Genomic DNA, 72089 nt, shown 5'->3' with positions numbered 1-72089 from the left:
GTGGGTGTTCCACTCCACATGAGCTCCGCAATCTGCTCATTGGCGTTGTCGGAAAGATGACCAGAGTCAAAGAACACATATTCACTAGGATCCGAACATAATTCATATTCTGCCACAACCCTCCTTCCGCCGCAGCTGTCGATTCCCCTGTATGGACCGCTTCCACAACATGCTATATTTCCTTCCTTGAAACCTTGAAAAAAAAAGTAGCTGTAACTTGCGTTTTGGGGACCATTGATGAGTACTAAAATAACGTCACATAGCTTGATGCATACCATATTTATGGGGATTGTTCAGCCTTTCACCAAAAGAAATATTCAAATAATGCATCGAGTATTTAAATTCAGCTAGTTTGATCTCCAATTCTTCAAGGGCTTTAGGCAGAGCTGCATCGTTCAGTGTAGCGAGTTCATTAACTGGTTCAAAGCAGGAACCGTTGTTTCCAGGTACAAGTGCTTTAAGGGAAGGTATACATCCCAATGTCCCCATGTTCAGAAACCCAAATTTCCTTCCTCCACTCTTATGTATTCCCTGGATTGGAACATCATCAAAATTAGATATACATGGAGTTGGAGTTGGTTCATGGATCTTAGCATCTATAACTAGAAACACTTGGAAGTATATGTAACTTACTTGGATTGTCTCGGTTAGATTGCCGATTACCATTCCGACGTATTCTTGTTTGGAGAATGTTTCAAGTACCGTGGAGTTTGAGGTGAAAGGTAGTGTGTAATCATTGGCTCCCACGTTGAATAAATAAACGGCTCTGGAGAAGAAGGCCATGGTCTCAACACCTTTGCCACTTTCTTGAAGTAACGTAACTGAGTCTTCAAATCTATCACCTGGATTTGAATTGATCAGAAATTTGTAAATGATGAAGAAACCAACGTCCAACAATAACCTCATAAATTTATTGTTTAAGCAATAGCAATTAGCCATACAAATCCTTGATAAGTTTCAGACAGAGCACCAGCTCCAGCTGAAGCAAAATTCGTCCCATAAATAAATTGATGATTTCCAGGTTGAAGATACGGCGGAATTAGTGGTAAATTTGCGTACGTGGCTGTAAGAAAAATTAACCAGAACACTAAGACACACGCACAATTTAACTACAAAAAGCGACCCCCCCCAAAAAAAAAAGATTGAGGAATTTGTGTTATACCAATGAAGTCTGAAATTAAACGACCGTCAGAGAACCTGCCAGTGGGGTGGTGGAAGAAGGTTTAACCGTACGGATAAAAATTTGCCCGACCAATCGTGCCGACGTAGTTATTATTTCCAGGATCAAAGAGTGAATCCCCAAAGACAAACAAGGCGGTAAGATTCTTTTGCAGACTACGGCTGCATACGAGGTTGATGGAACTTGAAATGAAAGAAAGCAACACAGGAACAACCTTAAACTGGCCATTCTTTTATGTCGTACTGTTGGATTTTCTTTCAATCACCCAATAAACACACAGAACAGGTGAAGGAAATAATGAAGAAACAATACAATTCAACTAAACCAGTCATGGAACACTGTCGTATCAGTGTAAAAAGCAATATTAACTAATACAACACGACTGCCATAGCCACATAATTCAACACGTACTCTTTACGGTTCGCATGATATTTATAATATAGTTGCCTGCTTCCTATGATATCGTCGAAATTTCCCCCGCGCAACTGGATTTTGAATTTTCAATTCTTACAGTTCTTAGCCGATAAAAAAAATGAACTTTATATTTGGCTGACTTTTCAATTCTAATAATCTGGGTTTCGAGGTTTGAAGGTCATTAATAGTCAAGAGTTGCAACTCTCAAAATTGTCCAAAGCTTGGCACCGATTCACCGAATCAGATCTAAGGCTGCCATAAACACTTCAAGGCAAACCAAGAAGTGAGGAACAAAGTGATGCACACTATATGTAAGTGATCTATATATATTTAATTATTGGATAATTATGTTATGCAAACAAGAAGTATTGGATAATTATAGATAGGCAGAAGGCATGCAGCGTCTGGAGGCCCCCATTGTTTTGGTTTTTAATTTTATATTTAGTCCTTGTCAATTCTAAAATTACTTAAATTAAGCCTTGATCCCTTCAAAATTTTCTAGTTCCACTTGATTCAGTTAAGGATATGCTCCATTGCAGAGTAGATCCAAAGCCCTGCCAACCCCCCTAAAATAGTTAAATTTTAACCCTTTAAATAATGGTAAAAATATATTTTGACTCTCATGAATAATAAAAATTAAAATTGATCGACTCCCTACAATAATAGTCCTTAATTAATTGGTTAATGGTAAATTATCATTGAGTATTTGAATGTAAACAATACATGAATCTAACTTCATGATATATATGACCAATGGAGTGGAAAATGGTGAATTTGGCAAATAAGTATGAAAAGGACGCAAAATACTTACCAAAGTGGGTGGCCATTTTTTTATGAAATGAACGCTATGCTTTATATATAGAATCATATAGTATGTGTCATAGCCAAAATTAGCATTAATGAATGTGAAATAGGTTCTTCATATTGTAAGGTCCAACATCATGAGAAATGCCTGTTTTTCCACCCCACATTTGATCTGCCAATTGTTTGTAGATCCTTTCGGTGAGATGGTAAGAATCCCAAAACACGTAATCTTTTGGATTCTTACAAAGTTGGAACTCCTTTACTCTCCTTTTCCCCCCACAGCTGAATGCTCCTCGGTACTCCCCACTTCCACAACAAGCCGTCTCCCCTTCCTTGAAACCTTCATCACACAAAAACCAAAATATTTTCCACCCAATGTTAATTGCAATTCTCTATATTTCGTTTAAATCGGTAAGAAAAAGTTTCTCGAGAAACAAACATGTACTTCCATTGCCATGTTTGGCAGTGTCTTTATATACTGTGGAATCAAACTATCATAGTAAAAAAAATTACTCGGCTCTTTACGAAGAACCTTTTAGAAAAGGTTTCCAAATTAAGCTCTCAAGCTTCGCAAGATCTCGAGGTTTCAAATAAGCTGCCAAAATATGCCTTTTTACCTTTTGACCAATCATCATATCTTTTAGAAAATGTTCAAACTTTTAAAATACATAATTATGAAAAGCATAGATTTATGTTAATTAATGGTCCCCCGAAAGTGTCAAGTTCGTTAAAAATGAAGGGTAAAAAACTATAGTTAGTAATGAGCAATATTCTTTCTTTTAATTTGCATGCGCTAGTCCCGTACTTACCATATTTAGAAGGATGTCTCATTCTCTGCCTGAGATTAGCGTTCAAGTCAAAAAGTGAATACTTGAAACCCTTGAATCGCTTCTCTAACTCAAAGAGGAGCTTCGAAAGAGCTATGTTATGTAATGTTGCAAGTCTCGATGCTTCCTCCAAGCAGCTTCCATTGTTATCGGTCTTGATTATCCTCATCCCCGGCACACAACCTAGTTCCGGTAAGTTGATGAAGGCAAATTTCCGACCTCCTCTTCTATATATTTCCTGTCAATTTAAACATAAAATAATTTTAAGGCAAAAAGAAAGCCAAGGTTCTTGTAGTCTTCGGTGGATTTTGGACAACATCTAGCGTATGCAATTGAGACATGAACGGCTTACTTGAATGACAGTTGTAAGGTTGCCGATTACCATCCCAACATATGTGGAGTGATTGTAGTTGTTTAAGATCGTTGAATTAATCAAGAAAGGGCTCGTGTAATCATTTGTTCCGATGCTAAACAAGTGTACACCTCTTGATATTGTTGCCTCAGCTTCCTCCTCCCCTAATTCATGTCTAAACCACCTCGCCACCCTGTTGTAGTTGCTTAGTTGTGTTTTAAGGTCGATGACCTGGAAATTGAGTAACCCAATTTTCAAAAGAGAACACAGAGAACTTTTTTTTTTTTTCTTACAAAATCTATGGTAATTCGTTTGACACATCATTGAGCCTCTAAGCTAGCCTCCAAGTTGACTTTTCAATTATATATTGTGCAATAAATTTTGGTGGTTTGATGTTTTTGGTGAAGATTGGACAGGGTATCAATAAGTTTCTTTGGGCCTCACTCACTCGATGTTTGACAAATCGGAGGAGATATACATTAGTGGACCCTAAGCCAGTGGGTGCATCCAGCCGATTCAAGTGGCTTCCTCAGTTACCATCCAATCAAACTATTTATTTCAAATCCAAAAAACTTATTCAATGAATGCATTACCCATGCTCCATACAATGTCTTTTCTCCTGTTTTTTCCTTTTTCTTTTTTACTTCTCTTTCTGTTCTACTTCTTATGGTAAAATTTTGAAGATAATGGAAAGGTGGAATCAAAGGCAGCTTTGCACGTTAATCAAAGATAACGAGAGAGAGAAATAACCATAAATTGGTGCTTAAAAGGAAAAAATACGTTAATTTAAGATTGATATATGCAATTTGATTCCAATAATATGAACATTAAAGAATGAAAGAGGAAGTTTAAGGAAGAAGATAAGACGTACAAATCCTTGAAACGTGTCAGCAAGAGCACCAGCTCCAGAAGAAGCAAAATTGACCCCTTGGTAATATTGTCGAAAACCCGGTTGCAGAAATGGTGGAATCAAAGGCAACTTTGCACGTTCAGCTACAACAGAAAAACAACAGATAATATACGAACAACACAACCAAGATGAGACAAGAAAGAAGATCATGTTAGGCAAAAAGAACATGCGTTGGTTAACCAAACAACAAAAAGAAATAGCAAAAAAAAAAAATCGATATTCTCACCAATAAAGTCGGATATCAAACGGCCATCGGAGAACCTACCGGTAGGGAACTTGAAATAAGTGAGACCGTAAGGCCAGAAATTAGCTTGGTCAAGAGTCGAGGTGTTTATGTAGTTGTTGTTCCCGGCATCCAGAAATGAATCACCGAAGATGAAGAACGGCACGTGCTTCTTTTGCTGCGGCTGGGATTTCCCTCTGCAACATGTGGCGTTAATGAAGAAAACGTACAAGATGATGATGAAGAAGGAGCTGAGTCTCGCCATGGTTTAGGTTCTCCTCCCCTGTGGCTTGGCTTCATGAATCCCACAGTTTCCCTCTTAAAAACATATCGACTTTGTCTCCATTTCTTATGTGAAAATGACTAAACCACAAATATCCAATTACGTCTAGGGGTGTTTAAAATTCGGTTTTAATCGAATTAATCGATCGAACTGAATTAGTTTAATTAATTCGGTCGGTCACCAAATTAATTCGGTCGGGGAACGATTAAGGATATTTTTAGAATTCGGTTAATGGTTAATTCGGTTCGAAATCGGTTAATTAACCGAATTAACCTTTAAATATAATTATATTAAGAGGCCCAATCTATTTAAAATCCATTTAAAACCCAAATCAATATTAATTAATTAAAATAATATCAAAACTAAATACAAAATGTTTGAATCAAATTAATTAGATATTATTTATAATTAGATATTATTTAAATTAATTGTAAATTGTTTTTTTAATTAAAAAAATATTAAATTCTAAAATTCTAAAAAAATTTCGGTTAATTCGAAAATTAACCGAAATTTATTCGGTTTGGTTAATATTTTCGAAAAAAAATTCGGTTCAATTAACGGTTAAAGAAAAAAAAATTCGGTTAATTCAAAAATAGTAGTTCAGTCGGTTCGACTACCGAACTAACCAAATGAACACCCCTAATTGCGCTGTGTAGGTGTTGCAATGGTGGACCAAAAATTTCAAATATTTTCCAAACTCATACCTATGTTGGCATTTGATTAATGGTGCGGACAAAAGATATAACAAAATTTTCACATTACAATCATGATTTTGCTACTTTATGAATTACGAGCTACTCTTAGGTAAAAAAAATAATAAAAAAAGACGGGTTCTTGAAGAAAGATGCCAGCGTCGATTTTTGACTAATGAAAGAATTTAATACCTCGAATAAATTGATGTTCAAGCCATTCATGTTTATACATGGTTTGGGGGTTTTCAATTAAAGAGAGTCTTCGATTTTATTTATTTAATATGAATTCTGTAAGTCGCATCCATGTTATGAAAGAGACAACAGGATCTTTTAAAATTAAAACAATACTCCGCGTTTAAAGGATTTCGAAAAGTAAACTCATATTTTATTTAATTTTAAATTAAAAATTATTATTTTTTAATATTTTTGGGATTTTTCAGATTTTAAGTATTATTTTTTTGTTAATTGTAAATGAATTTAATCATATTAATTCTTATGCACTCGTGAGCTAAAGAGCAGCTCTTATTCGTCTCTTTCATTCTAAATTTAAATATTATAAATTCTTTCATTATTTATAAATATAAATTATAGCGTTCAGTACAATTGGACTACAAAAATGGTTCGTTTTAAGCGAGAAAGCAATGCCGTTGCAGACAAGCTGGCTTCAATGAGCAGACGGCATTCCATTGGGTCGTTTTTACCGAGGCCCAATGGAAGGAGCTTCCAGTTAGTCCTCACTGCTGTTTTGTTTAAATAAAAAAAATATTTATAATGAATTTAATTCCATCGATAATCTTTTAGAGCAATGCAATATAAGATTATAGAACAAATTAAATTTTTTATTTTATGTCGTCAAAGGAAAAGAGTCAATTCAAGAGTTTTATATTAAGATACAATTATATAATAATTTGAAATATAAATAAAACACTTTCATTTAAAAAAAATTATTCATTTTTGAAGGAGTTAAAAATGTAAATTTATTGGGCCAAAACCACTTCAAGCCCTCTTTGAATGTCACCATGGCATTATGCTCAAGCACTGATCCACAATGAAACGGTAAACTTGGTCCAATATAATAGGCGGACTAATTATTTAGTCAAATATGGTACTAGATTTTTATTTATTTATTTTAGAAACTACAATATTTGTTACGGTGATTTGGAACTTGTTATGTGAGCATTACAAGTATCAATAAAATATATTTTCTTATTTGAATTTGACACTCTGACCTAACAAAACCTAATAAGAAAAATTATATTTTATTAAAATTTATCACTTCGATGTGACGAGTTTAAATAAAATATTATTTAAGTAAACTCGTCATGTATACGTGATGAGTTTAACAAATACCGTAACATTTATTATAGATCCCAAATTAATTTTAAAGAGGGCTTAATAGACTAATTTTTTAGCCCCATCACTTATTGGGCCAATTTTGACCATCTTATGAAACAATCTCTCGAATTTCATCTTAAAAGGCAGGCTTAATACAAAATAAGTGTCTAAAGAATGTTTCAAAAAATATTTTTGTGTCTAAAGAATTTTTTCGTTAAAAATAGGTGCCTAAAATTTTCTTCGTTACACTTTTAGGTGTCTACCATTAAAAACTCATTAAGTGACATGTGTTACGTCCAGATTTTTTCAAAATAAGATATTATTTAATTTTTTAAAATATAAACGTGATACGTGTCACTTAACGAATTTTTTTAACAGTAGACACTTAAAATTGTAACGAAGAAAACTTTAGACATCTTAGCGAAAAATTCTTTAGGCCCAAAATTAATTTTGAGTAAGTTTAGGCATTTATTTTTTATATTAAGCCTAAAAGGTAATGTGTTTTCTAAGTCCAAGGCGGGAGTTATATATTAACACTTAAACTGAATTTGTCTTGGATTATAAATTGAATTCTATTATTGTTAATTTATATTATATATAATTGTTTTATTGTGTTTTTCATGACTCAATTCGACATTGTTTTAGTTTATAAAAGATTAAATGATTATTATTTTTAAATGAAAATAAATATCATTAGTATGATAATTTTATATGATTTTAAATAAAACAATTATAATTTATTATATAAACTAAATACTTAAGGCCGCATATGATATTTTATATAAAATGTTGGCTTTATCCATTTATAATTCAATTTAATTTACTTTTTTATAAGAAGGATGAATAAAATTTATTTAAGATTAATCTCTAACTTTAATATCAATCAAAATTAAAATAATATTTATTTTCAATACGCAAGACTCAATTTACTTTTCAACCGTTGCATGAATGCAATCTTAATTAAACCTCCCTATAAATTATTTTCCACGATAACATCTTCTGACTTGATTCCTTCAATATGCTCAACGTTTTTCTTGGTTTAATATAATATATACATATTATCCAAATAACAACAAATTGCATATAAATGTACTTTTTAGAAGGAAAAAGAAAAAAATTCATATTAATAAAGTTTCCGATTTCCTCTATAGGTAGATAGCCAAAGAACATTTCTTGAGGAAGGATTTGGAACCATCAGAAAAAGATGCCTGCAAAGTCGAGTTTTTTTTTTTTACAAAAATGTATCAAAGAGAGCTTCGTGATTAATTGCGGTGAAATGAGAAAACTTACAAGGAGATCTTTAGCTGTTTTGTTTATGTAAACTTCATTTAGGAATGCCAAGTCCCTATACTCGAAGCTCATGTCACAATCCAGGACAACCTGTAATCAGGGACGGACGTAAGATTTTATGTTGGAGGTGAACCTAAATTTAAGGGGATGAAATAAAATTCTAAGGGAGACGAACTAAAATTATAGGAGGGTGAAATAGAATTTCAATAGAAAATACATATAAACATTTTAAAATATATTATAATTTAAAATTTTTAAAACCCCCACCCACCCTGCCGGTCCATCCATCAGAATCGCACTATATTTAAGCTGATATCAAAATTATCCAACACTGCAAAGCATTTCAGTGCCTTGAGAAGCAAGGAATTCATAAAGTAAAAGATCAACCACATGAAAGAGCACAAATTACAAACCTTGACCTTTGGCAAAGTGATGTGTAAAAAATGGAGGTTCACTTTAATGTCACCTGATAGTTTCATTGGAACAATGTTCTGCCCCTGCTGGTCTTGCAACCAATCCCCACTCAGAACCCGGCTGACATTCACACAAGGAATTAAAACCCTTGTTGTCAAACTGACATTTCTACTATGAGCAGGTTGAAAGAACCCGGGAACTCTAATGACAGCCATCGGGAGTCCTTCCGAGTGGAGTTGAAGCCTCGAAGGGCTGTACCTTAGGCTGATTTTGTTAGGATTGCTAGCGTTCAAGACCAAAGATGCAACAGCTGAGACAAACAAGGTTGAATTGGAATAAACATTCAACTGGTATGCATCTAATGTTACGGTTCGGACCGAAAACACTGGCTTTTGAGGCTTCAAAACGAACACGACCATCAATCCACCCAGCCCGACGGTGGAGACTATGACTAGAACATAAAGAGAGAGAAAGAAACAACATCTCCTGAGGAAACGCTCTTGTTTCAATGGTTGCCGGAGAGGTAAACAACCCGAGTCGTGCATTGGGGCATGCATGATAAAGCCTTCATTTTGGAATTATGTCGAACTTAATCCAACAGTTCAAGTTGTGATTTAACGTTTTGTTTATTGCAGTTGCTTCATGATTAAGAAGGAATTCGATGTTTTTCTTTTAACGGTAACATTCTATTATTCCTTCCTTAACGGGATTGGATACAAAGAAATGGTTCAAAAACTATAGATCAATCTCAAGTATATCCTTTCATTGAAGTTTCCTTCTTAAACAAAATTGCCAGAGCTGCCGTAGCAGATTGAAGTCAACATGTTCATTCCGTACACCCTCCCTCGTTGCTAATGGGCTGTACTTTTGCAGCCACTCATATGGACATTCACCAGACCCCTTCAAAGCTTTTCTTTAATTCTCTTTATTGGGTAAATACACTCCAGAACAAACTTAATTATGAGTGTAGTAATAAATGGATCACTTTTTTAAAATAAATTATAAATATATAATTCAATTCAAATATTATTATAAATATATCATTGGATTTAACAATAGTTTTAGTCCTCAAAATTTATACAGTCTATGAATTCTATCTTAATCTGAAGCAGTTTAATAGATTCAACCTATCATATTTAAACATTACATCATTTTAGCCCTTTTTTTCTTATAAATATTATATTATTTTTTAATATAATAATAATTTAACAGTAATTTGTTGCTATTTTATCACAAAGTACAATTATCTTACTATTGCTTGATCCGATTTACACGTTTACTTTGATAATATCACAAAAAAGATTAAATTAATAAAAAATTTAAATATGAAGAGTTAAATTTATTAAATTATTTTAAATTAATATAAAATTAATAGAATATATAATCTTTAAAGATAAAAATATTATTACATCAAATTACATTAGACATTTATTTTATTTTTAATGTAAAAATGATCTATTTATAATAATATTTTAATTAAATAATATATTCATAGTTTTTTTTAAACATTATAGCTGTTATTAAATCCGTAATTAAGTAACTTTGAGTTTAATTAAAAAAAATTTGGCCATTTTGTTTGTATTAAGGCAGGAAGGAGTCTTTGATAGTGGGATCCAGCAAAGCTGCCCCAGGTGGCCTAACTGATAGGACACGTTTAATGTACATAAGAAATGAATAAATTTGCAATGCTCCGCACATGCAAGAGAGAGAGAGAGAGAGAGTAGAAGACCGGATTTGGACAAAAAACCCAATGAGCAAGCGTATGGGCTGCCCAATTAGCATCGCGATTGACATAAAACACTTTGAGGTCTTTGTTAGCGTTCAACATCAAGCGGGTATCAGTAAGAAGTAAATCAATGGTTGAAGCGTCCTCTTTATTATTGACGAGCATGTTCACAATCGAGATCGCATCCCCTTCAATAGTGGCATTTGTCCAACCATTCTCCACGGTAAATTTGATTCTTTGTGTGAATGCTTCTACCTCAGTTGATTCTGCTGTGAAAGGTTGCTTAATTTGTTTGCATATACCACCTGTCACCAATCCGTTATGGTCTCTGACCACGATCCCAATAGCTGCGATTTGTTCCATTTGCTTACACGCCCCATCCACATTAATTTTTATTGCACTTGTGATGAGCTTTTTCCAGGTATGTCTTTTTGGCTACCTTGTGGGAGGGGGAGAGGTCTTCCATCGAAGTTTGCCTTGGTTAATTCGGCACAGAGGCTCTACGCTGATATGACAACCCCAAAATCGTTTTGCATTTCATTATCATAGACCCATTTGTTTCTCCTATTCCACACATTCCATAACAACGTAATCAGTCTGGAGAAACCCTCGATGCCTAGCCGAGCTCTTACCCATTCGAACCATTCTTTGCAAGAGCTTCCTTGCCATTTTATGATTACCTCCACAAGGCCGGAGATTCTCATGACTGCCTTAGTTTTGTTACAATCCTCGAGCGCATGATGTAAGCTTTCTGTCTCCTCGGAGCACATGGGGCATAATCCTTCGGCTGGTTGAGCTTGTCTCAACTTTCCTCCTGTAGGCAATGCATCATGACACACTCTCCAAGCAAAGAGGTAAAGTAGGAAGCTTGCTTATCTTTTTCCAAATTCCCCCTTGCTCAACCGCAGTATCTTTCCTCAGTATCAACCAGTTGTATCCTGATTTAGCATAATAACATCCTGAGTTATGATGGCTCCGTATCATAATATCCTTGTGAGTTGGGGCGATGAGAGTTGGAAGGACTTCACTAGCATCTTCAGGCAGCAAAATTTGGGTTACCATGTTAACATCCCATTTCGTTGTGTTTGGGTCCTTTGGGATCATGAAGTCAACGCACTTGAAGGGGGAATCTATGTTATCTCTGTAAGTACTTGTCTAGGAGATTGAGGATGAATCTCTCCAATTGTCAATAAACATTCTCGATTTGCATTCTATACTGATTCTCTAGAAAAATCTTTCTTTCAATTCCTCTTTAGCTTTAAAAATGCTTGTCCACACATAGAAGGCTCTATCCCCGATTCTAGCGTTGAAGAAATCTGTATTGGGAAAATATTTTGCTTTATATAATTGGAAGGCCAGAGAATTCTAATCCTGAAGGAGTCGCTATATTTGGTTTCCAAGAAGGACCAAATTGAATAATTTAAGATCTCTGAAACCCATACCTGCCAGTCTTTTAGATCTGCAAACTTTATCCTATCCTAGCATAACCCAACCCCTTTACTCATGTCTTCTTGACCACCAGAAGTATCTGATATGTCTTGTGATATTATCAATAATACCTTATGGGAGCAGAGAGCAAGACATAACATAAGTGGGGAAAGCTTGAGCAACTGATTTTAAGAAAATTTCTCTTCCTCTAAAAGAAAGCAAATTCTTGGTCCATCCTTGTATTCTTTTGGACGTTTTGTATTTGATGAAGTTTAAAGTAGAGATTTTCCCTTTGCCCACGATGAGTGGAAGACCTAGGTAGGTTCCAGGATCCTCTTTCTCTTCGACTCCAAACACGTCTTAAAGCACTTCGATGCTCTGGAAGGGTGTTTTTACTGAAGTAAATACTTGACTTGTCGAAGTTGATCTTTTGACCTGAAGACTCCTCGTAAAGCTGGAGAAGTTCTTTAATTTTAAGAGCCTCTTAAATAGAGTTCTTGAAAAAAAAAAGAGGCTATCATTCGAGTATAGCAAATGGGTGATTCTAGGGCCTCTCCTACTAGCTTTGGTGCCTTTAATTGACCCCTCATGCTTAGTCTTTAACAACATCGCTGACATCCCCTGAGCACAACAGAGGAACAAATAAGGAGAGAGGGGATCTACTTGACGAAGACCCCTTTCTAGGGTGAAGCAATCTGAGAGATGACAGTTGGTCCTGATCTGAAAGGTGATTGTGTTGATACAATTCTTAATGAGTTGCACAAATTCCTTATGGAAGCCTATTTTGGTCATGACGCTGGTCACAAAGTTCCATTCCACTTTATCGTAGGCCTTTTCTATATCAAGCTTAAGGGCAGCTCCTTAGTTATGACCATTTTTTGCACTCTTTAAGTGGTGAAACAATTCATGAGCGACAAGGAAATTGTCAGAAATCCTCTTTCCAGGGACAAAGGCACACTGGTTTTGGGCAATGCATTTAGACATGATAGGTTTCAAGCTGTTGACCAAAACCTTAGACACAACCTTATAAGTAAAGTACAAAGACTAATTGGTCTATAATTTTTCTTAGACTCCATATTGTGGACTTTAGGGATGAGGACAACGACAGTTTTATTGACTTCATTCTGATTGGTTACACCATATAGGATATCGAGACACAGTAATTAAGTCATTTATTATCGTATCTTAAAATGACCTATAAAAAGAATCGGAGAGACCATCAATACCAGGGGCTTTATTTGGATTAATTTGATTGAAAGCTTGCAGCACCTCCTCAGGAGTTAAATTCCGATAAAGATTATTGTTATCTTCTATAGAGATACTATAGTTGATGGCATCCAAAATAGATCTAGAAGTTTCCGTACCTGAAGAACGAAAAAGAGGAAAAGAAATTGATAGCCACCATGAAAATTTCCTCCAAATGCTCAACCTTGTTACCATTCTCATCTTTAAGCCCTTCGATCCTATTCTTTTTCCTTCTTCCATTACCCATAGCATGGAAAAACCTAGTATTCATGTCACCATTGTCGTAACCGGTTTTCGTCTGGGCACGAATGTTTCTTGACGGAAAAGCGAGTGAATAAATAAATGGTTTTTAATGAAATGTTTTAGAGTCGCCATCGAACCTTTTGAGTTAGGTATGTCGAATACCTAAAAATCACCTTTTAAAAGAGATTTTAAGAAAACATCATTTAAAAGATAAATCAGTCTGCGTATAGCCAGAAATTCATTTATTTTAGTAATAAAAAGAGATTCGTGGTCGGTTACGTTTGGGGAAGGATTAGCACCCCCACAACGCCCAAAATTGGTACCCATCGATTATAAATTGTCTCTATTATTGGAAATCTAAGAATTCAAATATGAATTTAATTTACGATCCTATTATTCCAGATTCAATCGAATAATTCTAAAGAAAAATATATTAAAATAATTTTTATAAAATTAAAGTATATATATATACTTAGGTTTCATAAATAGGGTATTTATTTATTTAAAAATATCATAAAATGACATCTAATTATTTTAAGATAATCCTTCTATTTGATATAAATAAATAAATAAATATTGATGAGAATATGATAATTTTTCCTAAAAATAATAAAAATAAAGTAAATATATATATATATATTAAACATTATATTTATTTATTTTTAAAATACAAGAATAAGACATATAATTATTTTAAGACAACATTTTCTTTAATATTTATAAATAAATAAATATTATCATTTAATTAAATTACAAAATTGATTAAATTAATTGATATAAGATATTATGATTACTTAAAAATATTTTAAGAAATAAAACACATATTTCAAGAAAAATAAAAATTAATAATAATAATCTAATAATAATAATAATACTAATAATATAATATTATAATAATATAATAAATAAAAAGGACAAACACATGTATGTGATATTAAATGATAGCAAAAGTTAATAAAGGAAAGCATTTTGTTTAAGTGACAATAAATTATGAATGATAAGACATCTTTTATTTATTAATACATCTTTTTTATTGGTTAGGTAATGACCGATTATGCTAGGCAAATTCAAATTCAAAATTATATTATATTATTCTTATCCACTATGTCCACTAAAGAAGACTTTAAGCATTTTGTCTTTTATTATTATTATTTAATTATTTATTATTTGTAATTTATTATTAATATATATTATTAGAATACATATGTGATTAAAATAAAAATAATAATAACTAAAGTACTAGATTTAAAATATTTAAACATAAAAGGTAATAATAGAAATAAAATAAAATATAAATGCTAAATTAAAATAAACAGAAACATGCTTTTAAGGATTAAATTGTAAAATATCAAAATTAATAGAAATAACTTAAAATATTATATAATATAAGTAATAACAGTGTAATTTAACTATAAATATTAATACGGGATTAAAATAAAAATTACTAAAATATAAGGGACTAAATAATATATTTACCATAAATATTTAATAAATATGGCAGGGACTATAACATAATAAAATAAAATAAGAAGACAAAATTAAAAGACTTCGAAAATTCATTTAGTGACCAAATTGCAAAAGGATATAAATTTGGAGGGATCAAGGATGTGATTTTTGCCATGTGGGAAATTACAGAAACATCCCTCACCCCAGAAACCAGCCTTTAGGCCATTTTTCTCTCATTTTTCACTTTGCTTCTCTCTTTTTGGAGAGAGAAGCTCTGAACTCTCTCTAGAATTCCCTCACCAGAGGGAATTCCGACCACCGTCGCCGCCATTCTCCGACGTCGATCGCCACTGCCGACCACCATACATAGTGGCTGAAAAACGTGAAAACTACCTTAAATCGTAGATCACACAACCCTAAAGCCAAATCTAGCTTCCATTTCTTTTAAAAAATCATAAACTTTCCTAGATCTAAATTTATACCTTCGGCGATTCAAGTCTCTGATGAGGCGTAGAAACTTCAACCACTGTGGATAAGTATTCTCGATCTCTTTTCTTTTTTCGGTTTAATGTTTGGCTGCTATGATTTTTTTTCCTGGTGCTTGATTACCCTCCTCCCCCTTGTCTTTGCAGGTTCGGTGGCCTTTTATAGGCCACCATGAAGCTGCCTTCGGTTCGATGGTCCCTCGGTGAGTCACCAAAGGGATGTAACATGAGCGGATGATGTAGATCTTCTGGAAGCATTGATGTCATGGCAGCAAATGACTGGGGAATATAACGGCTTAGTGGTTGGCGTAGAAGCGACGAAGTGGTTGGCTTAGAAGCAGCGGAGCAGTTGGAAGGACATGGCGGCGCCGAAATCTCCCTAGGGTTCACCAACCCTAGGGTTTCTGATGTGCTTAATCTGGACCGTTGGATCATGCCAAATCCAACAGCTGATAAAACTAGCAGCTGGAGAAGATGCTAGAAATCCTAATCAGGTTTGGATCCTACTGAGTGGTCTGGGTCGGGTATGGATCTGGGTACCCATTTGTAATTAGGTTCTGGTTTGGGCCTGTAATAATAATAATAATAATATTTACAATAATAATAATAATAATAATAATAATAATTTTAAAAATAAAATGAAAAAAATAGTGTCTATAGCTACCTCTCTTTGCTCATTCTTGTGTTAACATGAATAAAGCAAAGACAAAAAAGATAATAATTTTTTCATTTGGTTTCTTTTGAGTATGATGGAAATGTTGAAAACATTCTGCCCAGAGGTCTTGTGAATAGCCCAGATGACTTATCATATTGCTCGAAAGGCTTACAAATGACCCGGAGGATTTAAGATAAAAAAAACCTTTGAAAATTAGTTTCTTAAAATCTCATTTGAAAACATCATGCACTGAAGGTCTTACGGATGACTCGAAGGCTTTTTGAAAACATCTTGCACAGAAGGTCTTACGGATGACCCGAAGGCTTTTCGAAAACGTCATGCACTGAAGGTCTTACGTAAACCCGAAGGCTTTTTGAAAACATCCTGCACTGAAGGTCTTACAAATGACCCGAAGGTTTTTGAAAACATCATGCACTGAAGGGCTTACAGATGACCCGAAAGTTTTGAAAACATCATGCACTGAAGGGCTTACAGATGACCCGAAGGTTTTGAAAACATCATGCACTTAAGGGCTTATAGATGACTCGAAGGTTTTGAAAACATCATGCACTGAAGGGCTTACAGATGACCCGAAGGTTTTGAAAACATCATGCACTGAAGGGCTTACAGACGTGGGAAATAGTTTACTAAGTAAGAAACTTTGAAAATCATTTTCTTACTATTCAACAATTTTATTTTCAAAAAAGATTAAATGAGAAACTTTGAAAAACATTTTCTCATTATTTTTCAAAATAACATGTTGATTGGGTAACATGCCCCAATATCAAGATAATGATCATTCTTGTGGATTGCGTCCATCTCTTCTTCAGATGTTTGCGTGATTTTTGTATTTGAGGTTTTGAATTCTGCATTCTTCTTGTAAGGTATTTTTCATCATGAATCTTCTTTTTTCATACGAAGATCTGTAAAACTTCATATTTGAATGCAATCAAATGTATCAATGTAATGCATTGTCTATTATGCAAATGATGTTCTTATGAATGCATGAATGTTGATGCAATCTTCATTTGACTTCAAAGTGGTGAACTCGGTCTTTTTTCACTTGATCATTTATTGTCAGGGTTATCTTCGGATATCAGTGTAGCAACTTATGCTATATTTCTGAAGAACCATTTGATCAACTGGTATCTTTGTGTCTTTTTTGCTTAATTTAAGTCTCATAAAAAATGTTTCATTTATGGAACTCTTACCATAGTCAGAACTATGACCTTGATGCCCCCATTTTGTCTTTGATAACATCGGTTTTCTTAGTCTGGACTTGTGTAGAAATCCAATAAGGCTTTCATCTTTGAAAAGAGAATCTATCATCTTTGAAGAGAGAATCTACCATATTTGAAGAGAGAATCTATCATTTTTGAAGAATATAGATGTAGATATGCTAAACTCAACAGAGAATAATTAGGAGAGTAGAATCTGTTTTGATTTAACTCTTGAAACACATTATAAGGAGAATTTATCCTAATTCCTTTCATGTCTCCACATCTAATCAGATCTCGAACAAGGCAACTTGAACAATATCATATCGAGATGCTTAACAACAACCTGTCATTCAACCTTAGTTAGCTCCACTAGTTTCTTGTTGTTAAAATTTTTGTTTCCCTTCTGTGGAAAGAAATCTTCATCATATCTCAATTCTAACCTTGAGTTTGAAGAATACAATCTTCATCTTAGATCCATAAATGAAAATACCATATGATTGCAATAGTGGTTCAGCACCATAATAACTGGTTCGTAAAATATTTGACAACACATTCATTATTTCTTGTGGCTTCTGCCTGGATGTTTGTAAAACATTTGACAACACATTCATCATTTCATGTGGCTTTTGCACAAATTTCTGGTTAGGGAAACTCTTTCATAGTGTTCAGAACTTTTTGTATGATGTCACAAGACCACTTGAGACCAAAACTTAATGGGAATACAAATGAAATGCTGGTATGACAAAAAAGTTGGTCAAATTCACAAAATATGCTAGTGTCGAGTTGAATAAGAGATTCCAACTGATCTTGATATCATCTTGAGCAAGTGTGATACCGATCACGTTTTCTTCCGTAATGAGTGTTGTAGGAAGTAGAAACACATCAGCTATAGGATCCATGTACAGAAGGAGGTCTATGGAATTCTTGCTGATGTAGATGAAACGCACATGATAAAACCCAATAGATTAAAACTCAGTTCATCCTGACTGGCAATGATAACCCCAGTAACAACGAGAATAAGAATAACATAAGCTGAGCCTCTTTATTCAATGTTAACAAGTAAGCGAAAAATGTTGTGAAAAACATCTTCGTAGCCCCAACAGTATGATTAAAACTAACTGCAATGAATCTTAAAGAAATATATCCAATCATCACCGAAACACAGAATACAAAATTCAAAGCCGAGATTTTGAGGAACTGAACCCTGGATCGAAAAGTCTGCTTGGGGACCATCTTTATCCATGCAACCGTGATGTATCTTAACAAAGAACATGCTGGTATGTGACACATGGTTAAGAATATTGGGTATTTGAAACCATACTTGTTGAGTAGATATTTGTTCAACAACAGGACCCTAATGTAACCACCTGATGAATGAATCAATTATGTATAGTCAGCTCCACTGTCACTGCTTTTTTATTCTTCATACCTTTCTGTCTTATTGGAAATATTTGCTCAAAGCAATGATCTTTAACACATAATGATGTGGACCTTCAGCATGCCCCAGCATTTACTGATATGAACGTTCAAAATGTTATTCCCATTTCTGATTGAAATGGACTTTCAGTATGCCCTGATATTTGCTAATACAGACGTTCAAAATGCGTTAATATTCCAATTTCTGATTGAAATGAGCTTTCAGCATGCCCCAACATTTATTGACGTGAACATTCAAAACACATCAATATTCCTGATTATGATTGAAATGGGCTTTCAGCATACCCCAACATTTGCTTCTTATTGATGTGAGCTTTCAAAATGCCCAAATATTCATACTAATGTGGGCCCTCAGAATGCCCCACATTAATCATTTATGTCTGAAATGGGCTTTCGAGATGCCCCAACATTTTTTCTGATTCACTCTCAATGTCTGTTTGATTGGAATATCATGATCCCACGAGGTCCAATTTTGACAATGCACTGTTATGGGTACTTGCGGCTTTATCCGTGCCTCAAATCTGTTTATCTTGAATACTCTCATTCTGATGTCACTAAACAACAGTTGTTAAGTAACTTGAGGAATTCTCTTCATATTGTCACAAACTTAAGAAGTAATCAATCATTTTGACGGAAATGTCTGAATTGTGCCTCTTCTGAATGAGGTGTCCATTTTTTTGGATCTGCAGGGATCTAGTCGGACATAGTGGTATAAATCGATTGGTAATTCCTTCCAGACTGACACAGTGAACCTTGTTTTCAGTGAATGCTATTTCTGGAATATACTTTTCTCTGATTATGAAGCGATCTTTTAGGATGATTTCACAGTTATTGATAGTTCTTTTGATACCGAGGAAATCCTAAATTCTGATTCTGATGAGGAGAATATACTGTTATACTTGAAGAAAATGGGGTACTCAGAGGCTTCAATATCCATGGAGAGCTGTGGTCTCAATTCATCAATTACAGAGTTGACAGATTTTATATATACTGCTCAAATGGCTAAGGCTGCTGACGCACTTCTTCCTGTAGAAGATAGGAAGCCATTATGCAATGACCCCAATTACAAGAAAATGCGAAACTCAGGCTATGATTTTTGGAAAAGGAAGAAGTAGATGAAGCTTGAAAAGAAGCTTCTTAATGAAGATGATCATGCAGTTCATCTTTTAAATCCAATGATTGGTTTTGGGGTTCCTACCGAACCAGATCAGATAACTCAAAGAACACTTCCAGAATATGCTATTGGGCCTCCTTATTTCTACTACGAGAACGTGGCACTTGCTCCAGTTGGTGTTTGGACCGAAATGTCACGGTACTTATACGATGTAGAGCCAGAATTTGTAGATTTGAAGTATTTTTGTGTTGCTGAACGAAAAAGGGGCTACATTTATAATCTGCCAATTGAGAACATATTTTCTCTTATTATGTTTCTTCCACGCACCATACATGATGCTTTTCCATTGAAAAAAATGGTGGTCTTCCTGGTATCCAAAAACAAAGTTGAACTATTTACAAACATGTACAGGAAGTGCCAAATTGACAGAAAATATCTGTAAGGCTCTTGAAGCTTATGACAATGAGCCACTTTCGAGTGTCCAGAAGTATGTTCTTGATGAGTGCCGAAAATGGAATCTGGTATGGGTTGGAAGGAATAAAGTTGTTCCACTTGAACCTGATGAGGTGAAAATGCTTCTAGATTTCCCTAAAAACCATACACGAAAAGGAGGATCTGCTAGAGATATGTTCTCCGGTGGCATCAATATCCTGTCTCTTTTCTCTAGGATCAGTGATGCAGAGGTTGCCTTCTACTGTCTTGGCATACCTTTGAAAACAGATGCGCAAGAAGTGAATAGTGATCGGTTGGAGCAATTAATGAGTTGATTTGGCGAATTCGACCTTGTTGTTGGTGGCATCTAGTGTAACAACCTTACTGGAAGAAATAAATATCATCGGTATGAACTAGAAAAAAAAATTTGGTACATTTTCTTGCAATGACTGCTACAACGACTATCTCTTCTGCTGCTCCAAGATACTCACTGATATATCCCACTCTTCCCGAACCATGGTTATCACTGATATACCACTGATAGTAAAACTGGTTATCTTTACTTTTGGAATCTTGTAAACAATGTTACCCAATATGAAAGGTCTATAAGTGTAGAATATGTTCCCATGTCTTATTATGTGCCATAAGTTCTCAAATTCAAGTTCAACAATCTTCTGAAAGATATAATGGATATAATCATGACAAAGAAAATGATCGACGTGGAAGAGGCAGCAATGATGCATCAAGATTTGAACCAGTATCACGGTGTAACCAGAGTGCAAGTGGTGACTTGTTCATTCCTATAATACACCTTAATGGGACTTATGACTCTGTGATTGGAGAATATGCTAGAGACATGGATTGATGGCTGGGGAAAATAATTTGTCTGGTGATGTTTATCGCCCTCAGCATGAGATAAGTGATAACCTTTCTTGATGAATTGCTAATGATGTCACAGGAGAGCGTTACAAGTTCAATTCTCTAGACTTTATGGCTTCTTGGACCACTTACTTTCAAGAAAGTGAAATGCTTCATCATTCTGGCCTCGTTCATTCTTTTTCTTCAATAGAGGTAGAATAGGCAACAACTTGCTTCAAGGACTTTTCTCATTTGAGATTGTCCTGTTTGAAAATGTTTTTCCTTCTTTCTTCATCGAAGAATGAATAAATTTTGTAAAATTTTGCCTATCACAGGTTCACAATAAAATCAAATCATAAGCTTGAATTCAAAGAATATCAAAAGAATCAACAATTCTTTAATGTTTGAGAATTATAGCTCTTCGACAAATATCAAAATTTGGGTTGGTTTCAGGATGGCTTTCTTATTTTCTATGGTTATATCTATATAAGATGTCACTCCTCTCTCTATCTCTTTGTGAACTTTGTCACATACCTCACTTTCTTTGACTTGGTATTTTAACCAGATGTATACAAAATGACGCAATCAGCATAACGATTACTAGACCTTCTAGAATACTTTCATTTCAATTCTCTGAAATCCTTGATAAAGTAATGTGAAAACATCAATCTAATAATGAAATTTCTGAGTGCCCGTGTGAAGTTAAATATAACAGGTGTTTCTTAACATCCTTAGTCCATTTCTTAACACATTTGCCATTTTGGCTAGCTAAATTCAGCTTTATTGTATATAATAAAATAATCACCTTTATCAGGTTAGTTGAAAATTATCCATAAAGCCGGGGCGATTAACCAATTGCTCTAGAGGGACAATTTTATTGCATATAATAGTATAATAAGTTAGCTGAATATTATCCATAAAGCCAGGGTGATTAACCAATTGCTTTAGGGGGGATAACTCAAGCATAACATATTAGCTGAATATTATCCATAAAGCCGGGGCTTTTAACTAATTACTTTAGGGGGATAACTCAAGCTTTATTGTATATAACATGGGTATCCAAATCCAATTTCTTAAGCTTGTTAAGAAGAACATGTTATAGTCTAGGTGTTTTGGTGGAATTCAGAAAATCTCATTACCAAATGACTTTATACTAGATTTGTCAAAGTTTCATCGTCGAACTTCATCAATAGAAAAACAATCTAGTCAGCTTTGCAATGTTACATCAGATGCCCCACATTGTACACCTTTATATGTAAATACCAAGCCTTTTTGCCTAATTCCTTATATTGGAGAAATCTCTCTCATTTTTGTGGAAAGGGTCGTGTTTGGGTATATTTCTTCTGAGGTAAGGTCAAGGGACCTTGTTTTTTTATTTTCAATCTTGATATTCTATCAAAGATTATAACTCTAATCATTTAATGAGCTTTTTAATCCAATTGATATTCAAAGAACTGCAAGATTGCAAAATTGACTCAATGCTCATAACCTTAAAAGCAACATAAATTTATTTATTGCACAAAAAGCGGAGAAAGGAAAAAAAAACATGTGCAAACAAGATGCTAAAAATAGAAAGTACTACAATGGTAAATAACAACTTCCACTTGTTTTGTTTAGCTTGCTTTGAATGTTGGGTATGTACTTGGCCCAGGATTTTCATCTTTATTTGCCCCACATTTCTTGATCATTTCTTGTGTCAAGACTCCCTTGTAACCGAGCGTCTCTATTTCTTTTAACAATGGCCAAAAACTCCCTGTTGAATGTCCCTTTACCCCCAAGTGAAAATTACAAACAATACCTTGATCATAACTATGAGCAGAAGGGTTTGGTAGCACTTTGGTTGGTCTTGGTGTGATATATCGACCTTTAACCAAATGAGGGTACAAGTCTGAAATGGAAGTTTGGAACACTTCCAAAGTTTTTCTTGATCGCATGACTTTCTTTTGTCGATCCGAACAGTTACTTGCTCTTTTTCTTTTGCAGTGGCGAGGACTCTGGATGTGACATTTATTCACATCATCAACTTTCGCTCTCTGATCCGTCAGGCACTTGGATTTGACTTTTGAGTTTCCTTTGTTGATTATATTTTCAATTAATTCTCCATTTGTCATAAGATTCTCTAATTCATTCGTCGGATTTACCAACGTTAACTTAAAGAAAGGAGCGGGAAGGGAATCACGAAACATATGTGATATATCTCCTTCTAACATGGGAGGTTGAACTTGTGCTGCCACTTCTCTCCATCTTAAGGCATACTTCTGAAATCCTTCATTGGCTTCCATTTTTACTCCTTGAAGATCCATACGTGTTGGAGCTAAGCCTTTAACATACCGATATTGTACCAAAATGTATCGGTTAGATCAACCCATCTCTTGATCTGTTCCTGAGTCAACTGATTGTACCAGACTACTATTGGGCCAACGTGGCTATCATGGAAAGAGTGAATTAACATATCATCAGAATTTAAATATCCTTCCATTTTTCTGTAAAACATTCTCAGGTGGATTAGAGGACAACTGGTGCCATTATATTTCTCAAAATTAGGCATCTTGAATTCATGGGGAATAACCAAATCTGGAACCAAACTGAGCTCTCTTGCTTCTAGTTCTTTGTGGGAAGTATTAACTCTTTTCATATTTCTAATTGCTTCATTCATCCTCTTGAATCTCTCCTCATATTGTGAATAATTAATGAGGCTATTCTTTGGGCTCAAGTGGGATACCCCAGGTTATATTATCATTCTCGACTTTTCAATCTGATAGCATGGTTGTCCTTTAGCAATTATCTCTCTTTTATCATATGTCATCCCCTAACTAATTTGATTTGATCCATCTGGTACTGAATCCGATGCTTCTTTCCTTGTATCTTGAGGTAACCCTGTCAATTGTTCTGGCCACTGATCTTATAGTCCCTCATAAGATTGCTCCATTATTTTCATGATGATGGTACAGTAATATGAATGGTCTCAATTTTACTGTTACAGAACCCTTCATGAATTGTTTATATGTTTTTATAATTAATGTATACACCAATACATGAAAAAAAATAAAAAATGTAATGTAAATGCAAAAATGCATAAATACAAAAATAAGAATGCAAATTGTGCAATGCAAAAGTAAACATAAAAGTATGAATACAAAATGAAAATGCAAAGATGTAAAATGCAAATGCATGTATGAAAATGTGTTACTTAAGAGTGATAATCTTAGAACAGATTTCATTGAACACAAAAGTTTTCGTGCATCAAACAAAACTTTTACATGTAAGGGATAGCTTTCACTCCTAACTTCTCTATTTCCCTTAAAAGCCAAATTAACTTCCACTCATGCTCAGGTGTGGAGTTATCAATCTTCCTTAATTCTCTCATGAAGCCAGCTAAGTCCACCAGCTTATGAACCACATTGTTTGCTTGGGCAGCAGCTTCCTTCATGAGATTGTCTTTTTCCTTCATCTTTTGTGTTAATTCTCAGAATTTCAAACAATGTTGTTTATTTTTTCTCGTGAGAGAATCTTTTTGTTCAAGAAGTTCTCGTACAAGATCCCCATAATCATCTAAACATTTCTTTAATATCTTGTTCTTAGCTCTAGTGGCTTTTAATTCAGTATCAATCTTATGTTGATGGATCTGATATGATGCTTCCATGTTGGTCATAGCACTATTTAACCTTTGATTGTCGACTTGATATTTTCTCAATTCAATGACAGTTGTATTGAGTCTTTCTTCTGCAACTCGTAAATCATGAGAAAACTTCTTGGCTCGTCCTTCATTTATATTGCAGTTCTTTTTCAGTTTGGTGACCCCTATTATCCACTCTTCTGGGATATTTTCTATGCCAGCATTTTGAAAGGCTTGACTGAATTTCTGAAAATCTTCATGCATGGTTTCCATTTTAGTGCTCAATTTATCGTTTTCAATCTTTAAATGACTTATTTGAGCCTCAGACCTCAGCAAATCTTCTTCCTTCTGGACACCTCTACTGATACTTTTACCTTTGAAGACTTTTGGTATTAATCTAGCAGGACCTTTAGTTACCAAACTAGGTCGATCATTTATCATAAATTATAAGGTTCCATGATCCAAAAGACTTTGGACTCGACGTTTGAAGGCAAGATAATTCTCAATGGTATGTCCTTGAGCGCCGATATGATATTCACAATAAACGTTGATGTCATCTCAATTCGGATACGAAGATTAGAACGGTTTTATGTAGTACAGAGCCACTTCTCGCGCTTCAAGTAGCTTCTTATATAACTCTTTATATCATATATGGATAGCATCAAAATGAGAACCATCTTTTATCTTGGATTGAACCTAAGTTTTAAACGTTGGGAGCAGACTAAACTTCGACGATTTCAGATTACATGATTTGTTCTCATCTCTAGGAGCTTTTACAGTTGTCACCATTTATTTGGTATCTCCAAATAACTTGTGAATACGAATGATGACTGTCTGTAATTTCTCAAATTGGTTAGGATCAGAAGTTCATTGCATATCTGAGATTTCAGATTTATCGTCATTGAGCTCTCTCTCTTTTTGTGCAGGAATCTATTTTCCTTTGGTTAAAACAGATATTCTACCCATCATCTTGGACATCTGCTCTCTTATTTCTCGTATCTCCTTTTTCTCTTCAACAGGCATACGATCTTTGGGTGCATAGCTCTCCTCTATCCTCGGAGTTCCCTCAGGATGCCATTTCATGGTTGCGTTATATTTTGTTTGATCATAAAACTTTTTGTCCATTTATGAATTCTTTCCAATTTTATGAACAGTCTTTCAAGTCAACACCTTTTGGTTATGCCATGATCATGCAATGCAAACAAAAAAATCAATATAAACAAGTTATAGCAAAACAAAATGTATAAAAATGAGAAAGGAAAAAATAAATTGGTTAGTACCAATTAATGGAAAGAAAAACTCCTATCTATCAAGGTATAAATCCTAACCTCATGATTTCTAGTTTCATGCTTTGTTTAGAAAAAAAATGAAATCAAATAAATTAAAAGCTAGAGCTTATTTCTCCTTTGTGTACACCTAAAAACAGGATTTCAGTATTGTCTTAGATCATGAGAATTTCTAGGGTTTATTATATGCAAGGTTTTAGTTCTAGGAGTAAAAGTACTCGAACTGTCCTTGTTGCTGCCCCCTTGGGCTGCCAAACCCTCAATCCTAGTCCATTACAGACTTAAGCGGATTGAGTTCAATTCGAGGGGACACATTTCTCTATGCCTGACACGGAGAATAAATTCTCACGAAGACATAGAGCATATGAACCCCGAAAGCTACTTACTAGGTCTGACTCGAAGAATAAATTCTCACGAAGACGTCGCTTTCACTCTCACTTAAAATGGACAAGCTTGATTATAAAGCTTATGTTATGCAATGCATATGTTGTGTGTGAGGAGAAATTTTTACACAAAATTAATATCTAAAAAGCAATTAAATACAAATAAATATACAAAGGTATAAAATTAATTGAAAGAAATGAATCATAAATTAAATAAAATTGGATTCTCAATTTCTAATTATAGAAAAAATATATAATCGACTTAGGTTTGACCAAAATCCCCAACAGAGTCGCCAAACTGTCATAACCAATTTTCGCCCAAGCACGAATGTTTCTTGACGGAAAAACGAATGAATAAATAAATGTTTTTTAATGAAACGTTTTAGAGTCGCCATCGAACCTTTTGAGTTAGGTAGGTCGAATACCTAAAAATCACCTTTTAAAAGAGTTTTTAAGAAAACATCATTTAAAAGATAAATCAGTCTGTGTATAGCCAGAAATTCATTTATTTTAGTAATAAAAAGAGATTTATGGTCCGTTACGTTTGGGGAAGGATTAGCACCCCCACAACGCTCAAAATTGGTACCCATCTATTATAAATTGTCTCTATTATTGGAAATCTAAGAATTCAAATATGAATTTAATTTACGATCCTATTATTCCAGATTCAATCGAATAATTCTAAAGAAAAATATATTAAAATAATTTTTATAAAATTAAAGTATATATATACTCAGGTTTCATAAATAGGGTATTTATTTATTTAAAAAATATCAGAAAAGGGCATCTAGTTATTTTAAGACATTCCTTCTATTTGATATAAATAAATAAATAAATATTAATGAGAATATGATAATTTTTCCTAAAAATAATAAAAATAAAGTAAATATATATTAAAAATTATATTTATTTATTTTAAAATGCCAGAATAAGACATCTAGTTATTTTAAGACATCATTTTCTTTAATATTTAAAAATAAATAAATATTATCCTTTAATTAAATTACAAAATTGATTAAATTAATTGATATAAGATATTATGATTACTTTAAAATATTTTAAGTAATAAAACACATATTTCAAGAAAAATTAATAATAATAATCTAATAATAATAATAATAATTATATAATATAATAAAAATAATAAATAAAAAAAGACAAACACATGTACGTGATATTTAATGATAGCAATAGTTAACAAAGGAAAGCATTTTGTTTAAGTGGCGATAAATTATGAATGATAAGACATTTTTTATTTATTAATACATCTTTTTTTATTGGTTAGGTAATGACCGATTATGCTAAGTAAATTCAAATTCAAAATTACATTATATTATTCTTACCTACTATGTCCACTAAAAAAGACTTTAAGCATTTTGTCTTTTATTATTATTTTATTATTATTTATTATTTGTAATTTATTATTAATATATATTATTAGAATATATATGTGACTAAAATAAAAAAATAATAACTAAAGTACTAGATTTAAAATATTTAAACATAAAAGGTAATAATAGAAATAAAATAAAATATAAATGCTAAATTAAAATAAACAGAAACATGTTTTAAGGATTAAGTTGTAAAATATCAAAATTAATAGAAATAACTTAAAATATTATATAATATAAGTAATAGCAGTGTAATTTAACTATAAATATTAATACGTGATTAAAATAAAAATTACTAAAATATAAGGGACTAAGTAATATATTTACCCTAAATATTTAATAAATATGGCAGGGACTATAACATAATAAAATAAAATAAGAAGACAAAATTAAAAGACTTTGAAAATTCATTTAGTGACCAAATTGCAAAAGGATATAAATTTGGAGGGATCACGGATATGATTTTTGCCATGTGGGAAATTACAGAAACATCCCTCACAAAAACGACGCCGTTTTGGTGAGGGTATAAATACCCCAGAAACCGACCTTTAGGCCATTTTTCTCTCATTTTTCACTTTGTTTCTCTCTTTTTAGAGAGAGAAGCTCTGAACTCTCTCTAGAATTCCCTCACCGGAGGGAATTCCGACCACCGTCGCCGTCGTTCTCCAGCGTCGATCGCCACCGCCGGCCACCACAAACGGTGATCGGAAAACGTGAAAACTACCTTAAATCGTAGATCACACAACCCTAAAGCCAATCTAGCTTCTATTTCTTTTAAAAAATCATAAACTTTCTTAGATCTAAATTTATACCTTCGACGATTTAAGTCTCTGATGAGGCGTAAAGACTCCAACCACTGTCGATAAGTATTCTCGATCTCTTTTCTTCTTTCGGTTTAATGTTTGGCTGCTATGGTTTTTTTGTGTGCTTGTTTGCCCTCCTCCCCCTTGTCTTTGCAGGTTCGGTGACCTTTTATAGGCCACCAAGAAGCTGCCTTCAGTTCGATGGTCCCTCGGTGAGTCACCACGGCTAGTGTAGATCTTCTGGAAGCATCGATGTCGTGGCAACAAATGACTGGGGAACATAACGACGTAGTGGTTGGCGTAGAAGCGACGGAGTGGTTGGCGTAGAAGCGGCGGAGTAGTTGGAGGGACATGGCGGCGCCGAAATCTCCCTAGGGTTGGTGAACCCTAGGGTTTCTACTGTGCTTAATCTGGACCGTTGGATCATGTCAGATCCAATGACTGATAAAACTGGCGGTTGGAGAAGATGCTAGAAACCCTAATCAGGTTTGGATCCTGCTGAGTGGTCTAGGTCAGGTATGGATCTGGGTACCCATTTGTAATTGGATTCTGATTTGGGCATGTAATAATAATAATAATAATATTTATAATAATAATAATAATTTTAAAAATAAAATGAAAAAAATAATGTCTACAACCATCTTTCAGCAAAGTTGCACTGAATTGAATCCAAGTTGGGCAAGTTGCAGCAACGCTTTGGTCACGAAGATAGGTTCCGAGTTGCAGGAGGCAAAGAAAAGCATTAAGTTTTGGGTTTGGCTGGATTCACCAACAGCTAAAAGGAACGAGTTCACCCTGGCAAGTGGATGTTTAATTGTTAGTGTTTTTGGTTAGGACCATACCAGGGTGTCTCGTCATCATTCTTGTCTCTCCTGGACAAACACGTCAAACGTGTGGCCCCCCGAAAGATACTTATAATGAAACATCCTCATCCTGTTTAATCTTATGTACATCTTTTATGTATCTACGTCTAGATGGATAAGACTTGGCGAATAGTAATATTACATTGTTGTTAACAATTGAAGATTGAAAATCCAGATTCAAGTTCTAGTTTCCAGGGGGCCAAAGCAAGCGTGAATTTGGATTCACCGATCAGAGTTGAGTGATGGCTTTTCCACAAGTTAAAAATATGACTTCATTTTGGATCCGAGCGAGGCCGCTTAACCTGTGAGTACTTCACATGTTGCCAATACTTTTCCAATGTCAAAAGTCTTTCAACTTTGACAGGAAAAAAAAAGTATTTTATGTATAGCAAACTAAGTCACTATGAATCTCAATACAGAAATTGAGAGGGGATGAATAACAATCTTGCTCTCTGTCTTAGGCAGGAAGACTCGCTGATAAAAAATATTTGGGACCAGACTATAGTGTTATTAGATAAATTTGTGGTAATCTAAATGTTTTTGTGCTCTAGTGGAAGACCAAGAAGGTTACAACTTGAAAGGTAGTTAACCAATAAATGAAATAGTCAAAATAGGGTCTGAAAAAAAGAATACGTTGGACGCTACCTAGGATGCTAATTGCTCACTAGCTAGGACCATATATATTTGGCATGCATGCAGTAACAACAAAGAGCCAAATATCAGAGCATTTATGACATTAATTCACGTTCTACTTACTAAAACGAAAAAAAAAAAACATGATTGCTCTGCTTTTAATGTCCTATGTGCAGTGGAAGATCGAAACTACACTGCATGCTTTCAAGGAATGCCCATTTGCTAAAGAGGTATTACTGCTTTCTGGACTGGATCGTAATCATGTTGAAGCACCAGCCATCTCCTGTAAGAACTGTTTTGATGGTGTCGCAGCCTCACTCGATAGAGAGGCTCTTGCGAAGTTCACTATCCTTCTTTGGAACATCTGAAATCAGTGGAATAAATGGGTTCATGACAAGGAATCACTAACCGCAGGGGAGGTGGTCAATGCCGCATGGCTGATCGAAAGTGAGTTTCAAGAGGCTACTGGACTGTATTTTGTTCAACGGTTTCACAAAGGACCACATAAACGATGGAGGGGGAGATCAAAATCAATGTTGATGCTCCTATTGGAGTGGTGGCTAGAGACTACCACGGGCTGGTGGTCGGAAGGGTCGCTCCTAAAAGGAACTCACATCGTCGAATCCTCCGAGGTTGCTGCCTTCATCGAAGGAATACGTTTCGCTGTCGAAAATGGATGGGATCAAGTGATCATTAAGAGTGATGCTGTCTCTGTTGTCAACATTTCAGTAATCGGCTTGATGCTCAACGAGGCATGCACAACTCTCCGCATATCACTGTCAGAGTGCATTATGCCAAACTTGAGGCCAATCGAATTGCTCATAATCTTGTTTAATGAACCTAGTCGAGAGTCGATCCTTTTTTGTTCCTCTTGGATGAACCGGAATATATTAAAAAGTGACGTACTCTTACTATACTATTGGAATATAATTGAATTTTTCCTTTTAAAAAAAGCTTTTCTTTTTTTTGAACAGAAGTTCAAAGCTCATTCGTGGGCTTGATTTCTTACATTATTAAGCGAAACAGCCTACTTTGCAACTATAAGGAGCCCAAACTAGCCCAAGCTTGCTGATGGTTGATCTCATTCAGAGCCCATTCATCGTCATATATCAGGCAAATACACCTGCTTGTTTCCAGATTGTTTGGATTCTTTCATGCACAACTTTTTAAACAGAAAATTCCCCTAATAGTTTCATTCCCGGCCTTTTTGACATTTCGTTTGATAACGATTGAGACATTATGAGCAGCCTGAGAAGGATGGTTTTTATTTCGCCTAAGGTCTTCTCAGGTTTCAATTCCATCCCACAAGCAATACAAACAAGTTGGCAATTTAACTTTCCATCAGCCAATCCCACATGCGTTTTGTCTTGACCATCACCATCGTCTTCACGGTGATGGATTTGCCGTTTAGCAGTTAAAAAGTTTACATGCATATATACTATTACAATGATTACCTGCCTGCCAACACACCTTCCCAACATCTCCCATGCATTCCCCAGTTTAATCAATACACAATCTGACATCAAATTTATAATTTAAAGAATCAAAGTAAAATATGAGAAGTTTTTTTCCCAATATCATTTGGCATCTCATGAACACAGAATTTATACAAAACCTTCTTCCTTCTCAATCTTACAGTAAAAACATATACTAGACCTGCACTGCTCTTTTCCAGTAGCCTTTGTAGATTATACATTCACCTGTGCACTACAAGCCAGCTCCACTCATTTTCTGGGAATGAAGACGCCAACACAACACATAAATAGGGAGATAGTTCTTATACAAACCCCTATCTGTTGTAAGAAGACCAAAATTCCTGAAACCCAAAACTCTTAAACTGCAGAGGTTGTTGCATTGTCACAATTATGGGACTAGTGACATTGTGCTTCCCATCAGACCACACTATTGTGCCGCTTTTCATGCTACTGCTTCTGGGGGCGAGACTGCCATGGCCTCCACTCTAACAAGGAAATTCAATTTCTGGCCTACCCTCCTAAACAAGAGCTGCTGTGGCTCTACCGTCACCAGTGTGCCACTAGGTGGCCTCATTGTTACTTTGTACACTGAATTTGGATCCCCAACATTTGTCACTTGCCTAATGAAATGCGTCGACATTTATCCTTGCCATACTGTTGGAAAACAGCTGAGAACGATGGGTAATTAAGATTCCCAATATGGCCAGCTCTTTTTGCCCCACTGCAATCTGCATTCCTCCTAGTGATCACTTGAATGTTGTTGATTGTATAGTTTAAGTTGCACAAGAAATCCACGTAATCCATCGGAGTTGCACATAAACCAGACCGGGATCCATAGCCTTTGTGGGGTGACCATGACCGGATCCGAAATCAAAAACTGTTGATGTATTCCCATTGGATTCATCGATCATAGTTTCCCCACAATTATCAACGGTGTAAGCAGTTGTCATCAGGGCAGACTTAATGGCTGCAGGGCTCCATTCAGGATGAACTGCTTTCAACTAGGGATGGCAACTCAACCCGAATCCGACGGGTTCCGACCCGACCCGACCCGATCGGGTCGGATTTTTTTTAAAAAAATTTGGGTTCGGGTCGGGTCGGGTCGGGTTTAGGGTGAAAGAAATCCGACCCGACCCGACCCGAAAAATATATATAATTTTATCCTATATATTTAGGGATAATTACAATAATGTCCCTCCATATATACTTTTTTTCAATTAAGTCACTGTTTTCATTGAATAAAATTTTTTTTATTATTATTTCGGGTCGGGTCGGGTTTCTAAGTCATATATTCGGGTCGGGTCGGGTCGGGTGAAACCTTAATTTCGTCGGGTCGAGTCGGGTCACGGGTGAAAAACCCTTTCTTCTCGGGTCGGGTCGGGTGGCCCAAAAACCCGACCCGACCCGACCCATTGCCATCCCTACTTTCAACAAAGCAGCCAATCCAGAAACATGGGGACAAGCCATTGAAGTGCCTGAAAGAATATTAAACTCTGTCCTTCGATAATCTGATGGAATCCCCGATGGACTAACTTGATCAGGCCAGGCAGCAAGGATGTTCAATCCAGGAGCAATCACATCAGGCTTCAAAATTTCAGGGGTCTCCGGGTTAGGCCCACGAGCCGAAAACGAAGCTACCACAGGTGCAGGCCTGACTCCTAATCGAGTCCCTTTAAAGACAATAGTGGCAGTGGGGGGTGCGTTTGATTTTGATGCAGAATCGATGTATTGCCTAATCTCATCTGCATTTGATGCACCAACAGCAGTAGCTGACAAGACATGGCAATCAACAACTAACCCTTCCCCATCGAAAACCCCATTAGCTATAATCATTCCGACCCCTCCAGCTTTCTTCACAACATCCCCTTTAGCATCTCTTGAATTAATCCCTCTATCACACAAAACAATTTTTCCTTTCACGAAGTCGGGATCCAAAGAACCTTCCAAACATAGAGAAGAAGAATACCCATCACCACCACCGGATCCAGCATAAACCAATGGGTACATCCGACCTGGAGACAGACCCGGCCCATTATACACACCGACTCCAGGCACAAATTACCATTTCCGAGCTTAACATCAGCTGGAAAACCCCTATCAATCGTACCAGCACCAATGGTAGCCATCCATGGAGCCACATTAGTAACACTTAATCCACCGGGACCCCCATTTCCAGCCGAGGCCGACACAAAAATCCCTTTATCAGCAGCACCAAAAGCTCCAATCGCAATGGCGTCAAGATAGTAAGGCACCACAGCACCGCCAACACTCAACGAAATCACATCAACGCCATTGGCCACGGCAGAGTCGAAGGCAGCGAGAATATCAGAGTCATAACAACCAGCATTCCAGCATACTTTATAAGCTGCAAGTCTTGCCTTTGGCGCCATCCTGGCAGCCACTCCTTTAGCATAGCCTAATGTAGAGGCTGGAAACACATACCTTCCAGCAGCAATGGAAGCAGTGTGGGTCCCGTGGCCGTCCGAGTCTCGTGGTGAACGAAACTCGGAGGTTTCATTCATTTTGCCGTTAATTGCTTCGTAGCCATTGTATTGAATAATCGGGTAAATAAATCGAAAAAAACACAAACATTTTAACGAGATTCAACTACTTACATTCTGGGTACCTAAGGTGGCACTAGATTTATCATTCAATTTTTTTCATAGGTTTTAATTACATCTCTAATAAATAGACCATGCTACATAATCGTAATCCAACTACAAGACTTTTTTATTTGTAAGCACGGATAATATTCGCTGCATTGACTACGTTCTACTCACTCCCTTCTTTCCTCTTTCCTCTATTTTCTTTACTATTGTTTTAAAAATCAGATCGGACCGGATCTGTCGGTTCAATAGGTTCAATCGGGAATTGTTGTCTAGTCCAGTTTAATTTACACCAATTGAACCGCTACTAGTGAACCGGCCGAAATCGTTGAACCGTTCAAACTCGAGTATTGTTGAGCTCGACTCGAACTTGAAAACTTTAAAAGTAAGCTCAACTCGACTCAAACTCACAAGCTAAAAATTATCAAGTTCAACTCGAACACAAAATATAATATTGAAACTTGAACTCGAAAAGGCTTGAACTCAAAAAAAATTTAGAAGCTCGATTAAAGCCTAAAATTCGAGCTTGATTAAAGTGAAAGAATAATTCACTCAATGCCCACCAAAAGGCTCCATGATTTTGAATGTCAAATTACCTTTATTATTTATAGAAGTTAGTTGTGATGTTCTTCTATGTTTCTTAACCATGTGGGATTGTTTTGTTATCATATTTTTACTCTTTAGACTTTTAGGATGTTCTTCTATGTTTATTAGTCATGTGAGATTGTTTTTTTAAAAAATTAAATCAAACAATATTATTTTGTTATGATTTTTTAGCCCTAAATTTATTTTTTAATTATAGTTATATAATTATATTTATTATTTAATATATTTTACCTTAAATATTATGTTGTAGTTAATTTGATATTTTGTTTCACTTAATTTTATTATTTTTTAACTTATATATGTTATGACTTACTTTGGATATTACTTGTGATATAAAAAATTATTTTTTATTAAATATTTTTAGTATTTTTATTTAATTTTTTAAATAATTATGACGTCGTTCAGTTCTATCGATCGAATCGATTCGACTAATTAAACCAATAAATTGATAGCATGATCGATTTGTTAACCAATTCGATTCTAAAAATCATATTCTTTATCGATATATTTATAAATCATATCTAAAGCATTACAAAATTACCTAGCGCCGATACGTTTTTTATTACAAGAACCGGAGCCGAAATCCTTTGTCGTAACGCATTGGCCTTTCCATTTAGAAGGAACAGGACCCAAATCACGGTCGTTGAAGCTTTGACGCTCGGGCCAAATACCCATGTCGATGACTCCGATAACAAGATCCGAGCCAAAATCGGATTCTTTCAAAAGGCCAGCTTTGTCGGTGGTTTTGAGTCCTAAGAAGAGAGGAGAGCGCGTGGTCTGCAGGTACCGAACTTGTTCAGGGATGACAGCGATGACATGGGAAAGTGTTTGAAGCTTGAGGACTTCAGTCGGAGATAGCTTACCCGCGAAACCGTGAAAAACGGTGTCGTATACATGAAGAACTTGGGTGGGAGTTGAAGGGGAGAGGAGGGGGAAGTGACGATTTGTACCAGTGCTTGTGATTGGTGAAAATGGAAGGCTTGGCATCGTGCTGGACTCTAACGATGAAGGTTTTCTGCTGGACCCTGGAAGCAGAAGAAGCAAAACAGAAAAGTGAAAGAGTGAAGAGAAGAAAGAAACCCATTGGTGGGCAAAAGGATTGAGCTCTGAGAGTGTGCGTTAATGGAGAGGTGGGGAAGCATAAAAAGGAGAGAGATTTGCGTGATGGTAATGTACGAAATTACCAATACTACGAAGAGGCCATAGCTCTCTCAACAGGCCAGGCCAGGCCAAGCACTGAATGGAACAAAGAGAAGATAAATAGTAATGGCGGTGGGGGCTTGCTTAGCTGTGTTGCTCTTCTTGTTTTATTGGTACACTCTCGGCTTAATTACCCAAATACCAATTCTTTTTAAAGATTATATATGAATTTAGCGAAGAAATTAATCCATCTTGGTGGTAGAGTATTTTTTATTATTTATTGAAGTTTTGAATTTGAATGTTTTATATATAGGATATAAATATTTATGTTAAATAATTAAAAAATTTAAATGTATATGTATTTATTAAAAAGTGTATTTCTTTTACTAATAATCAATCGGTCAATAGATCAAATACCATTGATTAATTTAGAAAATATATTTTTTAATTAAATATTTTGATTAATAATGTTTTAGAAATCTTTAAATGGTCATTTTTTAAATGTAATTTTTAATTACATATATAATTTAGAAAAAGTGATATTTCAGCAGTTAAGACTACACTTGGACATTCCAATGTACTCGCCCTCCTTCAGCATTTACGGTCGCTACAAAGACAGTGACAAATCTTTGCAATGCCATAAACATTTTTGAATTAAATTCAGTCTAGATGAAAAATACAAAATATTTAAGTTTGAATTTTTATCATTATTTTCTGAAATTTTTTGTGTAATGCTTTTGTATCATAATTTTATCTTTCAATTTTATTTAGAAGATTTCAAAATTATCTTGAAGAATGAATATAATCATTATATCGTTTAATTAATTTCCTATTTGGAGGTTATATTCTCTCTCTTGGGAAAATTTATTAGATGAATCCAGCTCATCATGTCATCTGTGGTTTCAATCAATAAGGTCCATTCACGACATTTTTTAAGGTGAAACTTCACATCTTTCCTACATGAAAAAAAAAAGTGAGTAGTTATTTAGAAGTTACCTTGAGATGGATGAACCTTATTGGTTAGAACCAGAGATAGAACCCTAATCAAATATTGATATGGGCCGAAATATTAGGCTATTTAAGAAAAATATAAAGACTTATTATGTATTTAAACTCAAAACTCAGCATGAACCAAGCGGCCTTAGTGATTAGGAGATTGTTGTTGTCTTTGAGGTCACGAGTTCAAGCACGTATGTAAGGGTACGAGCGTTCATTTTCAAATAGTTGAAAGTCTTGTACAAATATTACCTTATATTCACCCTAACTTAAAAAAAAAACTCAAAACTTAAAACACAACTTCTAATTTGTCTAATATTTAAACTTATAATAACTTAAATTTTAATTAGACCAAAAATTTGATAATACAGACTTATAATTCTTTAGTTTGAACTCTACTTGATTAAATATTTAATAATTTTTATATTTTTAAAATTTAAATATTTATTTTTACATGAACCAAAATACTATTAAATCAAAATTATATTGAATATATAAATTTTAACAGGGTCGGGGGCCCTTGGGCCCTAAGAGAGCTCTGTCCTTGGTTGGAGCCACAATGACGTGATGAGCCGAGCCGATCAAATAATTTCTTTTTTTTAGATATTCTTCGAATCTTTTTTTAAAAAATAGAAGATAAAATTTTAAATTAAAATTATAAGTAAATATCTAAAAATAATAATATTTTTTGTTATTACAATTCTATTGAATAATAACGATATCTTTTATTAGAGATAAAATATGAAGTAAGAATCAAGGTTAGTGATTAAGAAACTGTGGTTATCTTTTAAACTACGAATTCAAACACCACATATGTATAGATATAAGTGTTCACTGTCAAATGATAAAAACTATTTGAATATATACTTTTTTTATATATTTTTTAGATTTAAGAAATAAAATATAAAATTAATTCATGAGGAATGCAACCGTAAACGTTTTGCTTTAGATTTCTTAATATAAAACACAAATGCTTCGTACAATTTATACATCGATACATTTTAAAATTTCAAGATTTTATTTAAATGAAAATGGAAGTTTGGTCCGTGACAATGTGGCAAGTAAACTAATATATTGTTAATTTAATATGAAACCTTCCAAAAAAAACTTATCATTTTATTTTAGTATTATAAACGACAGTATCCGGTTTGTTTTATTTTCCTTTAAAAGCTGATAGCCTGATACAGACATACGTGTGACGATTATCCAAGTTCATGTAGATGCCTGATTCAGCTTATATTTAAATATTCATGAAAATGTATACATCTTTTTGATTACTTCAGTTTATTTATTATAATTTGATATTTTAAAATGCATAATTTTGATTATTTTCTAATTTTATATAATATTTTAAACGTTTGGTATTTGATATAAACATGTTTTAATAGTTTAATAATTAAATTGATATACGGAATAAATTTGAATGGGTAATGGGATGATGTATCTGAGAATAAAAGAAAAGCAGATGGAGAGGATCTGGAATCATTTTCTTCCTACCTTTGATCACAGCCGTGTTTTGTGCTTAATTCAAATATACATATGATATGATGAAACCACTAAGTTTTTGTTTTGTTTGAGAATTTAAAACCTATGGGTCGAGGCAGCGGTAAAATGTTTGTTTGGGTGGGGACTGCTTAGTTATTGGACACTACTTTTTCGTTTCAGATTTCTAATCACATAAAACAAACATTTTTAATTCTATTTACTTCCATCACCGAAAGAAAGGAGAGTCTTTCAATAAAGGTACAGGCTGTGCTAACCCAATCCACGGGCAATAGTCTGAAGCAGAATGTTGATTGTAAAATGCAACACTTAACAACGGGAGGGGGGTTTGGTAAGGCTGCAATCAACATTAGTAGCAAAATGAGGACAGGACCGACGCTTAATTTGATATTATACTTCATCACATATGATTAATCAATTTCCAACTTCACCAACAACTGAAAACGTTTTTCTCAATAGAAAAAGAACAAAATATCTAATATTCAAGGTCCACACGAAAGTTTATCCAAAAAAATGTAGGAGTTGGTTTTGATTTAACTTATGGATTCTTCTTTTTTATTATATTAATGATTATATGACAGTAAATTTTTCTAGTATATAAGATTATTAGATTACATGTATAAATATATGCAATGTCGAGAGTGCTATTTATGGTTTAATTACTATACTATTCATGTAAAATTTCTGCAAGTTTGAGTACATATATATATTATATATATAGATCCAAAATGAATTTTCACGCATTGAAATTGAATGCAAAAATTGTCATTTAGGATATAAAGCTTTCGAGAGAGAAAAAAATCCTAAAAATATAGCTGAACTGAATTAAACAAACTTACATTGAAGCGTGCCTACAAATAAAGCTGAATGAGCTCATCACTAATCACGGATGGAGTCAGCACACCCAAATCTGTAAAGAGTAGACTAAGATATTGAGGAGGAGTGTAATCTCGAGCCGATGTTTCTACCTCTACCTTGGTTGGGATTGGTACCCCAAAATCAATAGGGCGTAGGGCAGGAGCCATATCCTTCTGATCCAACGGATAGTGTCGCGCAAACTACAAGGAAAAAGAACACATAACTCAGTTGTGCTAGTCGCTAATCCTAACCCTTCTTTCTTAGGTCAGTATTATGTAGCATAATTTCATAGATCAGGTTCAAATCATTCTAGAACTAGAAAAATATATGCAGCTTTTAAATCACCTTGTAGCTTTCTGCAGCCACATAAAAGGGCTTGTTCATGCTATGTGCCACCAATGCAATCTGGAATGTACCCATCATGTTTATGATACCCCCACTTTCAACCACTCCATCAGCTCCGACAAATACCATGTCCACCTCATCCATAGTGTACGCCACAGCACAGTCAATTAGAAGCTTTACAGGAACATCAAGCTTGGCCAGCTCATTAGAAAACCGTAATCCGGTTCTGTCTGGAATTCCCTCTGAAATTAAAAACAAGGTGTACTTCATAAACACCACAATCAGATATTACTATATCTAGCCACTATTCAGAAATCCAACATAAACAAAAGCATAGAAAATTACAAGACTTCTCTTGTGAAGAATGATGACAGCACATTTGGTTTGTTCCTGTTGAGATTTATTGCATGCAGAAGACAGTGTACTTAAAAATTATACCTGTGCAGAGAACTCGAAAGACTTTCTTGTTTGCCGCTGCTGTCTTCAATACTTCTAGAACAACTCTAGAGAAACCGTGTACCAAAATGGTACAACCATCAAAAATAAAATCTTGACTTAGCATTGCAATAATCCTGCGTGCCTACAGTATTCGGCAACAGTGTCTTTCAACAACAGGAATGCTTCAGGTATAATTAAAATGAAATGACATTAGTGAGTATCACTGAAAAAGGCACAATTTTATCTGAAATACCTTACAAGATATTTCCCCAAACTTCTCTGCACGTTCAATCAGGCGAGACTTTGCTGAATTAAAATCCTCATACTCTAACGCTGATGTTCTTGTTACATATCGCATGAAGAGATCACAACCAGCTGTCAAAGAGATTGAAGTTGCATCCCATGACTGCAACAGCAAACATAACCTTAAGAGTGAGGCAAATCAGAGAGGCAGCATTATTTACACAGCAAACTAAATGAGAACAGTTAGTGGATAGCAATTCGTTTTTCTCAATGGATAATTTGCTATTAGCAGGGATATTTCAGCCTGTTACCCTCTAATTTCCACATCCCAATAAATAGGATTCCCCATCCAAAGCATTGCATGTTACACTATGTTTAAAATCCTACCAACTAACAATAGCTTGCAGATGGTTTTAACTGTAAAAAAAAAAAAAAAACTTACTCCATTAAAATGGTTTAACTTCTTTTATTACTATGACATTAAAATTTTCCAAAACATGCTTCATGTGATAGAACATGCATCTAACACATATTCAAGGGCATCCGATATACCGTAAGGAAACTCATAAATCTATAAGAAGTATTGGCAAATGGTAACAAATATTTACAAAACATCATCATAGATTTAGCATGCCACCAAAAACATGCCTTCAACACCTAATAAATAATTCTTGAACTGCTTGTTTGACATCATGATTTCTCTTAAACAAACAAATGTTATAGATCAGGAAGTACCATAAAAGAATTGCTTTGGAAGAACCAATATTACTAGTCACATGCACTCACCAAACAGAATGAGCAAACCAAAAGAATTAAGCATATTGCCAATGGTATAAAATCATAGAGAGCTAATGTACACTTATTAGGCCTTGACAAGCATACAACCCAATAACCATGGCATTACCATTTTATTGCTTTGCCAAGTAGAAACACGCAGCAAGAAAATTGAGGCTCTGAAATTTTCAGTTTTCTAACTCCTAGCAACACAGTAAACATAGAAAACTAGAAAAAACCACACCTTTCCTTGCATAGCAACTATGAGTGAAAATTTTTCTACTATATTTTTTACAAAATAAAGCATAAAACTTCATTGAAACTTTCCTGTCTTTTGGCACAATGACTCGAAGAAAATGATTCATATGCCGGTGGATACACCTATGTTGAATGTACCTCCACAAGGAACCTAAATACACGTATGGTTATCTAAATATCCTAGCGTACCCACCAAAGATTTAACTGAAAAAAAAACTAGTAACAGATTCATAAAAGCCTGATAAATAAAATAAACTTGAAATTATTTAAACAAGCAAAAGCTAAACTAAAGTTCATCACTTCACTATGTTTCCAATATCATTAAATTTAGCAGACATGATCAAAACCTAATCATTCGCTAATTTAAAGGAACTGTTTTAATTTAAAACAAAAATACAGAAGACTCACTTTAAGCGAATCCGAAGCCTTTTTAAGCTCAATTTCAAGCTCCATCATAGTGGTAGCGCCACTTTTCCTAATAGCAGCCGAAAGGGCGCGAATAGCCGCCACGGCCTCCGCCAAGTCAGGCTGTTTCCTCCAGCTTTTGAACTCATCAATAACACTAAATGCCTTCCCGCTTCCTTCTCCCTTCCCACCAATCGGGGCATCTCTCCCATCACTTCCCAGCAAATCACAGTCGTCGGTATGGCGACCGACAGCCGCCTGGGCCTGAGCGAGCCAATCGCTCGTAACAACGGCGTTGTGGGCGGCACGGGTCTGGTAATAGGCAGAAACGTTAGATTCAGGGTTTAGGGAAGAATCAGCCATAGAAGGAGATGAGAGAAGGACGGATTCCGGATTTGGCGCAACACCGTCGTTTTGATGTTGCTGTCTGTCGAGAACGAAAGAAGCCGATCTCCACCACATTTAATAAGTTATGTGTGTTCGATATGTATTTTTTTTTAAATGTATTTGGGTAAGCTTCAAGTGTTAGTTTTTTTTTTTTAGTGTGTCGCTCTTTTCTCTTTCGTTTTTGTTAATAGATGATAATATTAACTTTCATTTTGATTGTCCATCATTAGTATCTTATATATATATATATATATATATATATATATATTGTATATATTTTTTTAATTTTAATAAATATGATTATGTTACATATTTATTTTTATGACATTTTTTATATTTTTAACATATTTTTTTAACTCTTTAACTCTTATTTATTTATTTATTTTAAAATTGATTTGGTATTATCACAATTAATTAAGATGACGTTTATATGATATATTCTCTCCTTTAAACTCTCGGATTGAATTAGATTTGGATAATTGGTTTGTGCTCGTGGATAATTTTTCACGTTGTTTGAGCTTGATTTATGGTTTGTCACTGGTCTTTTAATAGTCTTATCATTTTTGTGGTTCGTTTGTCGATGTAATCATATCTGTTTGTATCTATCTTTGTTCGAGTTTCTTAGTTAGATTTAATATTTTCTTGTATGATCATTATGTGATCTTAAGTTATTAGTTTTGTTTGTGATTATATATCTTTATTGTAATTTAAGATATTTTAAATAAAATTAGTTGTTTTTAAAAAAAATGGTATTTGGGTAAGCTAATTTCTCGGGAAATTTTCAAGGAGATGGTGATTAAGAAAATAAACTAGGTTAGGAAGCCATAGAGTCTCTGATCATGTCCGTGTTTGAAAAAAGGTGTTAAGGGGTTTATCTATGTTAACACACCAAAGACAAATCAAAGTTAAAATAACCAGTAGAATTAAATATATTAAAATTTTATCACACTTTAAATAGTATTTTATATTAAATTTTATCAAATTAAATAGGATAATTGGAAGAATAATGCGGTAAGTGATTATGAATCCTTGAAATTGGACCCACCAAAATCAATGTACGACTTGAATCGGTCTAAATTAATTAAGACGAAATCTTGAAACTGAAAGATAATAAAAAATATATATATCTAGCCTTAAACGTTTTATATGTGTGGATCATTTCTTCTTTTGAATAATATTCTTCAAAATTAAGAGATAAAAGCTTCAAAAAAAAAAAGGTGACCAATCTAGAGTGTTTTATGTGTGTGGATCATTATCAATCTATAATTTGTTTATACTTTCAACCTTATCATTTCAGTGACTAGAGCAGCTGCATCGAATGCCATAATGTAGGGCTTCACTGTTTCACCCTGAAGATTAAGTCATGCAACTCCTATAGATCCCTATAATCTGGTCATATTATGAACAGTTTGAAATATACTGGTTGAACTATTTAAATTGATAATAAATTTACTACATTATCCAATTTTCTAATTTTAAATTCAAGCAATTAATAAAAATAATAAGATTGACAAATTAAAATTTAAATATAGCAACTAAAGACTTTCCTAATCACACTTACCAACTCAAACCATATGTGCGTAACACCTCACTCAGCTCTAAGGGGGTAAATAAAACAAACGATGTCGTGTGCTGTATTTATTATCTGACACTGCCAAAAAAAAGCAGTAGAATTCCTTCCTGCTATGTGCTTTTAACTGAAAAATATGGGTTGTTGGGGTTTCTTTTTTTCATATGAGATCAAACGGCATCAACTCCTTAATTGATTTAGTTAATCAAATTGTAAGCACGTGGTTAAGATGATTAGAGATTGCAACTTCCAGGAGCACGGGCACCATTAAGTAGGTCAGAGTTTGAAGTGAATTAAATGAACTCATACGTAGTTCAGGTTTAACACATTTTAAATACTTGATAGAAATTTGCTAATCTTACACCCACCTCATGTGTTTGTTAATTAATTGTTTTTCAATATTTATGAACAAACAACGTTCGCACTTATCTCAACAAGGAAAATATCAAAAACTTCCACTTTTAGTACGGATGGTTGAAATGTAGTACTTAAAACACAAATAATGTTTATTTAATCAAATTATTGATTTATTATATATATATATATATATATATATATATATATATATATATATATATATATATATATATATATATATATATTTGTGAAAAAGTATTCAAAACCATTGACGTTCCATGAAAAATACAGTAATCCTAAAATTTATTTATTAACCATATTTTAAATAAAATTGTTTTTAATTATTAATTAATTTATTTGTTTTTACTTGATAATTTTAAATTTTAAATAATAAACTTATAATTAATTATATATTTTTATATAGTTCATTAATCAAATGTTTTTTAAAATATTGGTTGCCCTCGCGATTCTAAAGCTCGCATTGACTAATCCGAATAGACTCACGTCGCATACTTATTTTTTGTGAATGAGTCACCCAACGAAGAATTTCTTTATACACAAGATTATTGTCAATTTGAGTTATAAATTCCATTATATTCTTGAGCATGATGTATACTTTCAATTAAATTTCAATTATGCCCCCAATCCTTGTACTCTTCAAACTTTTGAAATTTAGTATATTGTTTTTATTTTCATGACTTTAATTTCTCTATTAGTATATGTGGCATTTTCCATGACTTTTGAAATTTAATAGAAGTCGGTGAATAATGTTATCAACTAGAATTTAATTTTTAAACCATTAAGTAAGGAGATAAAATTTCTAAAATAAAAACTAGAAAGCCTAAATTAGAAAAAAAAACTAAAAATTATATGCTCTGAAAGCATAATTACACCTTTCAAAGCATTTGTTAACATCAATGACTGAAGCGAATTAAAGATTTATTGATTGTAATGTATGTTTTAAAAGTGTGATGACTAAAGTGAAAGTACCCTAAAAGTTCAGTGACTACCAGTGTTTTTTACCATAAGATTAAATTGAGATTTATCATTTTTGAGGACTAAAAGATAATTATATCATTATGATTTTAACTTTAAAGGACTGAAAAAAGCTATTTTATCATTGGGCATGACCCAGCCCCTGTATCTATTTATTATTATGAAGGGTGGAGTCTAAATTGACAGTTACCAATTTATGATAAATGCTTAATTCTGGTTTTCACATATTATATAATTAAGGAAGTGTAGCTATGAATCCATTAGAAGAATGAAAGAAAAAGACTTTTGCCTACAAAATCAGAAATGTTTGTCTTTTTTCCCTCCCCTTGCCCACCAATTAGTTAATTCGGTTCATCAAGTCCAACCCTCTTAATCATATCTATACAATTATTTTAATTATAATTTAAATTACTAATATTTTATTATTTAATATGATAATTTACAGTGAACATATAAGAATATTTTTATTGAATAATAAATATAATTAAACACATATACTCACATGCATCCCTCTTAAGAAACTGGGCTCTGCGATTCGGTGAACATGTATCAATTGATCTGTCCATGTTAAAGCATGTAATGGAAGACAAGGTGTAAGTATTTATATCACGTTGAGTTAATTAAAATGATGAAATAGTCGAGGGAGGTGAATTAACAAGTAAAAGTTTTGATGGAATCTAAAGAGAAATGGAAAAGTTGAACACAAGAATTTTTTAGTGGTTCAACTTTTTAAACTAAAGTCTACATCTACTACCTTAACTATCTACACTAAGAATTTTCACAAATTTACTAATTTTTGTATCAACCTTTGAGGATAAGGTGTAATCTTATAACTTCCTCAAGAATTATACCCCAAAGAGCATTTGAGAAATAAAAACAAATGAGTAGAAAAGTGTTCTTCAAAAAGCAAAAGGAACATTGAAGAATGTTGACTTCGATTTTAGCTCAATGTGAATGCTTTGGCTTTTTTTTTGAACTCTTGTCTTCACATATGACGTGGAATCTTGTTTTTATAACTCTTCATCCAATTCTAACCATTTGGGTTGTTGTGAGAGCTAATAGAGTCGTAGGATGAAATTTCCAGCAATAAATATTATCAGACGCCTTGAGCACCAGTATTCGTGTTTGGAGTATCGTACTAACTGCATTAAATACAAAAACCTAGCCGTTAGGGAAGGGGAGTACCGATACTCCCACTTCGAGTATCGATACTTACATAGTAACGGTACCAAAATAACCTACTGGAATTTGCATAACACAAGGAGTATCGGTACTCCTACGAGAGGTATCAGTACTACATTATTTTTAAGCTGTTTGTATTGATACTGGTATCGGTACCACATGAACAATATCTATACTATAGCGTTGAAAATTAATTTTTGACTCAATTAGAATCCGAAACCCTTTGTAAAAAATTTAAAAATCATTTCCAGTATAAAACTCAATTTTCAATAGAGTAAAGTGTAAAATTGAAGTTTTTTATCTTAAAATGAATTTTTATATTCAAATGACTGAATCGAATATAATTTTAAAATTTCTTTAAAATATTAATTACTTTTGATATATCAAAAAATATGTTAAACACATCAAATACATAGAGTTTTGAGATTGTTTTGCAGGTGTTTCTTTATTTTACCGACAAATTATGTGTTCCATTTTCATAAACTTGAAAAATATATACAGTTGTTAAACTTGATAGCCTTGATGCTGGTAAAGTAAGCTTTGACGGTTTTGGTGTCAGTTCAATCTCATATCAGAGGTGCCAATGTTAGACTGTTAAAACGATTTAGATACGCCGTTTCCTTCTCAATCAGCATCATGACATTGACATCAATTATCAAATACCTTTTTCATTCTTAGTGTCCATCTAAAATCGAGTTCAAGTACAGTATCTAATGTATTGATCACAATGTAGCAACAACAGTTCCATTGCAGACCTGGCCAACCATGTTGGTGTATTTTTCCATAAAAGAAAAGGAGACAAGGAAAAGGGAAAGCAATGACACAGTATCGATTTATTTTGTATGAAATGGAAAGGGCACGCCATATTTTTGCTGAATTTCGTCCAAGACTCAGCCTCTGAATTCATCCATGAACTTTTATGGAAACCTGTTAGACGGGTAACAACTGCTGGAATCTTTTCTTCTTGAGGGAGTATTTTGCATCTAAAATGCCAAGTACCAGGAACCTATGCCAAAATACCACATATCAATTATTGGAAAATACATCAAGGAGCCTTCCATTGTTCAAGCTCATCCCATCAACCAAACATTTTCCAAACCCAGATTCCTTTTGATCTTTAATAGTTCTTATAGTTGCTAGCTTCTGAAAGCAGAAAACAATATGAACTCACCTGTCCAAAGCCAGAACCAGGAACAAGAACAATTCCAGTGACAGTGAGGAGACATTGGAAGTAATATGCATCGGGTGCCTTTATCGCAGCTTTGATTGCCTTTTCAGGTAGCTCAATTCTGGGAAAGAGATACATTGCACCTTCTGCCTTGTTGCATGTTACACCTTCTAACTTGTTGAATGCATCTTCAAGTGTCTGCATCAGGAATAAAAAATGCATCATGCTGAAATGAATGGATGTAACTGAAGGACCAGTAAAAAGGGTCATTGAATAGAAACAAGACAACTGTTTCATTTGTGTACGACTTCATTGAAATAATTTTTGTTAGTAACACACTTCAAGTTACCAAAATTTCAGGGTTAAGAACCATATTAGAATGTAGAATTTTAGCATTTACTTTTGCCAAATGCCCCTCTATTCATGTGTTAGAAGTAAAGTTCCCTATTAGTTATGTTTGTTATGTGAGTTTTATAAGTTTGGTGAAGGTTAGCTAATCTGTTATGAACTATTCTATAAATAGTGCTCAGATTGCAAAAGAATACAGATTTGATTGTACAGTTTTTGATTAATAATATTCTACTCTCTGTTACATTTCTTACAATATGACTTCAAACTAATCCAACCAAAGAAAGGACTTACCTTGGCACGCCTGGCTAAAGATGACAGGATTCCATCTCTTTCAGCGCTGTATGATTCATAAGATTCATCTCCAACCTGCGAAAGTCATTTACTTTTATCATTAGCAACAAATATCACATGCCTATATAAGCCATGCATGATTCAATCAATGATGAGCTTTTGTGTTCCTCCTACGTAAACATAATATTTCACTCCATTAAACAGAAAAGTACTGCCCTAAAGACAGATTCCAAATTGTCAACCAACCATGATAGAACATAATAGTTCAGAGATAGTTCCCGCAAGAATGAGTTTCTTCTATGAGAACCAGTGCTTACAAGCAGCTAGGCAAAGCTCTAAATTCATTTGGTCCCATGGAATCTATAATCTTCTTCATCATCATTTTTCTTGGTATGAAAGAACAGATTTCTAATTTCCTTGTTTTTGTGCACCTGATAACCTTCCATTAAACTTTTTTTTCCCTTCGGTGCTACAAGGGGGTCCCTTTTTTGTTTTTAATAATAATTTTATTAACGTTCCCATTGCCACAAAATTTAAAAGAAGTAATTCTATTGGTATGATCCATATATTCATATATTTTGTCAAACAACTAATGAAATTGGAATAAACACATCAAATTATTTTGAAATAGCAAAGGACTTAACCTTAGGTGGACTCATGACAAGACTAGCAAGAATTTGACCAGAGATGTTGGAACACAGATTCACAGATGCCACTTTGTATATTTGCTCCCTAACATCAGCACCGAACCCAGTTACCTCCATATAACCTCCCCTTTTCCCACACTCTCCATAATAACCTGGAGACAGTAAAAAAGTGCATTTTCTTTATGTCAAAAGTCCAAATTTTGCAGAATCTCTTTCACCTTCTATAACTGAAATAATAAATAAATGAAAAAAAATTACCTTTTGAGACTGACTGAAAAGATACCAAGGATAAATCCTTCTCACCATAACCCATGGACCGGGAAACCTTCTTGAAAGAGTGGAATTTCTTTTCAGGTACATAAACATTTTCCTGGTAAACCTGTAAAACCAGAAGTGGTTAATGTAGCAACGATATTTCCCTTGGGAATCATACCTAGAAAGAAAAAGTCATTGGCAACAAATTGCAAAGCCACGTGTATGAATCCCTACCTCGTCTGCCAGCAGAACAAGACCTTCTTGCTTGCAGAACTCCACAATTGCCTTCTGGTTTTCCTCTGGAAGAACCTGCAATCACAATGAGAATAAAATCAGGTAAAAACGAAGCTTAGGACTCTCTTCTCCATCTAAATATACTTTTGAAAAGCATACTATTGATTACCTGTCCTGTTGGGTTGCCTGGATTTATTACAACCAAGGCCCTAACAGTGATGCCTTTGGACCTGGCAGTCTCGACTTGTTTCTTAAGCTCAGATACTTCCAAACCTCATCCTGTGGATTCATCAAGATAGTATGGAACCTGCAAATAAAAAAAAAAACAACCATAACAATTGGCCAATCAATAAATCCGTGAACGATAAAAGAAATATCTATTTCCAAGCATTCTACAAATCATACCAAAGGCAGATAAAACTAACCCTCAAGAAACATAAAGCAACTTGATTTTGGTAAATTAAAGCTTAGCCAATAACCAGCAAAAAGAAACTATTTCAGCAACAGCTAAACCAAGATAACTTATAAATATCAAGAAGTCCAAACAAGGCTTTAAAATATGATATGCATTCCAAAGATCCACCATGCAGAGCAATTGAAGCAGAGTATAAAGGATACTGAGGGATGGGACAGAGAATTCCATTCTTCTCAGATCTTATCAGTAACTGCATCATCATATGAACCTGTAGATGAGAAAAAATATTTTTCATTACACAAGTTTTCATGAGGAACTCATCATTCAGCTTCGAGATAGAAACTTACTGCAGGGCTGGCACCATCTGTCAAGAAAATATCATTTGGATCAGCAGGAAAACCATCCCGAGCTTCGATTCCAGCAGCAATGGTATCTCGTAATCCCTTGACACCCTGTTGCCCAAAGAAAATGAAAAAGTATGAACAGCATGCAAGCATAAATTGTAAAAGTTTCAAGAGGCGAGCAATGATAACAACCTGGCTATGACTGTAGGCACCAGTTGCCCTTCCAGGAATTTGATCAAAAATTTGCCAAGCACGTTCTATGGAGTCCGCACTGTAAAAGGCCACAAACCAAATTACATGAGGCAAAGGAATGAATGTCAAAGAAAAAAATCATTATCTGCCGAAGTAAAGATTCTACAGTTATCAAAAGAGAACATCTCTTTATGTATTGCCTTTCACTGGGCTCAACCAAAGTTGATGGAGTTCTTTATGAAAAATCAATCATGGATTATTTTGTTGAAATCTAGATATCCGGAAAAAACAACTATTCTGATAGACTCAACCAAAAATGGAAGCTTTTTTTAGCAAAATATAAGTGGGGTATGTAAATTCTAGACTCATAGGAGGAACATATCTTCTTCTAGGTACCTATAAAGAACATTATAAATTTGTTTCCAGTAAAACATAAGGGGTAATATGTATATCTTCTACTCATATGCTTAACGCTGTGGTCCTGTGGATAAGCCAGATTAAACACACCTCAAAATTGATATCTTTATTGGGTGACAGAAAATAAATGAAACAATTATAAAATTTAACAGAAACAACCACAAAGCTTATGGCCAATATTAATTCTCGGTACCTGAATAAGCCCTAGGTTTCACTTTTGTCCAAAATGGCTGGATGGTCGCATAATGCAAGAACCTATTCCAAAGACATCCTAGTTAGAATTGCTTCATTCACATGACACAACTTTATGGTAATGAATAACACCAAATAAAAAAAAAAACCTCTCGGAAAAAAGTTATCGGCTGCTGACCAAGAGACTGAGGATTTCCAATGTTGCAGTACAATATCTGTAAAATAGGATTAACATTTAATACCAAAAACAAAATAAATAAGTTAAAGCGTCAAGTAAAAATTCATGTAATATGATCTCCCAACGCCACCACATCCAATTTCCACTCCTCTACATAACCTTTATTGTGACTCAGGAAGCATGCAAATAAACACAATTACTTCTACGTGAGAACACCATCCAGCCCACAGAATTCCACAACCATCAATGTCAACCAAATGAAATCCACAAGTCCAACATAAGAAGTCTCTTTATTGTACATCAAGAGGGGCAAACCTTTAAGCAATCCATCATTCTCAGATGGTAATATGAGATAAGCATGACGTTTCTACAGAACCATGGGAGAGAAAAAGGATAGGGGAAGAGGATATAGTCTCAATGAAGTATAAATCCAACTCTTCAAGTGTCCATTAGAAAATTTTCGAGTAAAAATGAAATATACCTCTTCAAAGGGATGAGCCTCTGGCTTGGCCTTTATATCTTCTTGCAATTTCTGGAAAAGATATAAAGAAAATATCATTAAAGCAGTATTCCATAAATTTTACACTAAATACATTCGGCTTCATATACAAAACTATATCAATAGAATTTACTTAAAGGTCCAAAAAAATGAAAACAGTCGATTAACATGAACAAAGATGCTCTAATTACCCAAAAGTCACCATTTAATCCATTTTCGATTATACTTGAATGTGCATGCAAGCATGATAATATATAACTTTAAACAATTAAATTGTTAAAACTACATCAAAGATGAAGCATATTGACACATAATTACCTGTGCAAGGGTGACAATCTCACCACGGACTGCATATTCGCATTCTATAACCTGGATAAAGAGAGAACTAGCAATAAGCAAACAGACGTATGATTCAAAAGGTATTAGGAGGTTCAAACTAGAATGATAATATTGCATATATCCGGAACAAATAAATAGAAGTGCTCAGAAACTTGAATTCTCCACTTTGCCATTGCCCCTATCATTTCCTTGTTTGCAAACGGTGAGCTTTAACCAAAAAAGCGGCTTAATAGACGATACAAAGATTGATTTGAGCACAAAAGGACTACATCAAGTCAGTACATGTACTAAAAACAGATCCCAAGCCAATGTAAAGTGGCTATCATATATGATGCAAGAGAGAAAAAATGAACTGGTCCCGTGAAAGATAAGTAGTACAAAAAGAAAGCGAAGAACCCTTAAGACATTTACACATTAATACTCAATAGGAAAGGAAATGAATAAACAAGCACAACATCAATCTAATGAGTTGACTAGTGAAAGATGGGTATAAGAAAGTGTTGATTCGAAAGGTAGAGCTCCCTGACTCCAATGCAACTCGATTACTACCTAAAGTTAACAGATAATAAAATGAAGCAATAGCTGAGGATGGCATAGGAATTGAATGAATTCAAAACCCGGTCCTCACATTCAATGATGTAGATTTTTTGAGATAACAAGACAAACACGACAAACAAAGAATAAAACCCAGATTCAAAAACATCAAATCAAATACTAAACAAAAATAAAGAAGAGGAAACAAAAGAAACCCAGATTCAGCAACGCTCCAAACGGAAGAAAAAAAAGGTAAAAAGGGAGTACCTTGGGGTTAATAGTATTAAGTGTTACAGGAGGAGCCATTGTTGAAGAGGAAGAAGGGGAATCAGCAGGAGGAGCAGAAGAAAATAATCGATATGAAGAGGAAAGTAGAGGCCGTTGAAACTGATAGTTTTGACGCGAATGTTGAACGAGGTTTCTAGCACTGCCAACCACAAATCTCCGCATATCTGCCTATATATACACACACAACCTACACGCCTAAAATAAAATCAGAGGCGAGAAGACAAAAAGAGATTCTATGCCAGGCCTTTTAGGCGCAATTAAAGACTTGGTTTTTCTTTTTCTCTCGCATAAATCGAAGAGGACTTGAACTTGTAGTTAACCTTCCGTTTAGCCCACGGTTCGATATTTTTGCGTGTCCCTAAGCCCAAGGGCAACTCCCTATACGCTAAAACCCACAGCTTGTTCGAGCTTGCGTACTTTTTACCATTTACCAGATTTAATGAGAATTGGTCGGACATGAATACAAGTAAATTTGACTATATATTCAACTGGTGTATAGTATTTATATTAAACAAACTTCCACTTCAAATTCCTTTCTCCCCGCATTACTTCAGAATTAAAAATAAACGAAGGCTGATGATCTGTTTTATTGAATTAGAATGAGCATAATACAGGGCTGGCGATCTCTTTTAATTTGGTACAACACACAACTTGCCTTTGTGAATTAAGAGAAATAATCCTTGTGGTGTGTGGAACATTGCAGAAAGTCGATATAATTCAATAAAAATCAGACGAACAAGATTTGTGAAGAACCGAGCAAGCTGTTCTTTGGGACAAACGAATGGTCAGAGCCGGATGAATTACTCAGCAGCCAAGCATTTTGACTTACAAATTAGCAACGGAAATGCATTAAACATGTGGATAAAGCATAGAATTAGGGACCAGTTTTCATTTTTTTTAGTCAATGAATGCAAAGATCTTCACCCAAGTTGTAAACTTCGTTCCTATTGTAATGCCTAACACCTAAGCTTTGTCAGCTTTTGGTTTGACATAAATGAGATAATCTTAGCCATAGTTGAATTTTCTGTCAAAGAATAGAAGTTATTGGAAATGGATTAGCATGTATTCGCCTGTCAGGTCCACACAAGAAGATAAAGCCTTAATTAAAAAGGAAATAAAAGAATTAAGAAGAGAGATAAGATCAAAGTGAATAAAGAACTAATTTAGGACAGTTTCTATGTTTTGCATGATTCATTCTGATATTGCAGCTTCTTTCTTGGTCATGGATTAGGATGTACTTGTTTGCCGTTTGCCAGGTGCATAAGAAGATATGTCTTCATTTATAAAAAAAAAGGGGATATAAGAACACATTAATAATTAACAACTTTATCCGACAAAATTTATTATTTCGAGTTAATTGCAGACTGATGCAATTTATATTGGTTTGATAAAGGCAGTCTGCACATTACGCCAATTGCAACTGAGGCGGGAATTTCACTCTATCACGCTCAACCTCATACCTTAGCCACAAACTACAACCCTCATTTGAACTAGAACATAGGCTGAGTTTATTTGATGAAAAAAAGGGGGGGGGGGACAACGAAAGTCTGCAGGCAACCTTTTGGGTTACTGTTAAAGAATGTACAGAATGAAAATATAGGGTGTAAAAGGATTTGAGTTATGAGTTATACATATTACATGTATAGTTCTACAAAGCAATTTTTATGTCAAAAAAGAAAAGGGCAAAAAGGGTAAAAAAACCATCATCTTAGTATTTGATCTTGGAACTTAACCCCAACCTTGACTCGGTTATGAAATCATAAAGCCGGTTCATAAGATACAGTAGCATCAGGCAGCCAATCATGGCCTTGTATAAGCGTAGCCACTGTGAACTTCCCAGCGTCAGCATCCGAGAGAGTGGACTTATAACCTGCCCATTTCACCCTTTTATCCACGGTTGATCCCGGCCCAGTATTTTGATATTCTGCATAGAAAATTGTGCTTGGTGGGTCAACATTAGTAACCCATTCTCTCCATCCCACAGGGTTCAAGAACGGCCCAATGCTAGACTGCATAATAACAGTGGTGGAATACTCTTTCCATGGCCTACCAAGATAAGTATTGGTAGTAAGGTTGCCGAATGCAGATATTGTACACTTTTGGATTGAAATGCCAGCGTTTTGGTTTGGGTCATTTTTGCCTTGAGCTGTGATGGTGTTGAACTGGTTAGGCAGTGGTTGCCTTGGCATGATGTTGCAGCTTTGGAACACTACCGCTGCATTCCCAAAGATGAAGTCAATCGTGCCCAAAATGTCACATTCTTTGTAAAACTGACGATTGGAATGAGCATAGAGCGTATCCTGGTAGGCATCGAATGCAGAGCGGTAGAATACCGAGCGATCGGATTGGGACCGCATAGCTACTGCTTGGTGCTTAGCTGCACCTGCTGTGTTTTCGAACCCTATGTCTTTTGCGATGAATCCCCTTCCTGCCACAGCTGGTAATTCACACAAAGTACTATCAGTTTCTTTATCCATATAATTAAAATCAAGCTGTTGAAAAACCAGTTTTCCATATTGGCATCAATGATCAAATGTGATTGAAATGACCACATTGATGAGACCTGAGGGGAGCATTGAAGAAGAATTTTCTTTAGATGCATCAAGGCCTTGTAAACTTATATAATTCAAGTCACATGGCAGTATCTATCAGTTGCAGGCCTTCTTAAATTATTTAGATGACTGGCACCACATGGGCAGACACTCGTATATCACAATTCACAAACGAGTCAGGCACATGGTGGGGCAACCAGCATTAATTTCCAGAAGGAACCAGAGGCAACTAAACATTAAAGTGGGAAATGCAGAATTTAGGAAACTGCAACACTTCTTCACATGGTAACATGCAAGCACAATGTGGTTTTTTTAGTGTTGTTCATAAAATATCTCACATTCTGCTGATTTCAGCTTCATCACGGTTTAAGATGTTTTCAGAAATGCGAGGGACAAAGACAACATAAACAAATTGAGGGTTTGCTAAATTGCTATAGATCATAAAATCTATCTGAAACCATAGATTTGAAACTGATAAAAACAAATAGTAAATAGTAGATGGTGTCATTTTCTGTGAAGATAGAAAATTACTTACCGAAAGTTGCTGTATCAAAGGTGGGAGTTCCATCAACAAAGTTTTTGCTGCCGGAAATTATAGTCTTAGTCTTGCCATCACCGTAAATCATGACATTCCACTTGTGTTTATCCAGGATCACATTCTCTACATACTTGCCTTCCTTCACATATATAACAAATCTAGATTCGTTCTTCTTTCCGATCAATTTCACCGCCTCGTTAATTGTCTTGAAATGACCAGAACCATCTTGAGCAACAATTACATTTGGTGTAGGCTTGGACTCCTGCAACAGTCTCCTTTCAGTGGGATGAATCCAAGCTGGGAACTCTGAAGATGCAATCCCAAGCAGCCTACGGTGGATCGGAATATTGAAATCAGTCAACAAACCCAGGATTTTAGCAACGATGGCCAAACTGTTGCTGGCAAATTCAGTTGAGTTCTGCATGGCGGCTCTGAGTTCTTGGACAAGTGTGGCGTTGAAGTGCTCTGTAGTGTTCAGTTCCTCCAGGGTGTCTAAGCATGTTTCTTGATCAGTTATCGTTGTGCTTAGCCAAGTCTTCAAGTCATTGATCTTGGAATCCGACAATACCGACTCTCCTTCCCCGACTTCCAGGGAAGTTGCCGAGTCATTGAGTCGATCCAACGCGTCATCAAACAGGGATCCGCATATATCTAAAGCATGTTTCACCTGGAGGTCATCGGTTTCAGCTTGTAACTTCTTGGGATATTGAGACAACTTAGCGAGCTCGTCGATAACAACTTTCAGAGACAACTTGAAGAGGATCTCTGGGTCAGTAGCGTTTGAGGATGCAATGGAAGATATGCTGGAGTAGCAGGAAAGTGGGTACTCAGTCACGCCGCAAACCGCCTTTAATGAAGCCACCGGAGTCAAATCAGTTGGGGGTACATTGTGGGAAGACGAGTTGTTTCTCTTGTGTATCAGAGTCCCCGCAACAGCGCCAATGATAACGGCTAGCAGCACGATAATGGAGATAACGAGGACGATGAGACGCCTTCGTGTCTTTTTCTTGAAAGCTCGCTCTTCGGCCTCGTCTATTTTTCCATAGCCCTTGAAAGACTTGATTGAATCCATGGCTCTTTTTTTTATCTTCTTCAAATTTCTCTAATGGACTTGCCTGTGGATCGAGTCCTTTTTATATAGAGAAAGAGAGGAAAGAGGTGAAAGGTAATATCTTTCTTGGATGCTTCTCTGTTAAGAAAATATTATTATCATGATCGACCATGGGAATGGACATAATAAATTAGCATTTTTATTTTCATTCACTAACATACATATGCTTCTGCCATAATCACACCTTGCATTCAAATTTCAATGAGATTTAAAATATTGCACAAACAACAAAGATTACTCATCCCTGACAGACAATTTTGATAATCACGTCTTATTCTTAAATAATATATCGTAGTCCCACGATCCTTACTCGGTTTCGTGATTTCGAAAATGCATTAAAAAAAGGGACTTAAGTTGGTGTAATTATTTTACATATTAGAGAGGATGGAGTCTTACCACCAATTCAGTGGACTAATACCAAAAATGACTGCATTTTGTGGGCCTTTGGGCCCAAAACGTTTTGCAGCTTATAAACCACTGTCAAACGAGTAGGAATAAACTTAGGCATAATATCAGTGTCTAAATTATAGCCAAAAAATAGGTGTCTAATATTTTCGCTGTTATATTTTTAGGTTTTTACTGTTAAAAAAATCATTAAGTGACATGTGTCGTATTTATATTTTTTTTTATTTTTTAAAAAATAAAATATTATTTAATTTTTTTAAAAAAACCATGAATGTGATACATTTCACTCAATAGTTTTTTTAACGGTGGACACTTAAAAGTGTAACGGAGAAAACATTAGGCATCTATTTTTAACGAAAAATTCTTTAGACACCAAATGTCAATTTTGAGTATAATTTAAGCACTTATTTTTAGATTAAACTTAAACTTAATGTATACATCAACTATAACCCATGAGTGGAATTGATATTTTACTAGAGGGATTATCAAGAAAGCTAAAGAAGTGTGTATAAGTTTTATTTGAAAGGTAAGAATTCTTCTATTACAGATGCAAGGGTGAGATGGAAAACAATTGATTCTCCTAAAATGGAAGATAAAATGGAAATGAAGGATTTAAAGATTTGAAATAAGACATGTATCATTTAATTGATTAGAAGATTCATGACAAATTAACGCTTATTTTAAATAATTTTTTTTTGAATGACAACAAAGAAAGCACTAAGTAGCCAGGCTCCAACGATCTAAATCAGCCTTATAGCTCAACTGCACCTCAACTGGAGGTGATCGAAAAACATGCAGTCCGAGTGAAAGACTCCAAGCAAGCCTCACTGAAGTATCCGCTACCAAGTTCCCTTCCCTCATAACATGAACAAATTCCAACTCCCAATCTCTGCAAATAATATCAGCAATGTGCGGAACAAGACTCAAAATCCTCTCCATGTTTCTCTGTAGAGAACGGTTGTAGGAGATTATTTCTGTTTGTACAGTTAGATAATTAGTTAGTTGGTTTTGGTTAGTTTACAAGTTAGTTAGCCGTCCAGTTATTGTATAAATAATTTGGTTGTATAATCTTATACTGCAGTGAAATAAAAAGAGCATTTCCAGTATTCTTTGGTTATCATTTTAACATTCTCCCACAAGACAAGAGCCTCCAAACTTCCTTATTATCAGTCTCAAGAATAACCCGTCGTATACCCTTGCGCCAAGCCAATTCCAATCCCTCAAGCACGCCCCAACGTAATAATGGCTGGAGTTGAAAGAAAATTCTTAGGCACAGAAAATAAACTATTGAGGTATTGTATTATTTAACAAGTAGAAATTACGATATTATTATTACTACAATTTAAAATGAGACAACACTGAAAAAAGAAAAAAAATTAGATGACAAGAGATTATTTAGCATTCACGTCATATACTAAAGCAATATTACATTGTTTAGACGATCATTCTCGAGATATTTTTAAGAAATTAAAGGGTAGTGAGAAAGAATACGATGGTGATGAGCATTGTGTATTATGCGTAATTGGAACATTGAAACGTGAAATTATTGATTTGATGGATATAGCTTTACAAAATGTGTCATAAAATCTGTTTGGAAGCTGGTGTTGATACAACATAATTTGTATAGGAACGTGACCGACAAGTACCAAGAATTTCATCAAGTAAACCCCACTTTACATAAATTTTTCCCTCAAACGATTTCTTGCAAGTTTTCAACAAAATGCAACTAAAGAGGGACACAGTTTATCTTAACGGTAGCTTCAGCGCATATATATATATATATATATATATATATACACTAATTCCTTTTATATTTTTATTATTTTTATATGTAGGCTATTATTGATTGAAGTTTTCAACTTGTTTTATATAAATATTATGTTTTTATCTCGTATAAATTTTAATTTTAATTATACAATTTTTTTTATTCTTGTTATAATTTTTCGAGTTGATGAATACTCAATTCTTTTTTAACATATTTATTTTTATTGGAAACGATATGATACTAATAAAATGATCCATTATCTTGTTATGTTAGTCTCGAATAGATTATTTTAGTTAAAATGTACTTTTTATAACATTTTAATTATTATTAATGGTGTTAATAATTTAATTATTATAAATTATTCTTAAAGATTTAGGTGTGATTGTATTGAAAATATTTGATGACTTTGAGAATAAAACTTTTAATTATTATGCAATTGATTTCTTTTCATGTGAATGAAAAAAAAATAAAAAAAATCTCATTAATGATTGGATGGCACTTGTTTCTCAAAGGTTTGACAGTTTCCTTCATCAAACCGTATAATTTTATTATTCATTCAAAGAAAGTTGATGTGGCATGAATTAAGCGGCTTATTTGACAAATGAATTGTTTTTTTAACTGAGTTTAAACATTATAGATGTCAAGGGTGTAAACGTTCATTATTAAAAGGTTTAAAATTATCTTCAAATAAATATTGTATTATACAGATTATAAAAAAAATTTATGTCATTATGTTTGGGTCCTCCTCACTTCGACGTATTCAAATGTGATTCTTAAGAATGATACGACCCTCTGCCATGTGCGTGAAACATCATCTACGCGTTGAACATGCCAGTGATTGCGCCAACTTTTATTTCTCAATAAATTTGTTTAATTATTTGCATTATGTGAATATTAAGAAATTAAAATGCATCTTCTGACATGGTTATCGGCAGCATTTCAACGTTCCATTTGTCAATATGATAAAACGTTTTCAATAAATTCTTGAGTTATTCGAAACACTATTAGCTGGAATTGACATTTTCTATTTTAATTAGTCTTAGGAGAGATGAGGAATCGACCAATGAAAGTGCAAGAGTTAACTTTTGTTTTTGTCATCAGACAAAAAAATTGAAGAAAATTTTGGCATACACTTATTATTACTTTTAAATCAGTAATAATTTAACAGATACATGGCCACAAATTAATCTCAAACCAAACAAGAAGTAGGTGCTACATGACAATACAATAGCTTCAAACTTATTACAACCCAAGAGAGAAGGGAAAGCCTGTAGAGCTTAACCAGCTTCCACCGGCAATGAACCTGCCAGGAGTGAAAGCCTGAGCCTCGGTTGCACTAGTGATCACCTTGTACCCTCCCCATTTCACCCTCCCAGAGGTTGAAGCACCGGCGCCGGTGTTCTGGTACTCGGCATAAAACAAGGTTCTCAGGGCGAAACTCCCACTCCACTCGTGCCACCCAACAGGGTGAATCACATTACTGATGGTCGATTGCATTATGACAGTTCTAGAATATTCCTTCCAGGGCCTGCCAAGATATGTAGGGAAGTTATTTATAACAGCCTGCAAATCAGAAGTGGCACCTATCCTACATTTCTGGATCACAATGCCAGAGTTTTGGTTAGGGTCGGTCCTGCCTTGGGCTGTCACCATGTTCTTCTGCCCTGAGTTTGGTCTCCGAGCATGGATGTCACAGTTTTGGAACACGGCTGCAGCGTTGCCGAAGATGAAATCAACAGTTCCTGCTACGAGGCAGTTGACATAAAACTGTCTATTGGAGTGAACGTAGAGAGTGTCTTGGTATGCCAGCATGTCACATTGGTAGAATGCCGATAGATCAGAACCGACACGGAGGGCAACGGCTTGGTGCTTTGAGGGACCTGCTGTGTTTTCGAAGGTTATGTCTCGGGCAAGGAACTTTTCACCAACCACAGCTGCAACCACATGGGAACATATATCAGCATACAAATCAAACTTCAAATACTGTAAGATTAAATCAGCAAGTACAAAAAGCCAACGCTTTTATTTGGCATATCATATAGAACTTAATGAGGTCCCATGTGATTCTGTATGATTCAGAGTACTACTATAAATTGGCTCAACGGCACATGTTGCCTGCAGTTTAATGATGTAGCTGCCTAAAAAGAAACATTGCTAAACATCAAATCAATTGTTTTGAATTTTGACTTTCTGATTTCAGCTCAAACTATGTAGCTACCTCAACTGCTCACAATATCATCGTGCAAGCTTGTGTTGGTTGGGCCCTTCCAAGTTCCAACATCAGCCATTGGAGCCTTATTGGGATGGCTTCCAAGTGTATAATCAAAAAAGGGAAAGAAAATAAAATATTGTATTGTACGTTGGCTTGGCGTGCCTAGTGTGATTTGAGTGCATCAACTTGTCACGTGGTTTCAGCCAGGTGATAAAAAAAATTAAAAGCAACAGCTATCATCCACGGAAGAAAATTGTTCTACGACTGACTGAGACAAGTCAATGAAGCAACCCCTAGTCCCAACAATCAAATTTCAATCACTAAACTAAAAGAAGCAAAGTTTGTCTACAAAAATCAACGCTTCGATTTAAACCTCTGTCTAGAAAGAAAAATATAAGAAGGGTATGGGAAGTTCATGGTAGGGTTGAGAATGTATGATCCAGCGTAAAATTATAAATGGTAATGGGGAAAACGACATCCACAAGTTGTCACCCGACAACTAGTGATTCGGTGGATTATTTGTCCATTTTGCAAAATGTTCTTTTAATACACACTGTATGTTAAAATATAATATCCCGTTTGAAGAATTGGCCTTTAGTGAACTAGGCCATGTTCTACGCTCCCTAAATCTAATGAGAGAACGTGGGAAAGTTCAAACAAATATGATTTCACAGTGTGAATCATTCTTAATGGATAAGCTGACTACCAAACCTCGTTTCCAGTGTCACGGTCAGGAACCAGAGACATGGTGTAATACTTTACTAAGTTCTTCGATGTTTTTAAAAAATGAGTAAAATATTAAATGCAACTGAAAGAAAAGAAGGTAAATTAAAAGTAAAACATATGAAGTGAAAATGGGCTTACCAACTGTAGCGGAGTGGAAAGTCGTGCTTCCATCGACCACATTCCTCTTCCCGGTGATGATCGTCCTAGTTCTTCCGTCTCCGATGAACATTATGTTAGTCTTCTTCTTTGGGACTTCCACATTTTCTCTGTAGATACCTGCTTTGATTCTTATGATGTACCTTTTGCTGCTTTTCTCCGGTGCTTTGGCCACCGCTTCCGACACCGTTTTGAAGTTCCCGCTTCCATCTGCCGCCACGACCACGTTAGGGGTCACCGAAGATGACTGAAGCAGGCGCCTGTCGCCGGCAGACAACCACTCTGGCCAGGCAATCCCGTTTTCGTCCTCCTTCAGCTTCCTGTTCGATGTCTTGAGCATCATCTCGTTCGCTATGTCAGTGTCCGTCATGTTCTTGATCATGGCAAGAGCATTACTGCACATCTTTTCGACGTACTTCTCGCCATCGATCAGCACTTCACGGATTTTCTTGTCGGCAGCTTCGTGGGAGAAACCGTCCAAGCAAGTCTCTTGGTTGGTCATGGCAGCAGTCATCAGGGTCTTTAGGTCATCGGCATGCTGAACCAATGTCTTCCTGTTTGGATACTGGTGAAGATCCTCGACAGCTTCGTGGAGCTCGTCGAGGGTCTCATCGATGGTCTCCAAACAATCATGGAGAGCCGTCTTTTCACGCTCAGTTAACCCTTTCTTATCCAACAGCTTCTTGATTTTGAAGTAATTGTGTTCGACAGCAGTGGTGGTGATGTTAAGAGACAATTCGATGACATCCTTTTGGCTCCTCGCCTTCTTGGCTGATCCAGCATGAACTTTAGCAACTTCTGAGAAGCACAACTCAGGGTAGAAGGTAGCACTACAAGCTGACTTCACAATGGGGTAATGGGAAGTAACGCGTTCGTCATTTCGTGAACTCACTCCAGCAACAATGCCGATTATGGCAGCAACAATGACTAACGATGCAAAAACTGCAAAGAAAATTTTATTGTTTTTCTTGGAGGAGGAAATGTGTTTGGCAGAACCAGAAAAATTGGTTAAAATTTCTTTAATTCGGCTCATTGTTTCTTGTTGGTTAGAAGAGAAGTTGATGGAACTTTAAAGCAAAATTGGAAGGGTGTTAGTGAAGAGATGTGGCAGCCTGGCTGGACGATTTAAAGAGCTTCGAGAGCAGACTCAGCAAAGGAAAATGGCATATTCGTTTTGGCATTTCAATTATTTCATGAAATTCAAATTATACCGTACATGACATGACTTTTCTTTATCCTATCCTTCTCTAGTTCCTCTTTTACTTTTTCACCTTTAAAAAAAATCCAAAAGCTTTGTACACATATGAATTACGATACAACTTGAAATATTTTTTTTCAACTTGCGGACTAAAAAAGTAGGAGCAGGTCAGGGATATCTTCTGAAAATATACTGTAATTACACACACATATATATATATATATATATATATATATATACCAGAAATTATTAGATGGTTACATTTAATTTATATATATATTATTTTTTATGATGAATCATGATCTTTTTCTTAAATATAAATAAGAAAGATGTCCCTTTTTCCCATATGTATGGAGTAAGGGGAGGTAAGATAGTAGGTTACCCCCAACACCAGGTTGAGAGCAGCTTCCGTAAGAGACCTCCGAATTATGAAATGCCCTCCGTGGGACTCGATCCCACGACCTCAAGGTTAAGAACCTTGTGCTCTACCAACTAAACTGGATGATCATTTCTTTTATATATAAATAAGATATAGGTAGTTATTTAAAAATTAATTTAATTTATTGGTGAGCTGGTTTTATAAAATAATTTATCATATATATACACACTCTAGATTTAACATTTTAGAATTTTAATTCTAGAATTTTGTATGTGGGCAACACGAAGCTGGGTTCATAAAGTAATTTAATTTTTTGAAAAAAGTTAAATATAATTTAACTATTAATTTAGTTTGTAGTTGTTTAAAAGAAAATAAATTAATTTTGTTCTCATTTGTTAAGGGTAGAATTTATTTTTTTCATTATTTATTAAAGTTGCAACTTACTATTACAGGGGCTAATATCACGGCCATCTCCAATCTCGTCTCCGAGTATTGGGCTTAAAATAGATGATTTAAGATTTATTATTCTAATATTTATAATTTAGAGTTAATGGTTTAATATTTTAGAATTTTTTCAGTTGATAAAAAATTTAGGTTAAGAGTGGTTTTCCAGTAGGGCCAGACATACCTAAAGATTTTAGAATTTTAATTTATAGAGTATAATATTTGAAGCTTAAGATTTATAATTTTAGAACTTAAAGTTTTAATTTTAGAGTTATATATATATATATGGTAAGTGAAAAAAATAATAAAAATATAAAAATATAGATAAAAATATTAAAATAATCCATATAAATGCTTACTATAATATACTAATAAAATGAAAAAAAAATTGGCATGCAAAGTCTGTCATTCCTCCAACGGTCGGGGGCATGTGTTGTTTCTTTTAACGTTTATCGGATTTTAAAAATTAAGAGCTTTTTTTTATTTAACGAAAACTAAGAGCTAAATAATCTATAAGTAATTTTTTTATAAAATCTAAAATTCTTAAAAGGATAACCAGTCTTTTGAAATGACAATAATGGATGTTTTATTTCTCGGAAGGTCATAAAGAGTTTCTCATTTATTTTACAAGGATGCTATAAAATGAAGTTTCTCATCTTCTCAGGTCCAGAGCCAATGTTGAAGTTTTTTTTATCCTAAAGTTTCTCATCTTATCCAGAGTTTCTCATTTTAGATGTACAATCCTAAAGTTTCAGACACCCATGTTGCAACTTGCAATTGTTTTATATTGTCGCCTTGCAATTTGCATGACATTCACGTGTTTCCTTTTTCTCCTTGGATTCTCAAACCAATAACAATATTTTTTTTTTCACAGTCATTTATTCAATTCTTTAATTTTTTCTAAAGGTAGGCCTCGTTAAAACTGAACTTGTACCACGATCGAATACTATTTTTTTTTAAATAATGACAACTTAATTTTATTAAATAATATAATGAATTAAAATTATAACACATCATAGTAAATAGGTAAATTTGGAGACAATGGTCACCAAAATATTCATACAAAAGTAAATAATAAACCTAAAAATACGAAAAAAAATTAAAACATTCAATTGGAAACTACGATCAATATCAAAATCCAATAATCTTCATACAAACTCCTTATCTATGTCGAATGAGACGCTTGACGAAGTGATAAAAGAGTGAATAGCGAACCAAATAATTTGGCAAACTGCTTCGCTACACAATTCTGATTACATTGGCAAATAACCTTTTACCAAAAGAGGATATCTGACTATACTTAACCATCGACTAACCAATCAGAAAATAAATATCGTGATGGTTTTTGTGTGAGAACCAAAACGACCGCAAAGGCATGCGAAAAAACATATCAAAACCGTGAGGATCGTGCCAATAGAACAGAGGAAACGCGTGCCACAATAGCAAAAAATATCATGTCACAATGATATAGATTCTTCAAAATTAAAAATACCCCTAAACCCTAAACCCTTAATCCATAAAAACCATAATATACAAATAAAATAACTAATATTCCCGAGTGATCGGCAACTAACATTAATATTGGTGTTCCATCGATTAAATAAAGATCAAAGAAAAATAAGAATATGGTACAAAAATATTAAAAAGAAATTAGGTTAAAAAACTTTTGAACAATAACTCAATCAAAATAATAAAAGGAGAAAAGCGTACTAATACTTTATTAATCATAACCAAAATATACGCCAAAACTACCAAAAATCAACTCTTTAATTTTATGAATTTACTTATTTTATTTTTCTTATCAAAAAAAGTTTTTTAACTTAAAATTTTCATTTTAGTTGTTTACCGTTTAGGCCTTTACCTTTTTTTTTATTATAACGAAAAGTTTAGGTTGGGGGTAGCTGTCTCAATCCAGGGTTAGAGCATACTTAAGATTTAATTAGAATTTACAGATAATCCACCAAGAGTGATGATTGTGAGATTTAAATTTGATCTTATAAATTCAAATTTTTAAATTCCAACCACTTATATCAATACTCTCAGTCTTTTACCTTTTGTTATAACGTTAAATCGACCTAAGTGTGATGGAACAATAATAAAGTCTTAAATTGATGTAAATTGTTTTATCATTATTAAAATATAAGATTAATTATTTTATTATTTTTATTGGGACATTAATAAATTTAAAATGTTAAAAATAGTTTATAATAATATTTTAATATGATGAAAAATAATTAATACCATCTTTACGGTTCTATTGTTATTTTAATATATTCGAGCTAATTTAATAAAAAAATTAAAAAATAAAGATACATAATAAAATTTAAGGATTAAATTATTAAACCAATAAAATTTGAAAATTCAAACAATTATTCAAACTTAACTAATTTCACTCATGAGTCACGGTTCAATATTCAAACGTAATTACTTCTTCAAGATTGAGACACTTGTCCTAGTTTTTTTATTTTTGTTTTTCTTTTTTGGAAATGAAAGAAAAGTGTGTTACTAGACTAGGTTGATACCTCTTCAAAGCTGTCGGTGCTAATATTTTTTTTTTGGGTAAATCACGTATTTATTACTTAAATTATCAGTTTTAATATGTATAAATATCTAAACTTTTAATTTTTTTATAATCATACATAAATTTTTTTTTTTTTTTTAATTTTAATATCTCTTCATTCAAAATTTAATGTTAATTTTTGAAAAAACTTGAAAGTTTAGGTATTAAAACTAACTAAAATTAATAGTTTAAGTACTAGATGCGCTAAGTTTTAACGGTGTATACTAAAATGAAATAAAAACTAAATGTTATGTATTATTTAAAAAAATTAAATACTAAAATAGACTAAAATTAATAGTTTAAATACTAAATGCGTAGTTTACCCTATTTTTATATGATTCTTACTCTTTTGATAAATTAATTCAACGGTCTCTTCTTATACACCCTTCTTCCCCTCTTCTTGCTTTAAGACGAAATCCCGTTACAACCCTTTATTTATTTCGTATTTAATATATTAGCGGTAATATTTTTAACTCGTTAAATATTTCTTATTTGATTCTTCACATTATATTTTTAATATCACAACAGTATATGTCTATTTTTATTTTATTGGTATCGGAAACCGAATTACTCAGTAAGTCGAAGAGGCCCTAGTCCCCACTTTCATCCAATTTTTTTCGGTTTCCTTGCACATGTTGAGCAGTGGAAAAGAAAATTTCCCATATTCTCGTCATATTACTTCTTAATTTAAGCTGATTACTGTAATATAATGAGGAGTACGTCAGGAATACGATTTTAATTTTTTGATTAGAAGAAACATAATAATCTATACATTTTCAATTTTACCAAAGTTAAAAACATATAGTAATCTTTGAGTCTTCAATTGAAGACTCCATATATTTTTGGAGTCTTCTAAAGTACTGTATTATTTGGTTTAATTCGAAAAATAATGTTTAAGGTAAATTACTTTAGTAATCGTTTTTTTTCAAATGCATTATTTCAACCATTTTTCTATTTTTTTCCTCACTTTTGGCTTATATGAAATATGTACTAAAATTCAAAATGTTTACCAGCTGTTTTGATAGAGAAGAGCTAATATGGTTGTGTGCACAGTATAATAGACACGTATATAAACAAAACAAGCAATGATGGGTCAAAAAACAGCATCGCAGCCATGGATTCCGGGAGAAATATAATTATTTAGAACCCAACGTATCCTAAACAAAGGGAAAGAGGCCACCAATGAACAGTTTTCAATATTTATTTGGATATAATATATCTCGTGTCCATGGCCCTTTGAATTAAATAAATCGAACCAATACTACTTCTAGTTAATTAATCATTTTTAACTTTTTCTTTTTTCTATATAAATTATTGAAAAGAGGGCACATGATAATTATTTTAATTTATTCTTCATATATTATTTCAAAACTTTATTGTAACGACCGCCTCATTGGATACACAAAACAACTTAAAAATAACCAGGTTCGTTTATGCCAGCAGACAACGGGACAAAAGCACATATGTTAAAATATAGTAATTTAATTTTTAGAAATGAAAATATAATTTTCCCATGATAAGAACAAATTCATATATTGATATATTATGATAATATATATATATATATATCGACGTATTCTTTATTTTCTATAGTTACGAGACAACTGGGAGAATGGGTTTTCTCAACTTTAAAAAAAAATCTCTAGCATCTTGCTTTTCACCTTTTAAGTAAGCTCAATTTCTTTTATATAAAAAAGTATGATCTAATGAGAGTTGTAATTGGCTGTTTTCCAATAATGATGGGTCAAGTATGAGGTGTCACCCAATCTAATTAACTAAAAAAAATAGAATGTCCAATTATCAACTTCGTCCATCCATTTTATAAAGTTAACACTAGTAATTTACCATAATTTGATCATTCCATTTCATGAAAAGTTAAAGGATTAAATATAAAATAAGTGCTCAACAGGGGCGCAACTAGAGATTTATTATGGATGGTTTAAAATATTTTTTTTATTTTCCATAAATATATTTTAATTGAGGGGAGACTAATAAATTTTTCTCTCTTTATTTTTAAATATATATTTTTTATATTAATTAATAATTAAAAATACAATTGGTGGGGTTAAGGCTCCCCTTGCCCTCCCCGGTTCCACCCATGGTGCCCAAACTATGTTGCTTTTAACAAATAAGTGCATAAAGTATTTTTTTTAACTCGTACATGTGCCTAAAATTATAAACGTTACCACTTTAGGTGTTCAGGCCTTCAACGGTGTTAAATTTCCTTTAAGTGACACATATCACAATTTGATAATTTTAAAAAATTTATTTAAAATTAAAAAAATAAAATTATTTATATTTTTAAAAAACATATACAAAATTTTGAAATAACCTAAAAACTTTGAAAAAAGTTTATTTCAACTCCTAAACCCACGTCGACCATCGTTTTTTGTCGTCGACGAAACTCCACATAACTTCACCTCCCCTCAGTGACCAAAACTCCTATAAAATTGTGACTGATAGACGACAAATCGACGTTTTACACCCCGATAATCTTAGGATGAAAATCGTGGTCCTACGCAATTTCGACAATCAATCGACGACAACTACGACGTCATATGACTATGAGGACAACAGGGACTACGTAGACAGAGGTGGTCGTGGTCTGAAAGGGGGCGAGATAATGTTAGGATTTGAGAATTTTAGGGTTTTTTAATCATTTAAGATAAATTAGTTTTGTTTATAAATATAATAGTAGTAATTTAATATTTTTTTAAAAATTCAAAATAATCATATTGTGACACACATCACTTAACAGAAGAAATTAATGTCGTTGATGGTTGGACACCTAAAATAGTAATGTTTGTGACATTAGGCACCGAGATGAATAAAAAAATACTTTAGGTACCTATTCGTGAAAAATGATATAATTTAGACACTTGTTTTATATTTAAGTCGAATTTAAAAAAACTCTATTTGGACATTACTATTAAATATTAGACTAAATGATATCTAAGACGTTCAATTTTTTTAAAATAAGATGATTTCTAAATAATTTTTATATTTAATGTGATTCTGAATCAAAAAATAAAAATTTATTTGATCAATTGATTAATAAAATTGAACATGGATCGATATGATGTTAACATGATGATCTATAATATTGATGTGACAATTAGGGATGGCAATTTAACTTGCATCCGACGGGTTTTGACCCGACTCGATCCGATAGGGTTGGATTAAAAAAATTATATTCGGGTCAGGTCAGTTTAGTATATAATATTTTCAGGTTCGGATCGGAGTTGAGTTAGACCCGATCCGATACATATATTTTTATATACACTTTAGCTTATTTATAAAAATGACATCCTATATATAAATGTTTTTAGAGTTTCTCTCATTTCGTTTTTCTTCTTCTACCGCATGTTTGAATTCTTCTCTTAACTTTTTTTTAATTTACTCTTAAATTCTATTTCTTCCCCACTTCAGTTTGAGTGTTAACAATTTTTTTTTGTTTCATTATTTAGATGGTCCCCTCTCCTTTTTGAAGTTTTTTTCTCCTTTTTTCGTTTTGTTCAAACAATAACTAAACTTTGAGAGTTTGTTCGTTGAATGTAGGCACATTAAATGCTAGGCTGCTGGAGCTTACCAACGTACTTAGTAATAAGAAAATAGATTTTGCATGTATTCAGAAGACTAGGTAGAAAAGTGCTCGCGCCAGAGAGTGTAATGGGTACAAGTTGTGGTATTCAGGTGTAGATAACGCTAGAAATGGGGTGGGTATCTTGGTATCCTCTAGGCTCAAGGAGAATGTAGTAGAAGTTTGTAGATATCAGGATAGGATCATGATGATTAAGGTTATTATAGAAGCGGAAGTGGTGAATGTCCTATCAGTGTACGCCCCATACGTTGGCCTAGGGGAGATAGAGAAACGTTGCTTCTGGGATCAGTTAGATGATGTACTTAGGAGCATTCCGGATGACCAAAGAGTTTTCATAGGGGGAGACTTTAATGGCCATATAGGTAGAGCAACCGACGGGTATGACGGTGTTCATGGGGGTTTTGGTTTTGGTAGTAGGAACGAGGAGGGGCGTACGTTGCTTGAATTTGCTACTGCACACGATATGGTGGTCACTAACTTCTTCTTTAACAAGAGAGATGTGAAATTGATTAGGTTCCATAGCGGGGGACATTGTACCAAAATCGACTATATTATGGTTCGAAATCGGGATCGATGGGTTTGCATTGACTGTAAGGTGTTCCCTGAAGAGGCATGCGTATCACAACACAGATTGTTGGTTTTGGTGTTCCGCGTATGCCATGGGCGGAGCACTCATAGGAGGGCTACACTTGGTAAACCTAGGATCCTTTGGAAGAACTTACATAGAGGGACAACTGATGACTTTAGGAGTAAGGTTTTGTCTAATACATGTTTTGGAACTACGAACTCAAATAATGCAGATATGTTATGGAAAAATAAGGCAAATTTCATCAGAGAGGTGGGAAAAAATACCTTGGGTTATCGACAGGGAAGGTCAAGGAGCATAAGAAATAGTGGTAGTAGAACGACGAAGTCCAAACTAAGGTGAAGACAAAGCAAACTTGTTTCAAGGAGTATCTACAATGCAACGATGACGAAGAAAGATCGAGGGCTAAACAAAGATACAAGGAGGCAAAGCGGGAAGCCAAGAAAACGGTGGCTAAAGCAAAGGATAAGGCATACGAGGAAATGTACAAGAGATTAGACACCAAGGAATGACAAAACGACATCTTCAGGCTAGCAAAATCCAGGGGAAATAGGAAAAATGATCTAGGTAACATTAAGTTTATTAAGGACAACAATGATGTTCTTTTAGTGAAAGATTATGATATTAAGAGGGTTTGGGGTAGTTATCTCTTTGGCTTATTTAATGACGGTGCCTCTCCCAGTAGAGATAATACCATTGATAGGTCAACCGACCATCATACTACGACCAATGACTGTCCTACAAGTAAGATTGGGTTTGAGGAAGTCAAAAATGGCTCTTAGAAAGATGGGAAGGGACAAAGCTGTCGGTCCAGATCAAATTCTTATCACTGTGTGGTTGGCCCTAGGAGAAGAGGGTGTTAAGTGGTTGACCAACATCTCTAATATTATATTAGAGACTGCCAAGATGCCAGAGGAGTTGAGAGAGTCTACGGTGATACCAATCTATAAGAATAAAAGAGATCCCCTACGTTGTGGCAACTACAGAGGTATTAAACTACTCATCCATACCATAAAGCTATGAGAAAGGGTGATAGAGGCTAGGTTGAGACAGGTTACTAGGGTTTCAGAAAACCAATTTGGATTTATGCTATGCAGGTCTACTACGGAGGCAATTCATATACTCCGACGGCTTATGGAGAAATATAGGGAAAAATAGAGATCTTCACATGGCGTTCATTGATCTTGAGAAGACGTATGATAGAGTTCCCCGCGATACCATCTGGAAGACCTTGGAATCGAGACGGATTCCAACTGCTTATATCGGGGCAATTCGTGATATGTATTGTAGATCTACTACATTCATCATGACTACAGTTGGCGACACCGAGGCTTTCCTAGTGGAAATCAGACTCTACCAAGGGTCGACTCTTAGCCCTTACATCT

General features: G+C 34.2%; 6 protein-coding genes, 1 long non-coding RNA gene and 3 pseudogenes across 7 annotated transcripts; 1 reads left to right on the top strand and 9 right to left on the bottom strand.

Moving 5' to 3' along the window:
- LOC120194894 overlaps positions 1-1408 on the bottom strand; it is a 1486-nt pseudogene extending 78 nt beyond the window's left edge.
- Positions 1409-2433: 1025 nt separating this feature from the next.
- LOC120194984 (GDSL esterase/lipase 5-like) lies at positions 2434-4990 on the bottom strand. The gene is made up of 5 exons (XM_039197133.1): positions 4714-4990; positions 4449-4570; positions 3578-3808; positions 3208-3463; positions 2434-2738 (listed from the first exon to the last, which is right to left on the bottom strand). The coding sequence occupies exons 1-5, from the start codon at positions 4973-4975 to the stop codon at positions 2491-2493; spliced, it is 1119 nt and encodes a 372-aa protein (XP_039053064.1). The 5' UTR covers positions 4976-4990; the 3' UTR covers positions 2434-2490.
- Positions 4991-8149: 3159 nt separating this feature from the next.
- LOC120194922 lies at positions 8150-9426 on the bottom strand. The gene is made up of 3 exons (XM_039197090.1): positions 8724-9426; positions 8311-8400; positions 8150-8228 (listed from the first exon to the last, which is right to left on the bottom strand). The coding sequence occupies exons 1-3, from the start codon at positions 9279-9281 to the stop codon at positions 8166-8168; spliced, it is 711 nt and encodes a 236-aa protein (XP_039053021.1). The 5' UTR covers positions 9282-9426; the 3' UTR covers positions 8150-8165.
- Positions 9427-10378: 952 nt separating this feature from the next.
- LOC120195035 lies at positions 10379-10813 on the bottom strand. The gene has a single exon (XM_039197173.1). The coding sequence runs from the start codon at positions 10811-10813 to the stop codon at positions 10379-10381; it is 435 nt and encodes a 144-aa protein (XP_039053104.1).
- A 17451-nt stretch (positions 10814-28264) lies between these two features.
- LOC120194978 lies at positions 28265-30867 on the top strand. The gene is made up of 3 exons (XR_005523022.1): positions 28265-29008; positions 29141-29659; positions 30165-30867. It is a non-coding gene; the product is annotated as an uncharacterized LOC120194978 (long non-coding RNA).
- An 876-nt stretch (positions 30868-31743) lies between these two features.
- LOC120194947 lies at positions 31744-35898 on the bottom strand (annotated as a pseudogene).
- A 3216-nt stretch (positions 35899-39114) lies between these two features.
- On the bottom strand, positions 39115-42163 carry LOC120194888 (translation initiation factor eIF-2B subunit alpha-like). The gene is made up of 5 exons (XM_039197064.1): positions 41639-42163; positions 40209-40361; positions 39956-40097; positions 39518-39759; positions 39115-39372 (listed from the first exon to the last, which is right to left on the bottom strand). Exons 1-5 carry the CDS (start codon positions 42095-42097, stop codon positions 39166-39168), a joined length of 1203 nt encoding a protein of 400 aa, XP_039052995.1. The 5' UTR covers positions 42098-42163; the 3' UTR covers positions 39115-39165.
- A 4664-nt stretch (positions 42164-46827) lies between these two features.
- On the bottom strand, positions 46828-52717 carry LOC120195133 (annotated as a pseudogene).
- A 1440-nt stretch (positions 52718-54157) lies between these two features.
- LOC120194955 (pectinesterase 3-like) lies at positions 54158-56648 on the bottom strand. Its single transcript, XM_039197108.1, has 2 exons — positions 55559-56648; positions 54158-54908 (listed from the first exon to the last, which is right to left on the bottom strand). The coding sequence occupies exons 1-2, from the start codon at positions 56631-56633 to the stop codon at positions 54229-54231; spliced, it is 1755 nt and encodes a 584-aa protein (XP_039053039.1). The 5' UTR covers positions 56634-56648; the 3' UTR covers positions 54158-54228.
- A 3302-nt stretch (positions 56649-59950) lies between these two features.
- LOC120194956 (pectinesterase-like) lies at positions 59951-63019 on the bottom strand. The gene is made up of 2 exons (XM_039197109.1): positions 61919-63019; positions 59951-60776 (listed from the first exon to the last, which is right to left on the bottom strand). Exons 1-2 carry the CDS (start codon positions 62967-62969, stop codon positions 60085-60087), a joined length of 1743 nt encoding a protein of 580 aa, XP_039053040.1. The 5' UTR covers positions 62970-63019; the 3' UTR covers positions 59951-60084.
- Between the last annotated feature and the right edge of the window lie 9070 nt (positions 63020-72089).

This window comes from Hibiscus syriacus, unplaced genomic scaffold, assembly GCF_006381635.1.
Source record: "Hibiscus syriacus cultivar Baekdansim isolate YM2019G1 unplaced genomic scaffold, ASM638163v2 tig00117005_pilon, whole genome shotgun sequence".
Lineage (NCBI taxonomy): Eukaryota > Viridiplantae > Streptophyta > Magnoliopsida > Malvales > Malvaceae > Hibiscus > Hibiscus syriacus.
The sequence above is the reverse complement of the archived record's forward strand: the minus strand, read 5'-3'. Positions and strand labels throughout refer to the sequence as shown.

Coding starts and splice junctions, on each gene's coding strand:
- LOC120194984 (XM_039197133.1), bottom strand. CDS start 4,975: ATGGCGAGACTCAGCTCCTTCTTCATCATCATCTTGTACGTTTTCTTC. Junction 4,571..4,713: donor TTTGATATCCGACTTTATTG/GTGAGAATATCG, acceptor TTTCTGTTGTAG/CTGAACGTGCAAAGTTGCCT. Junction 3,464..3,577: donor ACCTTACAACTGTCATTCAA/GTAAGCCGTTCA, acceptor TTAAATTGACAG/GAAATATATAGAAGAGGAGG.
- LOC120194922 (XM_039197090.1), bottom strand. CDS start 9,281: ATGCATGCCCCAATGCACGACTCGGGTTGTTTACCTCTCCGGCAACCA. Junction 8,401..8,723: donor TCACTTTGCCAAAGGTCAAG/GTTTGTAATTTG, acceptor CCCTGATTACAG/GTTGTCCTGGATTGTGACAT. Junction 8,229..8,310: donor AAACAGCTAAAGATCTCCTT/GTAAGTTTTCTC, acceptor TCGACTTTGCAG/GCATCTTTTTCTGATGGTTC.
- LOC120195035 (XM_039197173.1), bottom strand. CDS start 10,813: ATGGAACAAATCGCAGCTATTGGGATCGTGGTCAGAGACCATAACGGA.
- LOC120194888 (XM_039197064.1), bottom strand. CDS start 42,097: ATGTGGTGGAGATCGGCTTCTTTCGTTCTCGACAGACAGCAACATCAA. Junction 40,362..41,638: donor AGGCTTCGGATTCGCTTAAA/GTGAGTCTTCTG, acceptor TTGCTGTTGCAG/TCATGGGATGCAACTTCAAT. Junction 39,373..39,517: donor TGGCTGCAGAAAGCTACAAG/GTGATTTAAAAG, acceptor TTTTCCTTGTAG/TTTGCGCGACACTATCCGTT.
- LOC120194955 (XM_039197108.1), bottom strand. CDS start 56,633: ATGGATTCAATCAAGTCTTTCAAGGGCTATGGAAAAATAGACGAGGCC. Junction 54,909..55,558: donor CTTTGATACAGCAACTTTCG/GTAAGTAATTTT, acceptor GTGAATTACCAG/CTGTGGCAGGAAGGGGATTC.
- LOC120194956 (XM_039197109.1), bottom strand. CDS start 62,969: ATGAGCCGAATTAAAGAAATTTTAACCAATTTTTCTGGTTCTGCCAAA. Junction 60,777..61,918: donor TTTCCACTCCGCTACAGTTG/GTAAGCCCATTT, acceptor ATGTGGTTGCAG/CTGTGGTTGGTGAAAAGTTC.